Raw genomic sequence first — 72,089 nt, 5'->3', positions numbered from 1 at the left:
TAGAACACCGCGAGTTTTTAGAAAAAAAAACTCACTTCCATGGTTTGGTGAATTCAACCTCTCAGATGTACCCTTTGTTGCCAAGAGCGTTCAATCGGGTAGATAGAGCATGAATTCCCAGAGGATTATGTCCATATGTAGAACACATATGGGTTTCAGAAAAATGAGAAAAAATTCAATCAGGAAGTAGGATCGAGCAAACAATACGAAAAACCGGTCGAAATTAGAACGCATATTTCTGGCTCGGTATTGGGGGAAATTGGCGCCAGCAAACAGAGACTGGTGCCAACTTTTAACTGTAGCGCCTGGCGTCAATACTGGCGTCTGGCGCTACGGCTAAAAGTTTGGCGCCAAGCTCTGGCCCCTGACGCTACTTCCCACATGCCTCAGCAGCTTTTTGTGCTCAATAAAATCATCCAGTTTCGCGCGGTGTTATTTCAGTCCTAGTTGTGAAAGACATTTCTCAAATTTCCTACGTGTAAAAATCCTATGTTTTTGACTCATTACGGATGGTCTTTCCAATGAGAACCTTTTTATGCATATGACACAATGTTAATAAAAATTACGCACATGAAATACTTAGAACTTTTCGAGTCTCATCCACTTATTCTAAATCATTGCCGAAACAAATTCAGGAATTAAAATAGAAATCCTCCCCAGTGGAGTCGCCAAAAATTGTAGGGAATAATTTCAAGCCTTTAAAATCCCACTAGCTTGAACCCCACTGTGATCATACACTAAAGTACGGTGGCGTCCAAAAGGGAAGAAGATAGAGCAAAAGAGTCGCCAACAAGTTTTTAAGGAACTTGTAAACCATCACGAGGTGAAGGTTACACCCCTTAACGATCCAAGAGATCGTCAACTCCATAAGGTCATGAACCAAATAAGGGTTCGGGGATGATGGTACAAATCCAACCTAAAAGAGATTGAACCTGCCCTAATAATAGGCCTCTACTTTATTCTGCTCGTATTCATGTGCGCTTTCTGACTAACATGCAATCAATAGGATTAACCCGAAACCTGTTTAATCTATGTTGGTTGAATATTAATGCACAAACAAATCTATTATTGGCGATCACTTGAATTATAATCACAATTAACCCTAAACAAGATTATTAATATCTTATTAAGCGCGATTGCAAATACCAATTCCCTTTAACATGCAATAAAGGTGATCAAGCAATAACAATATAAAATATGATACATATCAAGCAATATAATAAATAATCAACATCATTAACAATAATAATATCAATCATAATCATAATCATAAATATTAGAGAGAATATAGGAAGCATCAAACTTTTAATCATACTTAATATTAAAGATACCCTAGACATGATACTAGGAATCATAAATAACAATCTAAGCTTTAATTTCTGAGGGTTTGGTCCCAAATCTCTCTTTCAATTATTTAATTTAATTGTTTGTTTATTATTTTCCTTGAAGTTACTAACGTGTGTATTTTGTTATTAGAAAGAGGTACGAGGCATCAAAGTAAGTACTTTAATTGATTTATTGATGTTATGATGTAGAAATCATGTTTATATTGTTATTATGATATTCCTAGTATCATGTCTAGGGTAACTTTGTTATTAAGTATGATTAAAAGTACGATGCTTCCTATATTCTTCCTAATATTTATGATTGTTAGTATCATGTTAGGGTTAAAGATTTGATTTTTATTGCTTTGTGACATGCTAGGGTTTGTTATTAATCTTGTTAGTATCATGTCTAGGATCTTGCTATGTTTATTATGCTTTAATATTAACATGAACATGATTATGATTATAATTGTTATAATTTATGATGATTATGAATATTATTATTATTATGATGATGATTATAATTATTGTCATGATATTGACTATTTATTATGTTGCTTGATTTATTATTTATTGCTTGATCACCTTTATTGCATGTTTAAAGGGAATTGATACTTGTAATCAAGCTTAATAAGATATCAATAATCTTGTTAGGGTTAATGTGATTATAATTCAAGTGATCGCCAATAATAGATTTATTTGTGCATTAAATTCAACCAACATAGATTAAACAGGTTTAGAGTTAATCCTATTGATTGTATGTTAGTCAGAAAGCGCACATGAATACGATCAGAATAAAGTAGAGGCCTATTATTAGGGCATGTTCAATCTCTTTTAGGTTGGATTTGTACCTTCATCCCCGAACCCCTTATTTGGTTCTAGACCTTATGGAGTTGACGATCTCTTGGATCGTTAAGGGGTGTAACCTTCATCCTATGAACGGTTTACAAGTTCCTTAAAAAACTTGTTGGCGACTCTTTTGCTCTATCTTCTTCCCTTTTGGACGCCACCGTACTTTAGTGTATGATCACAGTGGGGTTCAAGCTAGTGGGATTAAAGCTTGAAATTTATTCCCTACAGTTTTTGGCGACTCCACTAGGGAGGATTTCTATTTTAATTCCTGAATTTGTTTCGGCAATGATTTAGAATAAGTGGATGAGACTCGAAAAGTTCTAAGTATTTCATGTGCGTAATTTTGATTAACATTATTGTCATATGCATAAAAAAGATCTCATTAGAAAGACCATCAGTAATGAGTTAAAAACATAGGATTTTACACGTAGGAAATTTGAGAAATATCTTTCACAACTAGGACTAAAATAACACCGCGCGAAACTAGATAATTTTATCGAGCACAGAAAGTTGCTGAGGCATGTGGGAAGTAGCGTCAGGGGCCAGAGCTTGGCGCCAGTATTTTAGTTGTAGCGCCAGACGCCTGTATTGGCGCCAGGCGCTACAGTTAAAAGCTGGCGCCAGTCTCTGTTTGCTGGCGCCAATTTCCCCCAATACCGAGCCAGAAATATGCGTTCTAATTTCGACCGGTTTTTCGTATTGTTTGCTCGATCCTACTTCCTGATTGAATTTTTTCTCACTTTTCTGAAACCCATATGTGTTCTACATATGGACATAACCCTCTGGGAATTCATGCTCCATCTATCCGATTGAACGCTCCGTGCAACAAAGGGTACATCCGAGATGTTGAATTCACCAAACCATGGAAGCGAGTTTTTTCTAAAGCTCGCGGTGTCCCATCCACTCGCGCCAACCCTTCACGGTTAGGCTTCCGCGCGGTGCATCCGGACAATTAACCATGGACCCTCTATTGACTAAACCATATCCCGAACTTTAGAGAACTAGAGCCATGGTTAGGTTGCAAACTCATTGCATCATATTGTGCCTACTTGACTAATTGTGCATTATTTGTTGTGTATACTCTTTGTGATTTTTCCTAACCGTTTGTTTGACTTGTGTTAAGACTAAATAAACTGATTAATGAATAAAGGACTTTGTCTAATTAATTAATTAATTAATTTGAGCTAATAAATAAACATAATAAAGGACTTTGTATTATTATTTTGATGATGATTATTATTATTCATGTTTATTCTAATGATTGGTTATTTATTATGTTGCTTGATATTTATTGTTATTGCTTGATCACTCCTTTTATGCATGTTTAAAGGGAATTTGTACTTGTAATCACGCTTAATAAGATATTAATAATGTTGTTAGGGTTAATGTGATTATATTTCAAGTGATCGCCAATAATAGATTTATTTGTGCATTTAAATTCACCAAACATAGATAAACAGGTTTAGGGTTAATCCTATTGATTGCATGTTAATTAAAAAGCGCACATGAATACGATCAGAATAAAGTAGAGGCCTATTATTAAGGCAGGTTCAATCTCTTTTAGGTTGGATTTGTACCTTCATCCCCGAACCCTTATTTGGTTCTAGACCTTATGGAGTTGACGATCTCTTGGATAGTTAAGGGGTGTAACCTTCATCCTATGAACGGTTTACAAGTTCCTTAAAAAACTTGTTGGCGACTCTTTTGCTCTATCTTCTTCCCTTTTGGACGCCACCGTACTTTAGTGTATGATCACAGTGGGGTTCAAGCTAGTGGGATTAAAGCTTGAAATTTATTCCCTACAGCGTGATAATCCCGGAAAGAAGTTTGAAGCTTGTACGTTTTATAATCCTGAAACTAATCAAAGGGGTTGCAAATACTTTCGTTGGGTGGATGAAGGAATAGTTGACTGGCAACGGGATATTACTAATCAACTCATTTCAGAAAAGCATATTCTTAAGGGTGAGGTTGCTGTATTGAGAAACAGAGTATGCTGCCTTGTAGGTGAGAAGAAGAGGATAATGTATGAAGCAGAGTACATGAAACTGAAGTTGAAGAAGAAGAACATTAGGTTTTCGAAGGAACAGGAGGGAGAATTTGGGGAAAAAAGGGGGAAATTTTGTCCTTAAGGGTCACTTGAGCCGCACGTGACTAGGTCAACGCCGGGAAAATAAAGTCAAACTTGACTTTCTGATGGGTGGTAGTCAATTACAACAATTTGTGTTTTATAAGGTAGTTAATTACAACATTTCGTTTTTGTGTTAGTTTCTCGCAAAAAACGGATTATAAAAGATAGTTTTTTACAAAAAATCCTTTAAAAAATAAAAAGTAGAAGTGAAAGTTATTAAAAGGTTTTTTTTGGGTTTTTCTATGCTATGCCCCCAAGGTTATTGAGTTTCTATGGTGTTCCCATGCTTTTTTAAAATTACAAGATATACCCTCCAACGTACTTAAGGTGTTTATTCAATCGTACCCTATAACGTTAATCCAATGTTAGTAGTTGTGTTAACGGTTCATTACCACACTTTGGAGAGAAATTTTACGCCCAGATTGGGTTAGAGTTATATAAGTTTGTTAACATTTAACATTTTTTTCCAAATTTTCTCATCTGCTTTTCCTTCTTTCTTCTAAAAGCAACCATTGATATGTCAAGCTCTCGGTGTATTTCTTATTCTTTTTTCTCATCCACTTCTTATTACTTCCTATTTATTTACAATTCTAACGTCGAGTTTATGTCAGAGGGTACGGTTGATTAAACAACTTAAGTTGGAGGGCACAATTTGTAATTTTGAAAAAGCATGGGCACACCTTAGAAACTCAACAACCTTGAGGGCATAGCTTAGACAAACCCTTTATTATTATTATTTTTTTTTTTTTACACAATTGGTTTAGGTTCCCAATAATCTCGTTGTTTAATGGAAGTGATCACAATAATCAGTTTGGAACGAATTGAATATTCTTTGTATGTCTTTTGAGCTGCAATTAATACATGTCACTATCAAAATCGAATATAGGTCAATACAGCTAGACTCAATTTCGCACCATCAACCTTGAATATCCAGTCATGCTTCAAGATCACTATGATATCTAATTTTATATGATTGTCAAGCGTATTCATAACATGCTCACATATGTAGGCCCACTTTGAACGACGACTACAGTCAATAATTTAATTTTGTTTCCGAAGGCATCCATTAAACAAGCATGCATTGTCAAGGATTGTCTCGGTCATTCTGTGTGGCTTCAGCGCAGAGGGTTAGTTTACATAAGTTATCTTTTCTTTATTGTAATTTTAATTTTATTATTTAAAGGTTTGGATATTCTTTCTATTTTCAAATACTTCGTTAATCCGTTTGTGCTTTACTTTTTATTTTGGTCTTTTTTTTAAAATTCCATTTCTATATTTTGGAAGATCAATAACTATATACTAAAAGACACACTAGTAATGACACGTGTCATTTTTTGGTGTGTCATTCAGTTTCTTTTTTTTTAAAAAAAAAATAAAATAAAATTTCAATAACTATATACTAAAAAAACACACCAGTAATGACACGTGTCATTTTCTGGTGTGTCTTTCGATTTTTTTTTTTTTAAAATTTCAATTAAGGAAACAAATCTTATTTACAAAATTTCCCTAACCTTACCCAATATAATTACTTAAAATAAAAAAAGGTTTGACATATCTTTAACACAAATATTTATATAGCTTTAAAAAATTCTAAACACAATTTTGCTCATTTTCTACATCAGTTCATATCTAACATATCTTTCGTAATCCTTTATTTTCCTCAAAATTTGTCAACTATATATATTTTTAGAATTTTTTTTGTTTATAAAATTTATTTGTAATGATAGTTTAATAATAGTTATTGCAGATTACCGTGCATGGCACGGGAACTAACCTAGTTTTAACAATATTTTATACTTTTATCCCCACTAATGGTCCCTTGACTCAATTTCATTTTTAGAAAATATTACCATTCTCTCTCCTCTTTACAATAACCCGTAAAAACTTTTATAACTTGTGTTTTTTTTCTTTTCAACATATTTCGATCGCTTCAATAATATTACAAAAATTACATTTATTTCTTTATTCTAAACCTCTACAGCAAATCATAGCAGAGCATTTATTTTTTTAAAAAATGCAATATTATTATACGTTTCTTAAAAAAAAAAAAAAGGGGGCCCAAATATATCTCAATCGCACAGGGCCTCCATAATAGTTGGGATGGCCCTGCTTAGGATACACAATTAGTATTATGTGCACCATGGCCCAATCCTTGCCCAACAGGGGAAGCTTAGACAAAAGAAGCCCACGATTTTTTTTTTAAAAGAATATTTGTTCCTCCCCTCTCCAACTGTCATATCAATTTAAGTTTAAAAATAAAAAATTGTCATTTCTATTTTTATTTCATTTTAAAAATTTTCTCTCTCCTCTCATAAATTAAAAACATTTCTCAATTAATTCTTTTGTATTTTCTCTCTCCTCTCACCATTTTTTTTTTCTCTAAAAATTGCAATCTACCATAACAAAAGACAAAAAATACACAAAAACACCTTTAAAAAGGTAAACATCACTTAAACTTTTTTGATTTTCCTACATTTATGTTAAATTTGCTAATATAATTCAACAAATTGTAAAATTAAAACTATATTCTAGTATATAATTGTCTTTTTGACTTTTTAATTTTTTTTTTTTAATTTTGTTTTGTTGGTAGAAAATCAAAATTATCTGTTTCTATTGAAGAGGATGAAGATATGTAAGTAATTTATTGTTTAAATTCGCAATTTGATTTTAAATTGTTAATTTTTAGAATTGAATACTAACTTGAACCCTAATTTTTTTAACTGTACAGTACAATTAGTCAAATGTTCAACGTTAGAATACCAAAAAGAAGAAATTAGATGATGTATCTAAGAAAAAACCAATTGTTACAAAATTCTGAACCGACCCCAATTACAAACCACTGAATACCCTACAAAAACCTTTAAACCCCGTACAAAACTTTTGAACCCTAACCACAAACCACTGAACACCTTTCAAAAACTTCTGAACCCTTACAAAAACCTCTAACCAGTGAACCCCAACCATAAACTACTGAACACCTTAGAAAAATCTCTGAACCCCCTATAAAAACTTTTCAACCCCAACCACAAACCACTGAACACCCTTCAAAAACCTCTGAACCCCCTATAAAAACTTCTGAACCCCAACCATAAACTACCGAGCACCTTACAAAAACCACTGAACTCCCTACAAAAACTTCTGAACTACAACCACAAACCAATAAACACCCTACAAAAACCACTGAACCCCAACCACAAACCACTGAACACCCATCAAAAGCCTCTACGCCCCCCCCCCCCCCCCCTTCCCCCTCAAAAAAAAAAAAAAAATTCTGAACTCCAACCACAAACCACTGAACCCCCTTGTATACACCCATTTGTGTCTCCCCAAAACCAAACCCAGTGATGAGTACCTTTCACGTCGAATCATAATCGAATGAAACGAAAGTGTGGAAAGGTCTAGTGTTGCGGAAAGTTTTAATTTCTTTTCTCTTCTTTCTGTTTTTAAAAACTTTATTTTAAGAAAACAGCCAATCCAGTTTGGTTGGTCCATGATATGGGTCCAATAGTGGTGTAGTTGGATAGGGTTTGTAAAGACCTTTCCAACGATATATTATAAGCCCAATTCCGATGAATATTGAGGAAGTTATGGCCAATTTACCAAACTGGGCCCGGTTTGAGCTTTATGTACGGCCCAATGATCTTGGGGAGGGTCTAATATGATTTATCATTCCTAATGCAATTAGGAATGGTTTTAGTCTTCTAGAATCTTCTAGAAGGTTCTTTTCATTCCTAATTCAATTAGCATTGATAAGTTGACTTTGTTGACTTTTCAGAGTTTTAATCAAAATCAAATAGCATTTTCGAAGAAATTATATTATTTTATCCTCCAGTACGGTTATCAAATTTTCGAAAACGCGTTGAAATCCAGTTTGGCGTCCAACCCCAGGCCTTGGCGCTTGGAACCAGGCTTGGCGCCAGGCGCTAGCGCCTGGCGCCAGCTAGCCAGGGTTGGCGCCAGCTCTGTTTCCTGAGCGTCAAACTCTGTTTTGTTAATTTATCTTTTTTGGCTGATTTTCTCTATAAATATCGTATTAAAAACTCCGTTTTCATTCATCATCTACATCTATCATTCACCAATTCTCCTCATTCACAAGTTTAATTAGCATTCTTTAAAACATTCAATTCTTTCTTACTTTGTTTCCATACAAAATTCCGCATTCACAAGATCTAGAAACACCTAGCCATATTCGAAGTTGCCTTCGCCCTAGACGTGAAAGGTTTTAATTTCTGAGGGTTTGGTCCCAAATCTCTCTTTCAATAATTTAATTGTTTGATTTATTATTTTCCTTGAAGTTACTAACGTGTGTATTTTGTTATTAGAAAGAGGTACGAGGCATCAAAGTAAATACTTTAATTGATTTATTGATGTTATGATGTAGAAATCATGTTTATATTGTTATTATGATATTCCTAGTATCATGTCTAGGGTAACTTTGTTATTAAGTATGATTAAAAGTACGATGCTTCCTATATTCTTCCTAATATTTATGATTGTTAGTATCATGTTAGGGTTAAAGATTTGATTTTTATTGCTTTGTGACATGCTAGGGTTTGTTATTAATCTTGTTAGTATCATGCCTAGGATCTTGCTATGTTTATTATGCTTTAATATTCACATGAACATGATTATGATTATAATTGTTATAATTTATGATGATTATGAATATTATTATTATTATGATGATGATTATAATTATTGTCATGATATTGACTATTTATTATGTTGCTTGATTTATTATTTATTGCTTGATCACCTTTATTGCATGTTTAAAGGGAATTGATACTTGTAATCAAGCTTAATTAGATATCAATAATCTTGTTAGGGTTAATGTGATTATAATTCAAGTGATCGCCAATAATAGATTTATTTGTGCATTAAATTCAACCAACATAGATTAAACAGGTTTAGAGTTAATCCTATTGATTGTATGTTAGTCAGAAAGCGCACATGAATACGATCAGAATAAAGTAGAGGCCTATTATTAGGGCATGTTCAATCTCTTTTAGGTTGGATTTGTACCTTCATCCCCGAACCCTTATTTGGTTCTAGACCTTATGGAGTTGACGATCTCTTGGATCGTTAAGGGGTGTAACCTTCATCCTATGAACGGTTTACAAGTTCCTTAAAAAACTTGTTGGCGACTCTTTTGCTCTATCTTCTTCCCTTTTGGACGCCACCGTACTTTAGTGTATGATCACAGTGGGGTTCAAGCTAGTGGGATTTTAAAGGCTTGAAATTATTCTCTACAGCCCTACAAAAACCTTTGAACCCCCTAAAAAACTTCTGAAACCCAAGCACAAACCACTAAACACCCTTAAAAAACTTCTGAACCTTTACAAAAACTTCTGAACCCCAACCACAAACCACTGAACACCATACAAAAACCTCTGAACTCCCTAAAAAAACTTCTGAACCCCAAACACAAACCACTAAATACCCTAGAATAACCTCTGAACCCCCTACGAAAACTTCTAACCACCGACCACAAACCACTAAACACCCTAGAATAACCTCTGAACCCCCTACAAAAATTTTTGAACCCAACCACAAACCAATGAACACCCTTTAAAAACTTCTACAATTTCCAAATGTTCAGATTTATAAATTATAAAGTGGAGAATGCCAAAATTTTTAATAAATTTAAAAATACATAATCTAAAACAAAAATAAGTTTATAAGTAATGTATCGCATGTTCAAAATTATAATAAAGATGTTCGTAATTTCAAAAATACATGTTATGTATTTACAAAAAAACGTATCATATGTTCATATTTTTAACTTAAAATGTTCAAAATGCTAAAATATAATCAAATACAAAACTGTTCGTAACAAAAATACACAATTATCACTAAAAAAAAGTCAAAAGAATATGAAAACTACATATTTCGAAACTCAAACCTAGCCATGGTGATTTAGATAATGAAATCTCATCGGAAAATAATCACACCATCGTCTTAACCACCTTCTATTCGATGACGCCGCCATTTTTAGCTTCACTACTTCATTGTAAAAACTCCATTAACAAAGCTTCAAATTGAAGGTTGAAGAAAACAAAATTTGAATTTAATCTATTGTAATGAAGGAATTCACTCTATGATGATCAACAATATGAAGGAATTCAATTAAAAGGATGATAAACGAATTCAAGAGAAAGAAAAATAAAATAGAGAGAAAAATAGAGGAGAGAGAAAATAGAGGAAAGAGAAAATAAAAGAGAGAAAAATAAAAAATTAGGAAAGTAGAGGAGAAAAGAGAAGAGAGAGTATATTTTAATTGGTGGTTCACATAGAACTATATACACCATGGTGCATCTTATAATTTGCCTTAGGATACACTTTAGCTACCAAGGGAGAAAGGAAGCATTGGCAATTTCTTGGCTCGACAAGAAAATTCAGCCTTCCTTACTAAAGTTTGGTGGAGGGTGTTCTCGAAACCAAATGCTCTATGGTTTAAGGTGCTCCGCTTCGTGCAACAAAGGGTACATCCGAGATTGTTGAATTCACCAAACCATGGAAGCGAGTTTTTTCTAAAGCTCGTGGTGTCCCATCCACTCGCGCCAACCCTTCACGGTTAGGCTTCCGCGCGGTGCATCCGGACAATTAACTATGGACCCTCTATTAACTAAACCATATCCCGAACTTTAGAGAACTAGAGCCATGGTTAGGTTGCAAACTCATTGCATCATATTGTGCCTACTTGACTAATTGTGCATTATTTGTTGTGCATATATATTCTATGTTTCTCTTAACCGTTTGTTGACTTGTGTTGAAATTAAATAAATTAATGACTTAAAAAACTTTGCCTAATTAATTAATTATTTAATTTGAGTCAATAAAGTCTAATATTTTAATCAGAATTGACCTAGTACGACTTTAGGCATACCCCAGTTGACTAATAACACCAAAAACAGTCCCAGACCGAAGTTCCAATATTGCGCCAACGTCTTAGCTGTAGCGCCACACGGTGGAGTGTAGCGCCTGACGACAGCTATGTTGTCTGGCGCCAAGCTCCTCAGTGTGACGCCAGTCCTGTCGCTTGGCCTACAGTTTGGATTATTGGTCGAGTCATCACCTAGGGTCTAATTAATCAGTCCTCTATTTAATTCGGTTAATTTTCGCTGTCAATAACACCTTGTCAAGTCGTTAATCGAGTCTTAGTCACATAGTCTAGCCACATGGTCATGACACGAGTCTTAACACACCATCTACACTCACTAGTCTTAGCACACACTTTGAGTACATTACCATGACCATGTCTTAGGTTCATGCATAAGTCGGTTTTCCGTCATTTGAGTTGGGGGTACATTCTATTCCTAATTCTTCATATCCCTCCACCTAAATCTTCTTCACATTCTTCCATCTTTCTTCACTTCCTCCATTCATTGCATGTTGAATAAAGTTTGAGTCAAATAATTAATAATGAATAACCCCAAACTCCTTTTCCACAGTACTTGGTCGAGGAGAGAAGGGCGATTAATCAAGAACAACCTCTTTATTCAAGTCTCGCTTTTTGATAAACCGATTCGTCAAAAGAGGAAGGCTAAGAAGATAATGGCAACTCAAGAAGAAGTCAATGATCTTAAGAACCAACTGGCTACTGTGACTGAGACACTGAAACTTCTCGCACTTAGGGTCGATGACCCCGTGAAGCAACAACAGATGAACCTCATGCAAGAGAGTCTAAGCAAGCTATCTAGTGACTATAAATTTCAGGGCATGAGTTCACAAGGGGTCTCGCTGGACAAGGAACTCATTCCTCATAAGTTCAACGCCAACGACATCCCAAAATTCAGAGCAACTGATAACCCATACTTTCATTTAAGAGCATTCGAAACTATCATGAGCATTAAGGGTATCGATAAGAAAGTCTTCCCCTCTCTGTTCCCACTATCTCTCGAAACCGTTTGTCAACAATGGTTCTTTTCCCTCGAGAAAGAAAAAACCTCTTCTTGGGAGTCGATAACAAACGCTTTCATAGATAGATATAAATGCAACATCCAAGACGAAACAGACCACAGACAACTTGAAATGTTAAAACAAAAGGAAAACGAAGGGTTCACTTCTTTCTTCAATAAATGGAGGGAAACTTCCGCTAATATGGTTAAGGCTCCTACCGAAAAAGAATTTGTGAGGATGTTTATCAAGAATCTCCAAGGGAAGTATTCAAAACACTTAAAAGTACCAACACAATTTAGATACTTTCAAAGCTGTCTATAATATAGGCATTGACATTGAAGATGACCTTCTGAAAGACAATGTGCGAGAGGAAAGAAGAACGACCATCCTTCTTTTTCCTCTCCCATTACTGAAGTACATGCCACGAACGCCTCTAAACCACGAATCCAGAGATCAAAAAGAGTGTTCCCTCCACTTGGTATGAGTTATGAAACGGCTTTCGAGAAGCTACATCACAAAGGACTAGTCATGCCCATAGGGCCCATCAAAGATCCAGTTCCAGAAGCTAGGCCACCTAAGTGGGACCCTAATAAGCACTGCAAATATCATCAAGGAAAGGGTCACGGCACTGAAGAGTGTTGGAAACTCAAAGAAGCTATTCAAGATCTGATCAATAACAATGAAACTTCCGAGATTTTAGCCATCGAAGATGACCAAGCATCCTTTGATCCATCACTTCTTATCACACCTGTGGGAGAGCCTATGATCGAGACAACTTATATGACCTCTCTCGATGAAGTGGCCATAATTGAGGAGGATGAAAGTCTTTTCTTAGATAATACCAAGGAAGACTCGTCAAGTCTAAAAGAGAAAATTCGAAAACTGCAAGATGTCATTGCCATGCTCTTGAATGTGGTAGAAGGATTAGCAAATCGGGTGATGGCCATTGAACAAAATTCTCGCCAAGGGTTTAATGAAGAACTCAATGCTCCTAAGCCACAAGCAAAACAGACCATTGAAGAATACACACCAATAAGAATGACTTACAATGAAGCTTTCGACTGTCTTCACAATCAAGATCTTATCCACCCCATTGGTCCCAGTCAAGACCCTCCACCTGAAAAGTGGTTTCCCAATTGGGATCCAAATTCTTATTGTCGATACCATAGAGGTCGTGGTCACACCACTGAAGTATGTCTTGCCCTCAAAGATCGTGTTCAAGATCTCATTGATTCAAATCTCCTTCATGTTCCTCCGCGCGACAAGAAGGCGAAGATTAGTAACAATAGTATCAATGGCTGTAAAGGGAAGAAGAACGACTATCTTTCTTCTTCCGAAAACACCTACTCTAGTAATAGTGTTGGTACTTTTGACCTTAGTGAGATCCTAGCCATGGGTAATCGAAAGCAACCGAAAAGGGAATTTACCCCTATTGGAATTAGCTACGATGATGCTTTCGATCGACTCCATACCAAGGGAATCATTACTCCCATTGGACCTATTAAAGATCCCCCACTAAAGAAAAGATTGCCTAGTTGGAATCCAAACGAACACTGCAAATACCACCAAGGTAAGGGTCATGCTACTGAGAGCTGTTGGAAGCTAAAGGAGGATATCCAACATTTGATTGATAACAAAAAGCTTCCCATACCTCCAGTTAACAAGAAGAGCGAGTGATGATAAAGGAAACAACACAAGACAAGAGGCGAGTTTCAACGACAAGATTTTGTGACCTCTTTTTTCTATTTCTTTTTTATCTACCCTTTCCTCAATAAGTCTAGCATAGGCACCTTTTCTTTTCCTTTAGATTATTTTTGTAGTCTTTTTTCCTTTTTCTTTAATAAAATGAGCATTTATTTCCTTACATATGATCATTTCATTATATTGCATAAAAAAAAATAAAAAAACAATGTCAAATTAAACACAAGGTATACCAATGATTTAAGGCAACCCTTGTAGCCACATCATATCTCCTTTCACCTTTCAAATATACAATCCTTTCTTCATAAACCACTTTGAGCCTCGTCTAACGATAGACCCTTCTTCTTTCAACCTACATCTATCTAATCTTGGGATGAGACAGTGTGCAACTTATGCAATTCTAAACAAAAGCTTGAGTATTTCAAAAGATAGCAAAAATAAGCAAAAAATAAATAAATAAATAAAAGTGTACAAAAGGGCAAGTGTTCCAATGTCTTTGATATGAAAATATCTTTGATATGAGCACGTCTCAGATTGCGTCTCTTATCGAGTGCTCGGTACCATGCCTGAGAAACATGAATGCAGAGTGAGTGATAGACCGCATGATCGGGATTTCCCACACTTGCAAAAATAAAATAAATGCTAAAGCAAAAGATAAAAGAGAGCTAAAAAAGAGTATAAACTCAAGCATAAAAATATAAAGATTCGAAAGCGAGGTTGCACACCTTGGGGGCTTATCTAGGGTCTTGAGCCTTAATCCCTTTTTTTCTATAACCTTTAGCCTAACCACATTACAACCCTTAAAAAGACCTTTTTGAGGTATACACACTTGTGCAAGGTTCGGCTAGAGCTACGTTCGGCCTGATTCCTAACGGATACGTAGGCAACCTCACATCGAGGTGCGGCCGTAATAAATATGCATTCATATTCACATTCACACACTTACACCATGATCGTATCAAGGGATCTCCAATGCTCATCCCTATAGAGCTAGACTTGGGGGCTTGATCCCTACATCATTAGCTTACCTAGCCTAAGAGTCACCACCATTCGACTCTTTTAACAAATAATATTTTTTCCACACACTTAGCTCTTGTGGCTTAGCTTTAGAATCACTATCACACACTACACAGATACATGACAAAATATACTTCCCCTAGGAACCCTTTGTCATGAAATCTTAACGTTGAAGCATGCCTTGTCATATCAAAATTCACTCATCAATCATAATTATCATTGCATCACGAAGTACGAAGTGCTTAGCCTCCGTGCCTAAGTTACCCAAATACTTTCATCATTGAGTCAACCATTGAGATAGCTTAGGATGGATTAATCCTTGCACCTTGAGAGACAGTATCAAATGACATTTGACTATGCTCATTCAACATGCATCTTCAAACTTTTGATTTTCCTTTTCACGTCTTTCTTTTTCGGGAGAAAGTCGGTACCCTCCACAAAATTGACGGAAAATTTTTGCTTTTTTTGCATTTTTGAGTCGCACGATCACATTACAATGCACACAAAAGTCATGTACACATTGAGTCATGTCGTGTCACATCACCTTGATTTGAGTCTAACACATGTGTCAAACAGTTTGAGTCGAGTCAACCTCGAGTCAATCATATCGAGTCAAGTTTATACCTTGAGTCGTGTCAAGTCGATGAGTCAAGCAACATTAAACCTTAGGTCAACCCTAATATAATTAAAGAGATTGGCAAAGTTCTATAGTCAAAATAAATACAGGTTTAGCAGAACAGGGAAGACCCTATCACAGCGTTTGGCGACAGAATCAATTCTTAGCGCCAGAAATATCTCAGCAACGACAAAGCTCGAAGCCTCTCAGAAAGGTGATTTCGACTTCATACAGCAATTTTGGGTTCCTTGGTGCGCCAATTAGCCCCTATAAGCAATTTGACATGATTAAGTAGTCAGTTTGATTACAATCACAATAAGTGGTCGACCTGATGAAAGATCGTCTCACTTAGCTTGAAGCGCCTAAGAATTGGCTCATCACGGAAACACCGGCATACTGGTTTTAGCATAAATAAAGTTCAGGCGAGCTTTAGAGATCGACAAACGTTGGTCTTCGGAAATTTTTCTTCAGAACATTATCGCAACAAGCATTCAAGCACCGAAGCTCTATTGTTCAGAGACGCGTGAACATTTCCATCAAAAGCTCTTTTGCTCCAGAGACGCGTAGGCATATCATCAAAGCTCTTTTGTTCAGAGACGCGTGAACATTTCATTCAAGCTCTTTTGCTCAGAGACGCGTGGGCATATCAATCGAGCTCTTTGTTCAGAGACGCGTGGACAATCCTTTTCAAGCTCTTTTGTTCAGAGACGCGTGGACAATCCTTTTCAAGCTCTTTTGTTCAGAGACGCGTGGACAATCCTTTTCAAGCTCTTTTGTTCAGAGACGAGTGGACATTTCCTATTTTCAAGCTCTTTGCTCAGAGACGCGTGGGCATCCTATTATTAAACTCTTCGTTCAGAGACGCGTGGATACATCATTCAGAAGATCATATCAAAAAGAAGCTCTTTGTTCAGAGGCGCGTGAACATATCAAAAGGAAGCTCTTTGTTCAGAGACGAGTGAACATCGAAACAGCAAGGTGGCGTTCCCTGGATTATGGAGAGTTGTCACAAACAACTGAGGATTGTTTCAAGAGAAGCAATCTTCGATAGTATTCCCTTGGACGCAGAATATTATCAATGCGGATGGAGATTGTTTCAAGAGAAGCAATCTTCGATAGTATTCCCTAGGATGTGGAATATTATCATTGCGGAGGAGGATAGTTTCAGGCGAAGCAATCTTCTAACTTGGAAGCAGTTACGGGCGTAGCGGTTCTCAAGCGGGATGGCATTCTCTAGCTTGCAGGAGGTCATCAAAACAGTAAAGCAGCAACAATCGGTTACTTTCAGAGACGTGTGCTCGACGGTGCAAGATACGCGTTTCTTAACTCTTTTATCTGTTTAACTAATGTTAGTTTTGCAGGTATCGGCGTTACAAGATTGGTTTAGGATCGCAAAACGTTCTGAATCATTCTCCGTCCTTATCGATACTTTGACTTTTGTTTTTGAAACTTGCGTTTCTCCAAACTCAGTCAAAGTGGGGGCTTCTATAGACACCCATTTGTGTCTCCCCAAAATCAAACCCAGTGATGAGTACCTTTCACGTCGAATCATAATCGAATTAAACGAAAGTGTGGAAAGGTCTAGTGTTGCGGAAAGTTTTAATTTCTTTTCTCTTCTTTCTGTTTTAATTAAATCAAATAGCATTTTCGAAGAAATTATATTATTTTATCCTCTAGTACGGTTATCAAATTTTCGAAAACGCGTTGAAATCCAGTTTGGCGTCCAACCCCAGGCCTTGGCGCCTGGAACCGGGCTTGGCGCCAGGCGCTAGCCATTGGCGCCTGACACCAGCTAGCCAGGGTTGGCGCCAGCTCTGTTTCCTGAGCGTCAAACTCTGTTTTGTTAATTTATCTTTTTTGGCTGATTTTCTCTATAAATATCGTATTAAAAACTCCGTTTTCATTCATCATCTACATCTATCATTCACCAATTCTCCTCATTCACAAGTTTAATTAGCATTCTTTAAAACATTCAATTCTTTCTTACTTTGTTTCCATACAAAATTCCGCATTCACAAGATCTAGAAACACCTAGCCATATTCGAAGTTGCCTTCGCCCTAGACGTGAAAGGTTTTAATTTCTGAGGGTTTGGTCCCAAATCTCTCTTTCAATAATTTAATTGTTTGATTTATTATTTTCCTTGAAGTTACTAACGTGTGTATTTTGTTATTAGAAAGAGGTACGAGGCATCAAAGTAAGTACTTTAATTGATTTATTGATGTTATGATGTAGAAATCATGTTTATATTGTTATTATGATATTCCTAGTATCATGTCTAGGGTAACTTTGTTATTAAGTATGATTAAAAGTACGATGCTTCCTATATTCTTCCTAATATTTATGATTGTTAGTATCATGTTAGGGTTAAAGATTTGATTTTTATTGCTTTGTGACATGCTAGGGTTTGTTATTTATCTTGTTAGTATCATGCTTAGGATCTTGCTATGTTTATTATGCTTTAATATTAACATGAACATGATTATGATTATAATTGTTATAATTTATGATGATTATGAATATTATTATTTTTATTATGATGATTATAATTATTGTCATGATATTGACTATTTATTATGTTGCTTGATTTATTATTTATTGCTTGATCACCTTTATTGCATGTTTAAAGGGAATTGATACTTGTAATCAAGCTTAATAAGATATCAATAATCTTGTTAGGGTTAATGTGATTATAATTCAAGTGATCGCCAATAATAGATTTATTTGTGCATTAAATTCAACCAACATAGATTAAACAGGTTTAGAGTTAATCCTATTGATTGTATGTTAGTCAGAAAGCGCACATGAATACGATCAGAGTAACGTAGAGGCCTATTATTAGGGCATGTTCAATCTCTTTTAGGTTGGATTTGTACCTTCATCCCCGAACCCTTATTTGGTTCTAGACCTTATGGAGTTGACGATCTCTTGGATCGTTAAGGGGTGTAACCTTCATCCTATGAACGGTTTACAAGTTCCTTAAAAAACTTGTTGGCGACTCTTTTGCTCTATCTTCTTCCCTTTTGGACGCCACCGTACTTTAGTGTATGATCACAGTGGGGTTCAAGCTAGTGGGATTTTAAAGGCTTGAAATTATTCCCTACAGCCCTACAAAAACCTCTGAACCCCCTAAAAATCTTCTGAAACCCAAGCACAAACCACTAAACACCCTTAAAAAACTTCTGAACCTTTACAAAAACTTCTGAACCCCAACCACAAACCACTGAACACCATACAAAAACCTCTGAACTCCCTAAAAAAACTTCTGAACCCCAACCACAAACCACTAAATACCCTAGAATAACCTCTGAACCCCCTACGAAAACTTCTAACCACCGACCACAAACCACTAAACACCCTAGAATAACCTCTGAACCCCCTACAAAAATTTTTGAACCCAACCACAAACCAATGAACACCCTTTAAAAACTTCTACAATTTCCAAATGTTCAGATTTATAAATTATAAAGTGGAGAATGCCAAAATTTTTAATAAATTTAAAAATACATAATCTAAAACAAAAATAAGTTTATAAGTAATGTATCGCATGTTCAAAATTATAATAAAGATGTTCGTAATTTCAATAATACATGTTATGTATTTACAAAAAAACGTATCATATGTTCATATTTTTAACTTAAAATGTTCAAAATGCTAAAATATAATCAAATACAAAACTGTTCGTAACAAAAATACACAATTATCACTAAAAAAAAGTCAAAAGAATATGAAAACTACATATTTCGAAACTCAAACCTAGCCATGGTGATTTAGATAATGAAATCTCATCGGAAAATAATCACACCATCGTCTTAACCACCTTCTATTCGATGACGCCGCCATTTTTAGCTTCACTACTTCATTGTAAAAACTCCATTAACAAAGCTTCAAATTGAAGGTTGAAGAAAACAAAATTTGAATTTAATCTATTGTAATGAAGGAATTCACTCTATGATGATCAACAATATGAAGGAATTCAATTAAAAGGATGATAAACGAATTCAAGAGAAAGAAAAATAAAATAGAGAGAAAAATAGAGGAGAGAGAAAATAGAGGAAAGAGAAAATAAAAGAGAGAAAAATAAAAAATTAGGAAAGTAGAGGAGAAAAGAGAAGAGAGAGTATATTTTAATTGGTGGTTCACATAGAACTATATACACCATGGTGCATCTTATAATTTGCCTTAGGATACACTTTAGCTACCAAGGGAGAAAGGAAGCATTGGCAATTTCTTGGCTCGACAAGAAAATTCAGCCTTCCTTACTAAAGTTTGGTGGAGGGTGTTCTCGAAACCAAATGCTCTATGGTTTAAGGTGCTCCGCTACAAATATTGCAAAGGTATGTGTGAGACTGATATGTTCATTCTCACTTCAAATATGTCAAAAGTTTGGAGCAGAGAGGTATAGATGAATATGTTAAATTGCTGAAAAAGGCCAGGGGTTAAAAGTAGTACTCCGTAGAATGGTCATAACATCCTCTTTGTTAGAATCATATAACTAATATATAAAGCTAAACTTTTAGTCAGGTCACGAAATAGTGACACTTGGCATTCTAACTTTTCGCCAAGTGTCACGCCATCTTGAATAGATTTAAATAGATTCATAAGATAAAAAAAGTTAGTTAAAAATTCTTTTTTCAATCAAATTAGGATATAATTTTAGAATAAGATGGTTAGTTTAGAGTTTTATTTTCGATAAAATACCAAATAATAAACTTATAATTAGGCCACAAGACAACATCGTATAGCATTTTAACTTTTCGCCAAGTGTCGTACAACGTTGGATAAATATAGATAGACTTTGTAGGAAAAAAAAAAGTTTATTTAGAATTCTATTTTCAATCAATTAAATTGATTATAATATAATTTTATCTTAAAATTTCATAAACAACCCGGGCATCGCATGGGGTACAAAACTAGTATAAAATATATTATTTCTAGACTTTAACCGTCATCATAGCTCATTTATTGCCTAAGCACAGCTTTAAACTGATTTCTTTTCTCAGTGGACAATCCAAAGGCAGGGGACCTTCGGTATTTGAATTTCTCTAAAGAAATAATCTCAATTAAGTATGCGCTAAACATTCACAAAATTGTATGTTAGGAATATGCCTTGAATTGGTGACCAAGTAGGTACATGATTATGTAATCCATTGTACACGCTCTTGTAGTCATTGTTATTATACTCTTCAAAATACACGATCATGTGATTCATGGTACATGGTTGTGTAGTTCCGCTACTACAAGACATGTCATACGGTCGTGTGGGTCAAGGTACACGGGCGTGTGGTTATTAATTAGGCTTTGGCCCAAATCAGTTTTAGAGAGTTCTATATATACCCTTATGGTTACTCCTAGTCTAATTAGTTGATCAGTTGAGTGATTATTCAGAAATCTGAGAGTCTTTTTTGCAATTCTCATCTGTGAGATTTGAGAGAGATAACATCATAAATCAGAGAGACAATCAATCTATTTATGTGATTGGTTTCAAATCAGTTCTGAATCAAACTATTACTCTCGTCTACCCGTGCACGTAGCCAACACACTGTTGGTGAACCAAGTAAATCTGTGTGTGTTTTTCTTGTGAATTTTACATTTAATATTTGTTCTTTCTTGCATTCGTTATAACATTGTAATTTGACATTGTGTGATTAAGATGCTCGCTGAACACAAATAAAACCATGTTACATACATTTGCTTAGAGACTGTCCAGGAACGAGCTAGGAATTTGCAAAGATGATATTATGATTAGTTTGAAATTATGTCAAATTAAAACAGGTTGGTTTAAAATCGGGTCAGGTTAATATCAATTAGGGTAAAAACTGGTCAGATTGAATCGAGCAATAGCCAATTTTAGGTCGTGTTGATCTGAGTTCAGGACTAGTCAAATTATTCTGTTTGAATTCAATTCAAGTCAAATCAATTTTGGGTATAGTTTTTGGTCGGGTCCAATCGGTATCTGGTTAAGTTGAGATCGGATCGAATTCGAGTTGGGTTCAGATCTGTTACTAATCAGGTTTGGGTCCTCAATTACTGGAGTCAAATCAGATTGGTTAAAGTTTGAGACAGATGTATTTTTTTGATCGGGTCTGACATATCGACGTCAGTGTAGCACAATGATCAATCTAAATCATGTACTTATATACATGTCATTTCAGAGTAATTATAGCCCATTACCAGGTATAAACCATACCAAGTACTTTTTTTTTGTTTATATTGTTATTATTCATAAATATACTGTTATTGTTGATTTTATACCGATATTTTTTTTTTATTCTATAATGCTATTATTCCAACGAGATTTTCAATGAAGAAAGAGCGGAAAAGAAAAGAGCATATTTTTGTATTATATTGTTATTATTAATTTTATACTGTTATTATTGATTTTTATACTGTTTTCGTCCTTGATATAGATCATACCGGGTACCATCACCCGTCATTTCATGGCAATAATCAGATAACCTCATTCTGTTTCGTCTAATTTTTCATACAACTTGCACGAGAATATCACTTATATAATTGATGACACCTTTTTAATTTTATTTTTGGTAACATTTCTCAAACAGATTATGCTTGCACGAGAATATCACTAATATAATTGATGACACCTTTATAATATTATTTTTGGTAACCTTTCTTTAACAAGATAATTGTAGTAGCACATATGATTCTGTTTTATTCGGTCATAATCCAAACTAGAAGGCTGATTTTATTTTATTTATTTATTTATTTATTTTCCTCTCTTTGTTGTTTTTTGGGCATGAGAAGAAGGCTTATTTGACGTACTACATAAGTATAGTCATATACGGAGTACATTTTTTGATATACGGAGTACATAAAAATATATACGGAGTATTATATATAATTTGAGAAAATTCAAATTTATAAAAACGATAAATAAAAAATGCAATTTAGGTATGAGCTTCAATAATAAGTCAATAACTTTTATTAGTAATGGGCTCACACTTATTGATTTAATTACAAAGATATCATATTGATTGAGTGAATTTGTTGTTATAGTCATAATAATAACACTACATTTGCATAAATTATTTATCTCCATGATAAATTAGTGCTTGCTCTATATAAGTGTACATTGGCCTATCTTATTTCATTTGTTCAAGAAGAGAGACTGAATAAGAGTAAATAAAATAGAGAGAATGAGGACATATATTGTCCAACCTCCGGTACTAGAATCTACACAAGCCAAAAATGAGGAGCTTGATGCTGGTGCACTATTTGTTCTCCAATCTAAAGGTATGTTCAATTCGATTTCTCTTATCAATCTATCAACAATATTTATTGGCGAATCATGATTTTTTTTTCTTTTATAATAACTACAATTATATATTTTGGTGCAATAATAACTACAATAATTAGTTGTAGCACAGTCACTTATGAGTTATTATTTCTTATACACACCTCATTGCACATATCTAAGATGAGATAAAAAAAAAAAAATGTACTTTTGATTTTCAAATCATAGTAGAACACCTATTTACTCCATCTATCTCTATTCTTTTCGCTATATTTATGTTTACACGATCTTTAAGATGCATACATTTTTAATTTTATACACGTAAATTTACAAAAAAAACTGATATTACTCCGTAACAAAAAATATACAATGAAATGAATTCAACAAAATCTCACATGACTATATATGATATCTTACTATGTTTAAATTAGACGGAATTAATGGTCAAATATTTAAAAGTTGACACAAATATTGACACTGGGAAAAAAAATAGAGACATCTTTTACTCTCTCTATTTTCCTGAATTCTTTGCCGTCAACATAAGTTACGTAACTACACAAATTAACTTAAAAATTAAAATGGAGACCAGTCATGTAGGAATTTTTGCTTTAAAGAGGAGAGAGATAGAGAGAAAAATATTTATTTCATACAGTTGGGCCTAAAAAATTATATTTAAATTTAATAAAGGTTAGGAATGAGTAAAGGTAATGGTAATTTAAAAAAAAAAATTAGACAGAAAAAAAAAATGAACGAAACTAAATAAAAAGTTTTCAGAAAACGAAAAAAAAAATAGTATTTCACCCAATTTACCTTTTGAACTCATTTGAATTTAGAAATAAGTTTTAAGTGGTTAAGTTACAATCCTCTCCTAATTATTGTTGTAAGGGATCGAGAAAGTGTATATATAGGACAACTTGGTTTTTATTCTTCCAATTACTAAATGTCTGTCTTGGGCATGTTTCGCTGTTTGTGTAAAATTTGCAAAATACTACTCGTATGTAAATATAATAATGAAGGAAATAATAATAACAAGATTGTTATCAAATCGATCGGATTCTATAGATATCTTAATCTATTATTTTTGGTATGTAATTTCTTTATAGGTTCGTTAAAAGGAAAATTAGGTGTTAACAGACCAACTCAAGCAAAAGCTTAAGTTGATGATTAAGGCTATGTTTAGATAACAAAAAATGGAAGGAAAGGAAGGGAAGGGAAAGGGAGGGAGACAAAGTTCCTTGTTTGGATAATATGTTGGGGGAGGGAAGGGGAGGGGGAGGGAGGGATCCATTTTCCCTCCTCCTTTAATAAAGACCATCCCTTCAAAATTGGAGAGATTTGGAGGGAAAATGGAGCTCATATTTCCTCCACTTTCCCTTCCTTTCCCTTCCTCCTATTTCCCTCCCTTCCATTTCCCTTCTAATTTGTTATCCAAACATAGCATAAAAGTCATGATCGGTTTATATACTCTATCATGTCCTTTACATGTTAAAGTGTGGATGTAGCATGAGCTCTAACATACCCAGCGTTTTAATATTCCACTTTAAAAAGAGGGGTGGATGAGATTTGAACACATGACCTTTGTATCACGCTAGTTCTTGATAATATACTATGTAAAATGATAGAATTTTCCCTTAGATGCACGTATTACTATTAACAATATATATAGGGTACGAGATTAACCTAGTTCACATAGTTACATAAAATAGGCTATACATGAACAATATTATTTACATAATTACTTCCTCCGTTACTATTTAGCTGACGCGTTTGATTTAGGCACATATATTAAGAAGAGGAGAGAGAGTAAGAGAGAATGAAAAAGCAAGTAGGCTAGCTTGTAAATGCAAGGTAAAAAAGTTACTCCAAAAGGAAACGTGTCAACTAAAAAAAACTTCCTAAAAAAGAATACGTGTCAACTAAAAAGAAACGGAGATAATATTGTCTAACAGTAGGGACAAGTTAGTGAAATACTACCATCATAATTTTAATTTTTTTTGTTAAATAACCATTTAATAGCATACCATCTTAATTTTATTATATTGTATTCAATAAATCACATGCACAATGCAAATTATAAATGGGGGTGAGGGATATTAGTATAACTTGAGTGCATAGCTAAATTGTTGAAGTACAATCTTCACAAACAACACATAAGTTATTCACATCAATAAAATATTTTATAAGGCTAAGAGCGAGACTACTCTTCTCATTGTCATATGGTTTTAGATGAAATCTTATTCGGTCATGTGGAGTGGACTCTTTGCGGTGCAAATGTAGCCCAAACCCGTATTTTAATAATAAAACATTAGTTGAGAAAAATTAATTATACAAGACTGCTAGCAGTAAGTAAATAAGGAATATGGACTTTTTTTTTTTTTTTTTTTTGAAACAGAATATGGACTTAATTATTAAACACAAAGAAAGCTATTCTAAAAATAAGGTAGCAAAACTACGCAAGGAAATCAATTTTTCTATTAACAGCATATGAAATCACTCTTAAAAACACAGTTAGTACAAAATAAATATATAACACGCTAAATGTATCTAAATAAAGTTCATTTCAACAAAATAAAGACGACTATAAATACTATTGTATTACGAGTACTATCATCATAATTTATTATAATTTGTAATGTCATTATGTCATAGGGGTGGCTACACTACCTCGGCTTATTATTTAAGTTTCTTTGTTCTCTGTATGGTTTTCTTACCCTCATTTGCATCAAAAAAATTATAATCCGTGTATATGATTTACGTGTTGTATGAGTTATTGACGCTAGCTTTTGTGATTAAATTTTAATGACAGGGTCATGGGTGCATTGTGGATACCATTTAACAACATCAATCGTAGCACCACAATTACTGAGTTTACCATATGCGTTTAGATTTCTTGGATGGGCTGGAGGCATTATATGCCTGATTTTAGGAGCATTGGTCACGTTTTACTCGTATAATTTGCTATCTTTGGTACTTGAACACAATGCTCAATTGGGTCGTCGTCATCTCCGTTTCCGGGATATGGCGCATGATATACTAGGTATGTTTTATTGTTATATGGAGTATTCTCATCTAATTCATTTATTTTGCGTGGGAAATGAAGAGTAAAGCAATTAGTTGCTCATTCTGCGTGAGCATAAAAAGAGAGAATAATGTGAGAATATATTAAGATGAGGATTCAAAAGATAGAATGAAAGAGCTTTACCCTGATTATGGGCATGCTTAGGCCTAAGATAAGGAAAAAGAACACATGGAAACTGATTTTTTTTTTTTCTTTTTTTTTCTTAGTTCTATTTGACACATGGAAAACAAAAATAAAAGAGGCAACTATTGGAAGCACAAGGACATTACTTGGCAAGTTGGCATTGGTTTTGCTCTTAGAGTATTAGGGTGTGTTCTAATTTACTGAAAACAACTAAACTGAGGTGAATTGATTAGGGCTTAACTGAATAAAGCTGAAATGAATTGTTTATGAGAGAAGAAAAATAGAAATTGGATTGAACTGAACTGATTGAAGCTAAACTGAACTGAAATGAACTGAATTAAACTGAAATTAAGCTAAACAAAAACAGGCCCTAGTGGTCCTAAAAAGCATTACAAATTCCAAATGAAAGAAAAGATATTTGATTTGAACTAATGGCTTAGGGTCTGTTCTGATTGGCTGAACTGAACTTGTTAGAGCTGAACTGAACTTATTAGAGCTGAACTGAATTGAACTGAACTGAACTGAATATTTTATAAGAGAAGGAAATTAAGAGCTGAACTGAACTTATTAGAGCTGAACTGGAATGAATTGAACTGAACTGAACTTATTAGAGCTGAACTGAACTGAACTGAACTGAACTGAAAATAATCGTATAACAGACCCTTATTGAACATTAACCTTTACTTTATTTTGTCTTTGATTCATCTACTTAAGCCAAACCATGATTAAAGACATTACAAATTACCTTTTTTTTTTTTTTTTTAATAATAGACATTAAATTACAAATTATGGCCTGTTTTCATTGACTGAACTCAGCTGAACTAAAGTGAACTGAACTGAACTGAACTTAAATGAATATTTTATAAGAGAAGGAAATTAGGAGTTGAACTGAACTGAACTGAATTGAACTGAACTGAACTGAATTTCAATCTATGAGAACAGACCCTTACTTGTATAAATAATAAATGCAAGATTTCAACATGTCACATATCGCATATTGTCATATTGACCTTCAATATATGTTACGAGGTTAATTAATTATACAGTATTATAGATCAATGATGTAATAAGTAATAACTTTTGGTCAACCGGTCAAAGTGTTGGTCACTTATTCATTAGTTGATTGGTTGTACTCGAACTCTCATCGGTACTTGTAGGATTTAGGGCCTGTTCTAATTTACTAAACTGAGCTGAACTGAACATAATTAAAATGAAGTGATTGGAACTGAACTGAACTAAACTGAATTGAGCTGAAGTGATTGGAGCTTAACTGAACTAAACTGAACTGAAATGAATTGTTTATGAGAGAAGGAAATTAGGAACTGAACTGAACTGATTGGAATTGAACTGAACTGAATTGAAATTAAGTTGAGGAGAGCATACCCTTAGTTTTAAATGACTTGACCACGTTTAATCTACTTCTTCTTTGAGAAATATTCTACCTCTGATAATTAGAGTCATGAATGACATTAATAATGTTTTCTTGGTATTAATTTGTGCTTAATTAGATTGTATTACCATGATACCAAAATACTTCTTCGTTAATACCAATAATCAACAAAAGAAACTGTTTTGTTTGTACCATTAGATCTCTTTGCTGGTTTTAAACAATACCTTAAACAATACCATCTAAATACAATTTTGTACTAACAAGCGTTATTAGAGTCATTAATAACTCTAATTTATATACTAACAAGTGTTATTAGATTAAGAAATTCTCCTTCTTTCCCATAAAAAAAAAATAAAAAAAATAAAATCTTACTTCTTAATGATGATGTTGTATCATGTTTGTAAGATGCATGAAAGACATTAAAAATAAATTTCCATTTTCTTAACTTCCATCGACTAACTGGCAAAAATAAATAAATAAATAAATAAAACAAAACAAAAGACTTTCCAATGACTAAAATGATGTTCTAACGATTTGCTTTCATATTTTGGGTTGTAGGAAGTAGTAGTGATTATAGCAACCTTTTTTTTTTTTTTTTTTTTTTTTTTACGGGAAAATGTTGCGATTATAGCAACTTGGGTAAAGCTTTGGCATTGATTTTTTTTTTTCTTTGAAGCATGGCATTGATTTATATAAGTTCCAATTTTACAAATTTTGACCAAACATAATTCTGATCAAAACATAAGAAAATCATGTGTGGATTTGTTACATTCATCTGAATAATCAATACGTATTTGTAATTTATCAACTTCTTATAATATATTCATTTCAATAAACAATGAAAGATAGGTTTAAGATCATATGTATACGATATATATGTTAAAGGACCAACTCAACTAAAAACTTAAGCTTTTGGCTGAATTGGTCCTCTAACATGGTATCGGAGCCAGCATCACATAAAGGTCATGAGTTTGAATCTCATTCACCCCCTACTTTCAAGTGGAATATTCAGCGTTGGGTAGAGGAGAGCCCATGCTGCATCCACACTTCTAGCTCAAACGGGCTCTCGTGTGAGGGGGCGTGATAGAGTATAAAACATATTTTTGGGTCTCAACCATCAGCTTAAGCAAGCTTTTGGATGAGTGGGTCCTCTAACAATTTACATCTTAAAAAGTGATCTTATGAAAGCTCACACATCACGCGCCATTCTCCATCATTCAATGTCATCTCTCAATATATAATTGTGTTTCAAGTAATAAGACATAAACATGGAACCTCAATTTCAATTCTAACAATATAAGCCTTACCGCCGGTATAAATTACTTCCTCTATTTTTTTTAAGTTGACACCTTTCCTATTATCACGCTTACCCATGTATGTTTTTAACGATCAATATCTCTAATTATCAACATTGTAAAGTTATAAAAAGTGGATATTAATAAAAATATACATTGAAACGATTCAAATAACATTCCACATGAATATGTTTTATCGTATCTATAAACCACAAAAGCGAGTCAAATCGTGTTGTGTGAATAGTGTAAAAGACAAATAGTGTCAACTAAAAAAAAGGAGGAAATATATTTCATGCTCACTTTAGAAAACAATATGCAATAAATAAATTTAATTAAAAAATCAAGTCATGAATTTATGCATAATCGTCGATGAATTGTGACTCTATCCAATTTCAAATGATATTTGTGTTTTTAAATCTATGCAAAAGCATTTGTGGACATTGAGATGAGGCTACAATTTTGAGAGAATGGGAGTTACAAAATTTGTTACCATTGGCAGGTCCAAGGTGGGGAAAGTATGTAGTGGCCCCAGTTCAATTTGTAGTTTGTTATGGTGCAGTAGTTGGCGCTTGTCTTTTGGGTGGCCAGTGTATGAAGGTTAGACTCTGTTCTCACCTTATTTTAACTTATTTCAAACAATGTTTTCCATTCAAATTGTATGATGCAATTATATAGTCACACGTGCTAATAACTTCGTGACAATGCAACTTAATTCCTCAGGCTATCTACTTGTTGTTCAATCCAAATGGTACAATGAAGCTCTATGAATTCATAACCATATTCGGAGCACTAATGCTAATCCTAGCTCAAATGCCCTCGTTTCACTCTCTCCGCCACATTAATTTCATTTCTCTGCTACTATGCCTTAGTTATTGTACCGCTGTTACTGCTGGCTCCATCTATATAGGTAAATCATTCGTTTCCTTTTCTTATCTTGATGAAACTAAACACGAGATTGATTTTGTACCCCCTCGTCTCATATATCTTACTTATAGTTTTACTTTTTGCAACGTTATTTATGCGCTTATTTGAATTATATATTTTCCCTGATAAAATGTACTCCCTCCGTCCCCGAAAGAACGACCCATTTGCCCTAATTTTAGTCTAAAAAATAATGATCCATTAGCATTAAAATACCAACTAATTTGTAACAATATTTTTGCAAAATTAGCTTTCCCATATAAAATTTTATTTTTCTATATACTTTTATTACTATCTCTCTCTACTTTTTTGTAAACCCCTTATAAATTTATCTTTCTATAGAGGTTTTTCAGTGCGGCAAGCCACATGGTGCGGCACGGGTTACTTGTATTTTAGGGTTACTTGTATTCTGGGGTTACCTGTAGGGTGTTACTTGTATTATGAGGTTACTTTTATGGGTTACTTGTATCGTGGGGTTACTTGTATGTGTTACTTGTATTCTGAGTAACTCCTACAAGTAATTCCAGACCAAAATCCCATACCAAACCAGTAACACCTGATCAAAACCAGTAACACCCATACAAGTAACCCTATAATACAAGTAACACCTACAAGTAACCCCTGACAAAACCAGTAACATCCTACAAGTAACAACCCCGACTAAAACCAGTAACACCCATACAAGTAACCTCAGAATACAAGTAACACCTACAAGTAACCCCGACAAAACCAGTAACACCCTACAAGTAACCCCGACTAAAACCAGTTGCACCCATACAAGTAACCCCATAATACAAGTAACACCTATAAGTAACCCTTGACAAAACCAGTAACACCTTACAAGTAACTCTGACCAAAACCAGTAACACCCATACAAGTAACCCTTGCCGCACTATGTGGCCAGCCACATACAAAAATTTGTAATCTTTCTAATGTATTTTTACTTCTTTTTATTTAACTTTATTAATACCCGCGAAATCAACTCAAAAGAATCGTTCTTTCGGGGACGGAGAGAGTACCGTATTATGAGACTATTATTGCTGATTTTTGTTGTCTATTTTAAAATTGTCCAATTTTTGTTGATAAATACTACCTCTATTACAGGATATGTGCAACGATTAGACATTTTCCCTCTCTACTTTGTGTCAAATCGTTGCACATAATCTGTAACGGAGGTAGTACATTTAAAGGAGGATGCCCCGGTTTCTCATGGTGAGAAACAAATTTTGTTTCTCACATGCCATTTTCGTAATTAAAGTAACAACTTTATTCAACTGTGGAGCCCACAATAATGAAAAAGTTGTTGATTTATTCACGAAAATGCCCCCATGAGAAACAAATTTCGTTTCTCACCGGGAGAAACAGGGAGATATTGAGTCAAATTAACGTGTTAGCAAACATGTGACATGTCCACCTAAAAATGTAAGGTACTACGGGAATGAGAGTGAATATGGCTTTCCACATGTACTGTCCAAGCTACGCTTAATTATATGCGCAAAATCTATATTGCACCTTGATTATATATCTACAAGAAGGTACATTGAACCTAACAATTTCAAAAATAGCATGCATGCTCGTACCACTTAATCTCACACACCATAGCCCTATCATACAAATTCTATTCAATGAAATTATCATGTTAACTACAGATTCATAGGTGCTCCAGTATACTATATACACATCTATTCGATAAGAGCTACAAATTTCATGTAATGAATTAAAAATCAAAGCAATAGTAAGGTCAGACGTAACACTAATCAAACTAAACGGTGATGAGGGAAAACATTCTCAACCCTAGCTAGGCAAAACACTACTCACACCATTGATAGCCTGCTAGTACACCGTTGCACATGACACAAACAACACAGTCATTCTCAAACACAAACAAACAAACAAAAATCTTAATTTCACCTGATATCTAAAATGTAACACAATTAAATTATGTTCTACATATATTATCATTATTATATAAGTCAGGGGTGAGAATGTGAGATAGTGTTGTGGCCACGTTAATTACCTAATATGTCCTTGATCTTTACTTATTCTTGTACAATGAATAATGTATGTATATTACCGTATAAATTTAGAACTACATAGCACACATCATGTGAATATAAATTAGATACTAAAATACTAATATTTGTGATCAAACAGTCTGATAGAGTATAAAACATATTCCTGGGCCTCAACCATCATAAAACATATTTCTGGGCCTCAACCATAAGCTTAAGCTTTTGGTTGAGTTGGTCCACTAACATGGTATCAGAGCCAGCGTGACACAAAGGTTACGGGTTCGAATCTCATCCACCCCTCCTTTAAAAGTGGAATTAATTCGCGCCGGGTATGAGAGGGTCTGTGCTGCATCCACATTTCAAGCCCAAAGGGCCTTTTATGTGAGGGGGAGTGATAGAGTATAAAACATATTCCTGGGCCTCAACCATCAGCTTAAACTTTTGGTTGAGTTGGTCCTCTAACACAGTCCTAAACTAGGAAGAGATGTAATTTTTAGTATTTGTTCATGCATGGCATTTATTAAATTTGTAAAGTTTTTTTTTTTTTTTTTTTTTTTTTTTTTTTTTTTTTTTTTTTTTTTGTGACATGATATTCTAAAGTTGCTAATGAGTAATGACCATATATAATGTATGTGTTGCATTGTGACATGTAGGGCATACATCGAAAGGACCAAAGAAAGATTATTCTCTAGTAGGCAACTCATGGGATCGCTTAATTGGTGCTTTCAATGGAATAGCGGTTATTGCAACAACTTTCGGTAATGGAATTATTCCAGAAATTCAGGTTATTTGAATTGATATCTTCTCAACTTAAGTTTTTGGCTAACCCTTCATTTAATCAAATAAGTAAATCACTAATTGCATATGATACATTTTACTAATAAATTTGTTAGGCAACAATAGCACCACCAGTGAAAGGGAAGATGTTCAAGGGACTAACCATGTGTTACAGTATAGTTTCAACGACATTCCTTAGCGTCGCAGTGACAGGTTACTGGGCATTTGGGAACCAAGGCCAGATATTAAGCAACTTTGTTGTACATGGAAACCCTTTGATGCCTAAATGGTTCGTTTTTATGACTAGTGCCTTTGTCATTCTCCAAATTGCCGCTGTTGGTGTGGTACGTAACAACTTCACTCTTCCCCACCTAAATAGAGTGTTACACTAAAGTTATGCCCTAAAGCAAATACTTCTTAGTAACAAGCAAGTTTATCTACCACTAAAGAATCTCCTGTCTCACCATTATTTATTAATTATGAGACCCTCACATACAAGATTTGACCTTTTAATAATAGGATTATCTCCATATTTTCTATATTTGCAAGTTTTAATTACGTGATAATTTTTTTTGGTGCAGATATATTTGCAACCCACAAATGAAGTACTAGAGGGAGTATTGGCAGATCCGAAAAGTGGTCAATTCTCTCTACGAAATGTGATCCCAAGGGTGATATCGCGGTCTCTCTCAGTCACCATAATAACAATAACATCAGCAATGCTACCATTTTTCGGAGACATAAACGGATTCATTGGAGCTTTTGGTTTCTTTCCTCTAGACTTTGTTCTGCCTGCCATTGTATTCAACCTTACATTCAAGCCTTCAAAGCGTACTTTCATATTTTGGTTGAATCTCAGCATTGCCGTTGTTTTCTCCATATTAGCGGTCGTTGGATCAGTGGCCGCCGTATGGCAAATCATTATCGATGCTAAATCTTATAAATTGTTTGCTGATGTATGATAATTTCACCGAATTGGTGAAGCTTAAGCTTATATTTCAAGCTTTTAAATTGGATTTGAAAGAGGATGTTGTTTCTTAGACGATAGAGCATACAAGTTGTTAGATTGTTTACATAAATATTTTTCAAAGAGTTTTTTTTTTTTTCATTATTATTGAGGTTTAGGCAGGGGTGGTACTAAGCATGTATAGGGTGGTCGATTGCACAAGGGGCATAAGTGAACCTACTATAAAAAGACCTCGGTTTTTGAATTTAATAACATATTTTACCTCAAAAAAATTATTTTAGGGCCTAATTTAACAAAATTACATCGGGCCACTTTAAGTGTTAGCATTTATATCCCCGTCTCTAGGTTTAGGTTAATTATTAAATGTGTGTATGTAAACCTATGTTGTACTGTTCATTGTAACAATTGAAAATCAAAGTGAAAGTTTTGCGTAGAACGGACTCACGTGAGTCCGGTTTATAATGCACACATTCATCCCCCCATATCATTCATGTGAAAATCGATAATATTAATTGTCTTATTCCTGATAAAAATTATCTTATTCCTGACTAAAATAGTCTTATTAAATTATCTTATTCATGACTAAAATAATCTTATTCCTGATAAAAATTATCTTATTCACGACTAAAATAGTCTTATTCCAATTATCTCAAATCATATGCCCACATTAAGTTCTTGAGCAGTCATTCTTCCACATATACCCTTGGAGGATTGATTGATTATGATTCTCTCTGTACATCAAGCAACTATCATGAAGATACAGTTTCCAGCAAAGAATTCTCGCAATCCCCTTAAGATCGAAAACATTGCCAGAAGAAGTGAAGAAGATGATAAAAGAGATGGACAAAGACGGTGACGATAACGAAATTCTTTGAGTTTCATGCCAGATTTAGAGGCAATAAAAAAGAGGAGAGAGAAAGAAGTGGAGTGGAAGATCTGGTCATCTTTCAGATCATCTTCATCGCTAGAGAGGTGCGGGAGAGGAGGTGAGGAGAGTGGTGGAGGATCTGGCCGCCATTGATGGGCGGGAGGAGAGAGAAAGGAGAAGGAGAATGAAGATGGTGGACTTACGTGAATCCGTCTCACTCAAAACTGTACAAAAATATAAAGGCTAAAAAATTATGATTCATTATTGGAGAACATTGTGGTTCCTCTTTGTACCCCCTAGAGAACATGACATATCTTCGAGACATGTGACCAAACGAGTTGAAATTGATAGTCTAGAAAACAACTAGGTTTATACAATCTAGTTTATTAAGAGATTCTAGCTTATGTGGTTGATAAACAAAATAAACATTCATAAAGTGATAATTGCGTAATGATTCATTAACTTTTATTAGCCTATATATAGGCTTTAGATATTATTTTGTTATTATACATCCAATGTTTATTGGAAAAATATACAGAGTTTGTGATTTCAAAATTTTGAATCACATATGAGTATTGAATTAGAGAAGTTACTCTATATGAAACTATATACATTCACTTTCATTTTTATGATAATTACAGTTATACTTCAATTGTCTTTAAACTAACATGTACATTCGTAAACCTCGAGCTCATATGCATTTTACAATAACAAAGTACAAGCCCTTATCCTTGGTCTCGGTGACTATTTATCTAAACACTCGGCGGACCTACAAAATCTTAATTATTGTTCTTAGATAGTACGGAGTAACTGTTTTGGATAACTCATAAGCTCATAATGACCTTGTTCGATCCTTTGAATATATCAAACTCTAAGTGTACTCGAAAACATGATGAATACTTCGTACTAGACAGCTACTTATAATATTGGACCCAACCTAATTATTTTGTACCAAGTACGTGAGAACTTTTAAAGGTCAAGTTGATTGTCAAATTGGCGTCCTAGGCAACTACTCCGAAAACGCCAACAACCCCTCCAAAAGAAAGGAGTATTCAACAAAGTTATGCTAAAAGTGGATCAAGTGGAATGATAATGTGACACTATTAAATTAAATGTTACGGACCTACAATTAGCGGCTTGCGAGTTGCAAAATGTTTTTTTATGTTCGTAAAATCAATGTGGAAATTGAAAATTATAATTGCGGAATTTTTTGAAAAATATACACCTATTATTATGAAACGTGCAAGTATATATACAACCATTAACTAAACATCATGCAAAATTGCATATGAACTTTTTAGCTTACTATAATTGTCAACCTTAATTATATAAGAACCAATAATAATCATTTTTGAATTAATTATAATATTGTGTACAAGATCACCATTGACATCTTGTATCTAAAAGGAAAAAAATTAAATAAAAAAAAAACATTGTGGCACAATTTTTTATATAAATACAAGCAATGTATTTTCTATAACTATAGCTCAAAAAAAACATATATTATAACCGCGGTTTAATATTTAGATTAACTAAATGACTTTAAGTTTTTTATCAACACACAAAGATATCAAACATTATAATATACCAATTCAATATAGACTGATTTGTTCTCTTTAACTTGCTTCACATACTTATTAGTTATGCATAGTAAATTCATATCACATCAAAAATTATAATTATCATTTACTATTTCTTAAATATTATTACTTGCGTAGTTAAAAACTTATGAAAATTACACATTTGAAAAGTACATTATGAGAAATTTAACATGATCCAATTTGATGATGTTTTTCTTTATAGATAAGTATTAAAAATGCGGTTAAAGTTTAGTCAAATTAATAAATCATACTCCCTCCATTTTTAAATATTTGCTCTATTTCTCTAACCACGGAGTTTTAGAAGAAATTGGAGAAAGTAATAAAATATGGAGGTAGTGGGGTAGGTGGAAGAATAACAAATTATAAAAAGCAAAATTAGTAGAGAGAATGGAAGGAGAGTGAATATGAAATTAATAAAGCTTTCCAAATAAGAAATAGAGCAAGTATTTAAAAACGGACGAAAAAAAAAGTGAAGTAAGTATTTAAAAATGAAGGGAGTATAAGGCATGACCAAATAATAAAAATTTAAATCAAATCAGATCTCCTTACTTCAGGTAAAGAGAACAAGTTCGAAGTCACAATGAACAAATTTCCATATTAAATACATAAAATATCACTCATGTGTGATAATGGAGTGAGTTTAAATTGAACTTTAACCAAGCAATTCGAAGGTATTGACTCATTTACAACCCTATTTTTGAAACTTTTAAATATTAAGGTTACATTGCTTAAAGTATTGGGTCATTAGGTCATTAGCTGTCTACAAAAGGCCTTCTTAAACAAGAGGATGCCCCATTTTCTCATGGTGAGAAACAAATTTTGTTTCTTACATGGCATTTTCGTAAATAAATCAACAATTTTATTCAACTTTATTCAACCGTGGACCTCATAATAATAAAAAAGTAGTTGATTCATTCACGAAAATGTCTCATGCCATGAGAAACAGGGATTTTCCCCTTAAACAATTAAATGAATTTTCCAATCCCTAGTATTATTTTTTTTAAAATATTATGCTCGTTTTTTGGTCAAGAATACACAATCTGACTTTCTTCATTGTCTTATCCAGATAACTTTCAAAGTAGGGCCTTTAATTTATCATCGATGTTTATTTCATTTAATATTACTCGTATTTATTTATATCTTAATATCTAATTGTAATTTCCCCTCGTGTTTTCTGCGTGTGTGCGAGGAAGATACTAGATAGGTTAGTTGTTGACTTAATGACTACTTGTCATTGCGTCCAAATAACTACAAACTCATATAAAAGCAAAGCCTAAAAAAGATGGTTTCCCATTACAAGTAAAGTGTGAAAGATCAAAACAAAGATAAAATCATCTGAAAAAAATTGAGAGAAAAAAAAAAGTAAAAAAAAAATGGGTAGTGAGAGTGTTCCAACAGCAAGAACATGTAAAGAAGTAGAATCTTTAGTGGTTCCTCTTCTTCCCAACAAAGAAATCGATGATGTTGATGCTACTCTCTATGATATGCAATCTCATGGTAATTACAACTCTATCATCTTTTTTGTTGTCGAGTCATAGTTATTCTCGAGTAATCAGATATGAGTCAGTTTTGACAGGTCGATATGTAATCCATATTCTGATTAACATTTTTTTCATGTTGTTACAGGAACATGGTTACACTGTGGATACCATTTAACAACATCAATAGTAGCTCCACCTCTTCTAAACTTGCCTTATGCTGTTTGTTTACTTGGATGGAACAAAGGAATGATGTATCTTATTATTGGAGCTCTTGTAACTTTTTACACTTACAATTTATTGTCTATGGTTCTGGAGCATTATGCATCTAAAGGTCTCCGATTTCTTCGATTTCAAGATATTGCTGAGCATATCCTTGGTAAGACCAACTCCTCTACACCTGAAATTTCCTGATATCTGGTGGATTCGATATTAATAATTTATCTGTTTAATATTGATGGCTGGTTGATATAGACTAGGGCGGATCTAGAAAAATATGATATAGACTAGTGGCGGATTTAGAAAAATATGATATAGACTAGTGGCGGATCTAGCAAAATATATTTTGCGTTGAAAAGTAACTGAAGTAGGCCATCCAATTTCTTCTTTTTTTTTTTTTTTTTATAACAGCATTCCTATCTTGACTTGTTCTTAGCACAAACTTTTTATAATTTTTACTCTTATATAATTAATAGCTTATGGCCCCGTGCAATGCACGGATTTACCAAAATTTATAAATATTTTTATTTCAACAACTTTTTTATAATTTTTTTTTTATAATAAGTATGAAAAAATTCGATATTCTGCTAATAATATTAAAAATTATGCATATATTTTTAAATAATATTATTTTGCTTAAATTTTCTATAAGTTGTTACAAAAATGTTTTATTGAATTTGGGACGGAAAGATTGCGTTTGAGTAGGAAAGAAAATATTATAGTGTATTAAAATTGCCTAAGATAATTTGACAAATAAAAAGAAAAAAAAAAAGTGGAGGGAAATTATTAAACCAGATTTTGCCACGTGTCATTTTTTATTCGCCTTTAGTATATAGTTATTGATTATTGATAGATATAAAATGTGTTTTGGGATGCGTAATTTCATCTTTGAACATATACTATGAATTTGACAAAAAGTTTAAGTATGTGAAGGAAGTAGAGCAACCTAGTGTAATCCTCTGTTTATTTCCTCTGTATCAACATTTTCTGAGACATTTCATATGATGAGGTTTTGTTATGGAATCTAATGTACCAAGTACTATAACAGGAAAGGCATGGGGCCGATATTTCGTGGGGCCGCTTCAGCTAGCTGTTTGCTATGGCTCTGTGGTTGGCTTGATCATACTTGGTGGACAATGCATGAAGGTCATTGCTATTCCATATACCATATTACTACGGCCTTGTTCTCTTCACTTTATTTTTAGCGTGTTTGTAAAACAATGATATACTAGTATACTACTACTTCAGAGTTCAGAGAACTAATGCTATTGGTTTTGCCTTTCTGCAGACAATTTACTCTCTGATATGGCCAAACGGCGAAATGGAAGTCTATCAGTTTGTGATGATGTATGGAGGTGCAGTACTATTGGTGGCTCAAGTACCTTCGTTCCACTCGTTACGACACATTAACCTAGTCTCCCTAGTTTTATGCCTTGCCTACAGTGCATTTGCTGCAGCTGGTGCCATTTACATAGGTACATTAATAATCATCCTATAGTTCAACTTGATACTAGGATTTGCTCTGAAATCTGAGGATTTGATCCTAGCACTAGTAGTTAATAAGTTATAATTTGTTTTCAGGGATTTCGTCGCCTGAACCAAAAGACTACTCAATAGTTGGAAGTACCGAAAACAAGATATTTGGTTCTTTCACAGCAATCACCATGATTGCTGCATCATTTGGGAATGGAATCATCCCCGAAATTCAGGTTTGTTTCTCTTCTATATTTAAAACAAAGACACGACGACTGCAATGTCTGTAAGTACATTTATCTAACCAAAGATTTTACATCTTACAGGCAACGATAGCAGCACCAGTGAAGGGGAAGATGTTCAAGGGGCTAAGTCTTTGTTATACAGTAGTGATCTTAACTTTCTTCAGTGTTGCAGCCTCAGGGTATTGGGCCTTTGGCAATGGCACTAACAGCTTTTTAATCGACAACTTCGTTGACAAAAATGGCAATGTTTTGCTGCCTAAATGGTTTATTATCACCACAATCAGCTTCATTATCCTACAAGTATCCGCTGTTTCAGGGGTAACTACATTACATCTCTCTTACAAAGTCATGATCTTATTAGCCTTAGTTCGTTATCATCTTAAACTAATTACTTTCTTGCTTCAAACAGGTGTACTTGCAACCAGCTAACATACTTCTGGAGAAAATGTTTGTTGATCCAACATGTAAACCATTTTCCCTCCGCAATGTGACATCAAGAGTAATCTCAAGATCCATCTCCGTGATGATAGCCACTACCATAGCCGGCTTGCTTCCATTTTTTGGCGATGTCAATGCACTCATCGGAGCATTTGGCTTTGTGCCCCTCGATTTCATCCTGCCTGTCGTCTTCTTCAACATGACCTTTAAACCATCCAAAAGAAGTTGCATTTTTTGGATAAATCTCATCCTTGCATTTGTTTTCTCGTTGATTATGGTAATCGGAGTCTTTGCAGCAACCAGACAGATAGTTCTGGATTCTAATGCTGTGCAATCCTTGGATCGTCTTTCTGATTCTTTGAGGCTGTCTTCAGTGGCAAATAGTACTTGGAAATCATTATCAAGTTACTTTACATAAACGTTTTTCTTCAATATGTTCATTGAAGCTAAGCATGGATCATAGTCCTAGAGTATATATAAACACGGAATATAATAGTATACTGTAAAGTGTATATTATCCCTCAAAAGTAGTAAATTCTTTCATTTATAGCCTATACAATGGCATTAAAACAGGAAAATTGATTAGGTATGTTGTACAGTGTATCCTATGTACTCTATTATATAAGATTGAAAAATCATTTTTGGAATAAGATTGAAAATTAATATAAAAATGTCCCCCTACTTTCTACTGGAAAATGTTCTATTTCTTAATGCTATCGCCTAACAGCTGATAAGTCATCCCTAACAAAGGTGAATTCCATCAAACATTCTTATAAATCACTTTCATTAATAATTCCAGCTTGTTCTTAATTTCCTAACTTCCCCTTACAACTACAATGAATATAAAAGGAGAAGTTCAAAAGTGCAAAAGTTACAATCTCCGACAATGAAACTATCAGCAACACACGACAAGGTGTAAATACCCTCTGATTCAATAGCTTTGCTAATAGTAGAAAATTCAATCCTAATTTGAATCGGAAAATTTGTAATACTACGTATATTGGTTAAAAATAGAAAACTGGGCTTGTAAAAGGTTAGAGTCTTCGCTTTGATATGGCACTCTCGTAAAATCACTGAAATGAACTGGTAACTGAGGGTGTCCTCAGAGAAAGAGCAACTCGTAGGAAGTAGTTACCCTGGTTCATCTAAATGTCCGTACCACTGTTGCCATTTAGCAGCTGATTCTTCCGGTGTCCTAAATGACCAAATGTGCTGCTTTTCTTTGGGAAATTCTCTGGTGAGAAACGAAATTTGTTTCTCATGGTGGCATTTTCGTAAATAAATCAACAACTTTTTCAGTATTGTGGGCTTCACAGTTAAAAAAGTTGAATAAAGTTGTTGTTTTATTTACGAAAATGCCACATCATCATGAGAAACTGGGGCATCCTCCTTTTCTTTCTCACGTGTTTCCAAATTTTCCTGCACTCAACAGATCGATACATTGCTCAGTTCTTACTTCTTAATCATAAACTAAGTAGAAATCATACCATGCAATCAACCAAACAAACGGCAAAAAGGGGAGAGGAGCACCTCGTGTTGAATAATTTAGAGAATGGTAGACATAATTTTTGTTGTTTAAATTAAATTACTTAGGTTAAGGTGTTGTAATTTGTTTTTAAACAAATATTAGAAGCATGAACTTGGTTTAAAGGGAAGAACAAAAGAATAATGGTGAAGGTACTACAGCTCTCAGTTTAGAGAAGCTGAAATTGCAGCCCCTCTCACTGCCCGGTCAGCAGCCCGGTTAGGGTGGTGCTCGCCCTACCGGGTGCGAGGGTGGACCTGTGATTAATCTCCGCTGCCCGATCGGGCAGCCGTCGCCCTACCAGGCGCGAGGGAAATGATGAATTTCGCGAATTCAATATTCAGGTTGTCCCGATCGGGCATGCCGTGGCCCGATCAGGCGCGAGTCAATTCAGTTTGTGGCTGACGGTTTTCTTCCATTATGCTTTTGTTATTTGTCAGTTGTTTTTGTGACTTTTGGCTGATAAAAGTGCTTCTATATATATGTCAAAGACATATGAAGAAAAAAGATTTTTAAGGAGAAAAGTGGGGCGGTTCATTATTTTCTTCTTAGGAACTTGAAGAAAATAAGTAGTTCCATTATTTTTTCTTGATTTCATTTTGCAAATTTAATTACAGCTTGTCTTGTGTGCGGCCGATCACACCGTGTGACCACTTAAAGTAACCCCTATAACATTGATTAAGTAACCCCAGTAATACAAATCAAGTAACCCCTGTAACACTGATCGAGTAACTCTATAAGAGTGATGAAGTAACCCCTTTAACACTGATTAAGTAGCCTCATTACACTAGCAAAGTAACCCTTATAGTGGCTGGCCACACGATGTGGCCAACCACATATAAGACTTTGTGGTTTAACTATCATCATCATAATTATTATAAATTTGATTACATTAGATCACAAAGATACTACACACTGTTGTGATTGTCTTCGTTGTATCTCCTAGTAATTTCGTGATACCCGGTGTGTAAATTCAGGGTCGAAATATTACTTTGGGAAACTGATTTTGTTCAGGCCTCGAAGTGTTAATTTGTCCAATTTCGTGTCATTTTTGTGACCCGGTAAACCAATTTCCCCAATAATCCAAAGTAATAATATTCTACAAAGATGACATGGTGTAAGAATTGTCTTACAATTTTCATAATTTGGACAAATTAAGGAGTGGTTTTACGAAGATGGTAAAAGTTCATAGTTGCTTTTTTGGTGTCATCTCTTGGAGTGGTGTTTATTCTCAAAGTTAATGGAGGAAAAAGACGAGTCTTTAGAGGCCACAAGGAAGAGGATCAAGCGGAAGATCGGTTTGTTCGGTACCATTAAATTGATGTAATTCGCGGTAATTCATTGTTGTTTTATCCATGGTGAATTGGTTAGTATTTCTAATTTTCTATTTTTTTTTATTGTTTTCCATGCTTGAAATGATGAATAGTTTAATTCATTGTTTGATTTTATTTTATGATTATTTAGCATGGATGATTTATTATTTTATTTTATGATGACTTTTTATAGAAAGTATTAACATGTACTTATTATGTTAATTGTTATATTGATTATGTATTTTGGTATTATATATGGCAATTGTTATTCATGGATTAATGACTATTGATGATAATTGATGTGGCAAAGTTGTGCTTTGATAAAGTATTTTATTAGTCTATGCATGATAAAATTCAATTGTAGCGCAGCTCTCATTGAATCATGCGGTAATGACTAATGGCCACGATAATTAGAATAATTTTTGAGGTAATTCAAATGTCTTGATTTAATTCAAGTGATGCTCATTTCGATAGTTTGGATAGTATGGCATATACTATTGATGTTTTAATTTATTCAAGTTTTGAATTTATTGTTTTATTTTACAAGACTGGTTTATTTTATGTTCTATACTGTTGTCTTGTGTAATTATTTTATGTAAATTCATTTGTATAAGTGTATGTATAAGAAACAAATTTGATGGCAATGAGGAGTTTGTCAAATTTGTATATATGTTGTATTAATTCTTATGCATGAAACTGATTTTGGTTTATGATGAATGAGCTAGATGAATTTATCTTTCGTGATGTCCATGTTTTGGAGGAAGAATTTTATTCTTAATCATCATGATGAAAGGATAAATGTTTTGACAAAATATTGGTTTATTTTGTTGGTTTGAATATGTCATGTTATGTTGGGATTAAGCCAACTAAGTTATTACATATTTGTTTATTTATTTTATTTCATTGGTGTTATCATGACATTAATGTTTGTTTTAACTTTTAATTTTCTCATTTAATTCCAATGTGAAAAGAATAATTTATTGCTTGATTAAGTCCATATGTGTTTTTCATAGCACACTTTCCTTAGGCAATATGAAGTGTTTAGCAATTGTCATTGATGTTTTTTCAAGATGTTGCTATGTTTATTTGAGTGTATTCTAAGGATGAAGCCTAGACATATTTAAAATCTACTAAGTGTATAGTAGAATTGCAAACTAACGGAAAGTTTAAAAGTTTAAGAAACAATGTAGGAGGTGAATGTTATTAGCCAAGTTATTTCCAGTCTATAGGTTTAGTACATGAAACTACCGCGGTACATACACCACAACAAAATGGTGTAGCGGAAAGGTAGAATAGGACAGTAGAAGAAATGATTAATTCTATGTTGTCATATTCAGTTTTAAGTGATGGGTTTTGGGGTGAAGCCGTTTTAACGGCATGTTACGTGTTAAATCGTGCTCCCATGAAAGGGAAGGATGTTACCCCATATGAGTTATGGTACAAAAGGAAACCAAACTTGAGTCATATCAAAGTTTGGGGTTGTAGGGCAATTGTAAAAATGTCAGAACCTAAATGTAAAAGTTAGTTGAAAGAGGAGTTGAATGCAATTTTATAGGATATGCGGTACATAGAAAATCCTATAGTTCTATGTAATAGAGCAAATGACTTTGGTCGGTTCACACCACCATTGAGTCAGGGGATGCATGGTTTGATGAAATTAAAATAGATTTTCTTCAATTCCTAGATTTAAGGATGTAACTCTGAATACCAAAGCTGAAAGTTTTTATCAAGGTTTCATTGATCAAGAGGTGGATGACCAAACTCATTTAGAGAAGGCATCTACATCATCATCACAACTAAGGATAAGCAAGAGGGCAAGGAAAGGGAAAAACCTTTGGCTCGGATTTTCATGTGTACTTGGTTGAAGGATCAAGGGATGAAGTTTCATTACAACATCCATACATTTTAATGTGGAAAATGATTCTTTAACATATAAAGAGGCTATGAAGTCTCGGGATGTTCCATTTTGGAATGTAGGAAGTAATAAATGATAAGATGAAATCTATCATGGGAAACAACACTTGAGTATTAGTTAATTTACCCCCTAGTTTAAACCAATAGGGTGCAAATGGATCTTCAAAGGAAATTGAAGATTGATAGAAATGTTAAAAGGTTCAAGGCCCAGTTAGTGGCATAAGGAATATGCACCTGTAACTAGAATCTCAACAATTAGATGGTTAATTGCATTTGCAGCAATTAAAATTCTAGTGATCCATCAAATGGATGTCAAGACTGTGTTCTTGAATGGAGATTTGTAAGAAGAGGTTTATGTGCGACAATCGGTAGAATTTGTTGTGGAAGGTCAATAGGCAAAAGTTTGCAAGTTATTTAAATCACTGTATAGGCACCTAAGCAATGACATCAAAGTTTGATGGGGTAGTGTTGTCAAATGGTTTTATGTTTAACAATTTTAGACAAATGTGTGTATAGAAAATTTGATGACAACGGTTAAAGTGTCAAAATTTGTCTATATGTAGATGACATGTAGATCTTTGGATAGAACAGATTTGTCACAAGTTGAAATGACAAAGTTTTTCCTTAGTTCATTGTTTTCCATGAAAGACATGGAAAAGAGGATGTCATCTTGGGCATAAGAATATAAGAAGGAAAAAAGGAAAGTTGATCTTGTCACAATCTCATTATATTGAGAAAGTGCTCAAGAAATACAATGTTAATAAAAGTTCGACCTTTCTTTATTCAACACCTATGGATCCTAGCATAAAGTTATTACCTGGTAATGTTAATGCAGTTTTCACAACTGGAATTTGCTAGAGTTGTAGGATATTTTGTTGTATGCCATGACAAGTACTAGGCCAGATATCGCTTATGCGATTGGTCAAATGAGTAGGTTCACTAGTAATTCAAAAATGCTACATTGGCAAACAGTTCATTGTTTGTTGAAGTACTTGAATAAAACCATGGATTATGATATAGTGAGTATCCTTCGGTTGTTGAAGGATATTCGGATGCAAGTTGGATCTCAAATAGAGATTATTCATTCACAAGTGGATGGGTGTTCCCATATGGGGGAGGTGCCATTTCATGAGCATCTATGAAGAAAATTAACTTGCATTGTGGTAAATATAAGACATTGGAGTTCGTTGCATTACATTCCGCTGGTAAAGAAGCAGAATGGTTAAGGGTTTTAATGCATGATGAGATTCGTTTGTTGAAAAAGCCAATATCACTAAAAGTGATGAATTGTGATAGCAATGTAATTTTTGGCTGAGGCATATAGCCAAGTCTATAATGGCGAGTTAAGAAAAATTGGTGTAAGGTATTATTACATCCAAGGACTTAACAAGGATAGTGTAAAAGCTATTGTTTATTTTCGTACGAAGCTAAATCTTGCAAATTGCTTAATAGGCATGGGTTAGAGATGTTAATAAAAGATGGCAATCATTTTAGATTGGAGCTCTATTGTAATCACAATTAGGAGAATCTCAACTTAACGCCCAATATGACGTTGGGTCTTAAGTTTAATAAGATTAATTCTCTTAGTTAATGATTGGGAACTTGTTTAATCATCCAAGGTTAAGTTCCGGTTTTACTGTGATGAAAAGAGGTTGTTTAACTTAATAGAATTCCTGATATACTACTCGATCACAGGAGCATGTTGGGAAGTCTACCTATATAAGTACGAAGTTTAGCCGCTTCAAGAAGCTATTGGGGAATAGCTTTGAAGTACTTACGAAAAGATAGGGACACATGGCTTTACGTGTCAAGTATTAACGTAATCAAGTAATGTATCTTGTGTGTGTAATATCTTCATGAATCCAATATGTATTGCTTTTGGTTCAATCGTTTTACGACACCGAATGGATACGGGTTCTTGGAATGTGTATTGCACTAAAGGGAAGTTCAAGTCTTTGTACACTTTCAATTATGCACGAGATTGTCTTTATGATGATGATATTTTTGCAATAAGTCTAGATTTATTCTCTAAATGGGGGAGGATTGTTGAATAATTTAGAGAATGGTAGACATTATTCTTGTTGTTTAAATTAAATTACTTAGGTTAAGGTGTTGTAATTTGTTTTTAAACAAATATTAGAAGCATGAACTTGGTTTAAAGGGAAGAACAAAAGAATAATGGTGAAGGTACTACAACTCTGAGTTTAAAGAAGCTGAAATTGCAGCCCCTCTCACTGCCCGGTTAACAGCCCGGTTAAGGGGCTCGCCCTACCGGGCACGAGGGTGGACCTGTGATTAATCTCTGCTGCCCGATCGGGCAGCCGTCGCCCTACCGGGCGCGAGGGAGATGATGAATTTCCCGAATTCAATATTCAGGTTGTCCCGATCGGGCATGCCACGGCCGATTGGGCGCGAGTCAATTCAGTTTGTGGCTGACGGTTTTCTTCCATTATGCTTTTGTTATTTGTCAGTTGTTTTCGTGACTTTTGGCTGATAAAAGTGCTTCTATATATATATATGTCAAAGACATATGAAGAAAAAGGATTTTTAAGGAGAAAAGTGGGGCGGTTCATTATTTTCTTCTTAGGAACTTGAAGAAAATAATTAGTTCCATTATTTTTTCTTGATTTCATTTTGCAAATTTAAGTATCATCATCATTATTATTATAAGTTTGATTACATTAGATCACAAACATACTACACACTGTTGTGATTGTCTTCGTTGTATCTCCTAGTAATTTCGTGATACCCGGTGTGTAAATTCAGGGTCAAAATATTACTTTGGGAAACTGATTTCGTTCAGGCTTCGAAGTGTTAATTTGTCCAATTTCGTGTCATTTTTGTGACCCGGTAAACCAATTTCCCCAACACCTTGTACAAGCAGGAGATCAATAACTTAATGAATCTCTTTTTACACAGTAAACAACAACATTTCGTCCAAGGAAAAAAGAATAGCAGTAGCTAGGGCCTTGTTCATCTTGGCGTACAAATAACGAATACCACGGTCATCTCACTACTAGAAATAAGTTCAAATAACAGCCAATAAGTTCATCAAAAAAAACAAATTCGGGTGTTAAGACCATAAGTCAATAATCTAGATCTTTGCTCCTACAGCTCTCAAACCAAATAAGAAGGGAAGCATGCAAAACCATAGTCCACAAGGCAATTGTATGATCTCAAAAGGAAATTTTGTCAATAACTACCAATTAAAGCACGTGTTTTGAAAACAACTACCTATTAATTTTTTTTTTAAAAGAACTACCACAAAGATATAAAAAGTTTAGCTAGCACTACCACTTTAACAATTTTGGCTAAAATCTCCGGTATTTGGGTCTCACTTTTTATCACTTTTTACCTTTATGAAGGGTAATTTAGTCAATTTAGATGATGATTTTATGAGGTAAAGGTAAAAAGTAGAACCTACATGCCGAATATTCTAGTTGGAATTATTAAAGTGGTAGTGCTACTTAAACTTTTTACAACTTTGTGGTAGTTCTTTTAAAAAAAAAATTAATAGGCAGTTGTTTTTAAAACACGCACTTTAATTGGTAGTTTTTGACAAAATTTCCATCTCAAAACATGAAATTTGAGACCCATTTAGATCCCGATATTCTAACCTCTAAAATAATCCATTTATCATCTCAAAACATGAAATTGTATGCAGTGATGGGCCGATGTTCCAACGGATGTTCTGCACCTATTTTCCCTCAAACCTTATACTCAACAAGTCAAGAGAAGGGCACAGACTCAACACTCAATACCTCTACGGAGTAATAATTTCCATGAAGAGCACCTGATATTAGCTTTCACTTTTTTAGTGTTGAATAGCACCTTTCACTCTTCCAACATCAAATTATTGTTGTTTATATTTTAACTCTCCTACTCTTCCTTGTTTATATTTTAACTCTCCTACTTATGCTCATTATACCAATCTCATCAATTGACAAATTAAAACTCAATAATTGAGGGACTAGACTTTATTTAGATCAGGTTGCCTAAATTTTGACGCATATAGATTAAGGGCTTGTTTTCATTGACAGAAATGAGCTGAGCTGAACTGAACTGAACTTAACTTATTAGAGCTGAACTAAAACTTATTAGATCAGCTGAACTAAACTGAACTGAAATGAATATTTTATAAGAGAAGGAAATTAGGAACTGAGCTGAACTGAACTAAACTTATTAGAGTTGAGCTGAACTGAAAATAATCGTATGAGAACAGGCCCTTATCCGGATGAAGAACAAAATACAAATATGATGTGCAATAAAGTAGTAAAAAGTTTTCCTAAAAATGAAATTATTCAAAGACTAGGAAGTTAAAATCAGTCCTGTTTAGGAGCTTGATCCATATTAGTAATGGTTCTTATTCTAATATGCTCTTTAAAACCTTTTGCAAATCTTCTGCGTAATACATCACTAGCTGGCAACTCTCCGATATGATACCTTAACCCCATAAGGTCAATCATAATTAATCGTTCTTGTAATTGTTTCAAACCCACTCGTTCTTCTACTTGTTTCTTTTCATTTGAATTCGACGGTTCCATCTTCAAAGGACAAACGGATACCTTTTTTTTTTTTTTTTTGTGCGCATGAAAGGCTATGTAATACCCCTCATGATTGCTTTAAATGAGTTTAATATACTACTCATACCAACAAGTTGCACCTTCCTTTTAGGGAGCTCATTTGCTAAGATAGTCCATAGTTAAGCGTGCTTGGCTGGGAGTAGTCTTGGGATGGGTGACCTCCTGGGAAGTTTTCTCGGGGTGCGCATGAGTGAGGACAAAATGCGCCGGAAGGACTTGTGTTGGTTTGTGAGGACAGTTATTGGCCTTGATGCGCATTTCGTGGCAATAGGCCCCTCCCTAATTTGTTTGGGGTCGGGTTGTTACAGGCTAAGCCTCGGGAAATAAAAATAAAACAAAGAAACTAAGGGGGTACAAACCGTGGCAAGGCCACACCTACTACATCATTATGCATAATACGCCCTAAAGCTAAGGGGGGGGGACTTGAATCAACTGAAATTTGTTGTTCTGGGTTACTCCTTGGTTGGCTAGCCAATCCGCTTCTTGGTATGCTTCTCTATAGATGTGCTTCACGGTAACTTCCCAATCTTGCTTCTTGATTAGATTCTTACAATGGAGGACATCATGTGTGCTTTCCCCACCATATTCATCTTCGTTATTTAGGATTTGCACCACAGATTTGTTATCTAATTGAACTTGCAATTTTTTGATCCCCATCTTCCGAGCCAGTTCAAGACCATACTCTGCAGCTAAGACCTCAGCTTTGAAAGCACTACATAGTTCCCCAACTTCAGCGAATAAGCATAAGCAAGCTTCCCTGTTGAGTCTCTTATAATACCCCCCCCCCACCATCAGGCCCAGGAGCTCCTTTTGCTGCTCCATCCGAGTTTAATGCCATCCAACCAAAGGGAGGAGCAATCCATTTAATAAAGGCCTCCCTACGAGGTGTCACTTGGGAGTTGTCAGGAGTACTGTCACCCAATACTCTCCAAACTTCTTCAAATCTTTCCAGTTAAATTGCTTCACATCAATCGGAATTTCATGTGATTTACCAAAAGCTACAACACATCTCCATCTCCATATCCACCATATTACAATAGCAAAATAAGTGGGCAAAATTTCAGGAGATAAATTGTTATGGTATTGTACCTTGATGTTGCGGATAAGCTAGTGCGGAAGTCATGTGCATCGGCTGGCCCTCCCACCTGGCGCCAGATCTCCCTTGCTGCCTTGCAATCACGCAGCAAGTGAAGGGTGCTTTCTTCGACGTTTTCACATAGCTTACAGCACGGATCATCAGTCAAAACACGCTTGAACCTATTTGCATTTGTCATTACCCTATCATGTAGCACTATCCATAAGAATACCCTTATGCGTTGTTGCACTCTGAGACGCCAAACAAGTTCCCACGAGCCATCATCATGTTCATCTTCATCATTACGTATAATTTGCAGCGCTGATTTAATTGTGAACTTCCCTTTAGCCCCTTTTTTCCAGAATGTCCCCCCTTTCCGGATTTTTAATAAAGCTATGGGATTCAATTTCACGCAGCGTATCTTGGGGTAGAACATCAGCGAAAGCAGCCCACTTCCAACCCAAGAATTCATCCCACATCTCAGCAACTGTAGCTCCTTCAATGTCTAAAGGAATATTTCCAACAACTAGCTCCCTTAGAGGCTTCGAACAGACCCACCTATGATCCCAAAAGAGCGTCTTTGTGCCATCACTCACTGCCACTTGAGCACCCTTTGAGATTATATTAGCGTTCTCTGTAATTCCCTTCCAAATATTTGACATGTTTGCTTTAGGCTCAAACATGTCTACATCACACCTCCCCTTACAATACTTGCTCCTAAGCACACAAGCCCACAAAGCATGAGGTTCGGTGAGCAACCTCCAACCAAGCTTAGCTAAAAAGGCCGAATTAGTTTGTCTCGATGATCGGATCCCCAAGCCACCAAGTTCTCTCGGCTGCTGCAATTTTTCAAAGGAAATAAGATGGATTTTTCTCATTTCTTCATCTCCCCCCCAAATAAATCTTCTTGTCCTTTTGTCAATATCATCACATATGGTCCTTGGTATTCTAGCCGTTTGCATAGCATAGGAAGCCATTGTGGAAATAGTCGATTTTGCTAAGATGATCCTGCCTGCAAGAGAGATATATTTCGACTTCCACCCCGATAATCTCCTATCAATTTTCTCACATAAATAGCGAAAGGTATCCTTGGTCACTCTACCCGATAGAGTTGGCATCCCCAAGTACGTGCCAAGGTCGTCAGTTTGCTCAATCCCCAAGTAATTTGTAATACTTTGCCGTTGAGTATCATCAGTGTTCCCTGAAAAATATACCCTTGACTTTGGATAACTCACTCTTTGCCCTGAAGCAGCGCAAAACCTATCTAGACATTGCTTTATCCATCCTGCTTGTTCAACCGTAGCCTCGACAAATAATATAATGTCATCCGCGAAGGCTAGGTTTGAAAGTTGAGGCCCATTCCTGCTTGCTCTTATCGGTTTCCATCTATTTAAAATAATAGATTCTTAAATTATTTGATTTAGCCTCTCCATAAAAAGTACAAAAATATAAGGTGAAAGCGAATCCCCTTGTCTAACACCACGTTTAGGAAAAAAAGCTTGGGTAGGTTCTCCATTCCACAATACCTTCATAGAAGAAGTAGTAATACACTCCATGATAACATCTACTAGGAGGATATGAAATCTAATTTCCATAAGGGTATCCCAGATAAAATCCCATCGTAATCGATCATATGCTTTTTCAAAATCGATTTTGATGGCCATAAAACCCGTAGCACCTTGTTTTGACTTCATAGTGTGAATTTCCTCTTGAACAATATCTATGTTATCGGTAATTTGACGCCCCGGTACAAAGCTTGTTTGTTTACTCGAAGTGAGGTGAGGCATCATAGGTTTAATTCGGTTTACAATAGCTTTTGTAATTATTTTATAAGCCACATTACACAAACTAATAGGGAAAAATTGAGAAGCTACCTCCGGATTGTCCACTTTTGGAATCAAGACAAGGAAGGTGTCATTCAAATCTTGCGGCATCCCCTTCCCATTTAGCACATCAAGAACCAATTTGTAGACATTTTTTGCCACTAAATCCCAATTTTTCTAAAAAAATAAAACTTGAAAACCATCCAGACCCGAAGCCTTTAGAGCACCCATCTCCTTCACTACTCTGTCAATTTCACATTGGAGAAACGACCTAGTCAAGCTATTCCAGTCTCGGGTTATAAATTCAGGGAAAATATCCCAAGGGAGGTCATCATGTGACTTAGCTTCATCATTGTCGAACAATAATTGGAAGTAGCTAACTATATTATTTTGCACATCCTACTTGTCAGTTAGCCAATTTCCATCAGTTTTATCTTTGATTGCCGAGATTTTGTTCCTCCAACGACGGGCAATTATGCTTAAATGAAAGAAGGTGGTGTTACGGTCACCATCCCTAATCCATTCCACCCTAGATTTTTGGTAACAAAGAAGTTCCTCTTGAGCAAGAACTTCATCCAACTCCACCCTTAATTTTGACTCGAGTTTAATTAAGTCCCTCGCTTTTTGTAAAGCAAGAGCTCGCTGCACACCCGCAATTCGAGCCATAAGATTACGCTTCTTCTTAAAAATATTATGGAATGTTGTTTGATTCCAATTTTTTAATTCCTCAACCAGTTGAGATAAATGCGACACAAGGGGGGCTTCCTTGTTCCATTTTCTTTCGATAAAGTCTCGAAAGTTTTCATGATTCATCCACGCCGCTTGAAATCGGAATGGCCTATTAATTTCAGCAAGGGGAGCAAAGCCATTTGGGGCAATAATAATCGGACAATGATCTGAGGTGCTTAACTGAAGCATTGGGAAACCGGAGACTCCTGTCACCATTACAAAGTTCTCGGTCAAGCCGTGCACTTCTCCATGTTTCAACCGAGTTGCCCCTAGCCCAAGTATGAGATGCGCCACTGAACTCGATCTCGAGCAAGCCTACATCCTCGACCCACTCATTAAAGCGAGCCGCTCTTTGAGTTGTTTCAGCACAGCTAGAACTTCTTTCCCATCTAAACCTTGTATAACTAAAATCCCCTGCTAACATCCAAGGGACATTATTTGAAGCAGCAAAGTCCTTCAATTCCCTTTAAAGCTCTTGTCTTTTTAAGGGATCTGCCATAAACTGCTGTAAAATACCATGGGATGCCATCAACTCTCTTGATTTCCATAGTAATAAATTGATTATGTTTACGGATAGGTTCAACCGTGACAAGGTCCCTTCTTCAATAAACCCAAATACCACCACTAAAGCCCTGAGAATCGACTCTAGTATGACCATTATAGCCAATAATGTTTGCTATTTTTTTGGCTTGAGCCCCTCCCATATGAGTCTCAACCAATGCAACCACATTCGGTTTATTCACACGAATAATTTCTTTAAGAGATGAAAAAATCCCCACTTCCCGCACCTTGTACGTTCCAAATCATACAAGATATAGGCAGTGAGTTTGAGGCCAGATTTGCGAGATAATTGAATAATTTGTGTTACTCAAGTAAGCTTCCTCAATCAACCAAATAATTCGGTTAATTTCAACTGGAATTTGGAGATAAACCACCAATTCTGGCGGCTCCGGCATTGGCTCTATCCACGTTTCCATTCGTACCTCCATCACATGTGTCAGGGGGTCGGCTATGATCAGATAAGGCATGTCCATTGTTTGTCCCACAAAGAGGGTTTTCTCTGGGGGGATTGATAAAGAAATCACTTCCCTGCTGTATACTTCCATGAGTATTCAAATGTCCACTTTCCTCTTCCTCCTCTGTTTCGACAACTACTGTATCTTCTTGAGATTGCTTTTGTCTTGTGGCTTTTGTATTATTAGCTGCTGCAAAAGTCAATTTTTCTTTACCAGGGTAAGAATTGTTATTTTGTGGTGCGTCTATAGCTGTTGGGGTTACGTTCTCAATAGGCTTTAGAGGAGTGGGTTTTTGGTGCTGATTTTTTTGTGGAATATTTTTATTTGAGGAACTGCCTTTTTTAATTTTTGGAAAATTATTATTTCTTCCCTCATTAGCTCCCAACTGGAAGTTAGTATTCTTTTGGGGAATTTTGAGAATTCTCTCCAAGATTGACTGCTGTTCCAAAAATATTATCTTTACTTAAATTGTTTGAAGATAAAACTTCCATATCTTTTGTATGCAAATCTTCTAAAGCCAAATCTTTTTGTTGCTCACCTTGCGCTTCATTCTCTTCATTTAACGCTGAAAATCTTGACCTAGAAGATTTTGGGAAATTTTGTTTTGAATTTTGAATTGGCACCCCTCCCCTGTTCTGATTTTTTGGTGTCGTAGCACCACCATCTTTGGCGTTTTCCGGAGGTAATTTTTCAGTGCGTGGAGTCCTCTTCCTTACTGTTTTTTTAACCAGCATCCATGACCCAAAGTCATTAGTCACCTCTGGTCTAGGATTGCGCTCCTTTCCCCTATCAAATCATGTTCATGATGATCATGATGGTTTGCTACAACCTCATTGACTTGATCCACCACCATATTGACATTTGAATGAGCAGAAGCAGACTAATCTTTTACAAGTCCTAGCATGCCACGTTGTAACATATAAGTTTTATTCCCTCATATTGAATCCTCCAGATTTTTCCTTTGAGCCAAAACTTCGAAAGCAAAGGCTTAGACAAATCGATCTCAACACTAAGCCTTGTAAATTGCCCTCGTTCAGCATATGCTGTGGATTTGTCCACCCTTATCACCTTTCCAATTTTTGCACCTATCTTCTTAAGAAACTCCTTATCAAAGTACTCTACAGCCAAATTGGGGATACAAACCCAGGCTATTAGAACTTTAATCGGCGCTTCTTCCGGGATGAAATTTGGAGTCCATTTTCGAATGGTTAAATACTTATCATCAATCAACCAAGGACCTTGAGTAAGAACAAAATTTTAATCATCCTGATTATTGAATCGAACAATAAAGTACTTGCATCCTATGTTAGTTAGAGACATTTCCCCTTTCAATTGCCATTTTTTCTTAGCCTTTTCATTAATCCCATGTAAGCTAGACTCCCATCAAACATTCGAATGATAAGGGTGTTTCTCCATGGGCAGCGCATTGCTCTCTTCTCCTCTTTTGTAAGAAAAATAACAAGGCACATGTCATTGTCTACAAAATCCTCCGGTGGAAGATCATCATCAGAAACATCATCCTCCTCCTCATAGAATTGGATGCTATTCTGCACCATTGTTTCCATTTGAGTATCCCTTATCATGTCCTTAAAGGACCTAGGAGGATTGGTTCCCCCAGCACCAGGCAGGGAAAATTTCCATTGAAATGAGATCCTCCATTAACACCACCTTGTGGTAGCTTCGAATTTGGATCAATTTCCATCTCAGACTCCTCTCAATTATCATTTCTATCGAGAATTTCATGAGTAATTTTACGTTTTGGCTTTTTATTGGATTTAGCAACCTGGTCTATGACATCTGGTGGTTGTGGCGGTGGGTGAAAGTTAAGACTCTCAGTTTCCCTCACAAGTATTGGCTTTGCAGAGAGCATTTTTACAAACGGATACCTTATAATTCATATCACAAAACAAAACATATGGTCTGTTTGGTATCAAGGATTTTCATTTGAAATTCTGATTTGGGCCAAATGAGTTGTTTGGGTAATACAAAAATTTGAAATTCTAATTTGGGCCAAATCCAAGCCATGAAATAATTATATCCAAATCAATGAATTACAAATTCTATCTCATAAGATGTCATTTCAAATTCTCACATGTAAAAAAAATTGCCCCAATTTCTCTCTCCTAGGTCTTTTTAGGTTTCCCTAATTTTTTTTCTCTCTCCTCCATTGAAGCAACTTCTTAGCTCTCTCTCCTCCATCGATGTACTCTGTATTACTGAAGATTCTATCCTCCATTAAAGTAGCTTGTTTGCGTTCTCCTCGATCGAAAAGTTACTAAGTTTTTTTAAAAAAACAATTTTCTGACCACCACTAGTAGAAAAAACGCTATTTGTAACGCCTTATTTGTAACCAACAAATGTTTTTAAGTTACAAATACTATATTTGTAACCAGCATTAGTTATGTCTGTTACAAATAGGATAGTATTTGTAACGGACAACATAGTGTTGGTTACAAATACATCATATTTGTAACAGACAACATAATGTTGGTTACAAATACATCCTATTTGTAACGGACAAAGTATAGTTAGTTACAAATAGGAAGGATATTTTAAAATGTTTTCATAACCGTCCAAGGCCCATTATATTACTCCCCTAACCCTAACTACAACTACAGTCGCCCCTCCCCCTTCTTTCTTTCTCATTTGTATTCTCTCTCCTACCCCCTTTCACTCTTCTTTGTTCCGTCCCCTCGAATCTCTTTGTGGACTTTGTCCGATCCTCTCTTCTTCTCATCTCTCGTTCACTCTCCTCAGACCATAATTCTCTCTTCTCTCATTCTCTCCCCCCTCTCGTCAATGGCGGCGTTTGAAGGAAATCATCGTCGTAGCCGCATCCACAACAACTACTGCTCACAAATTCTCTTTGTTTCTTCTCCCTCCTCATTCGCTGATGGTCACGGTGATGATGGTGGTCGCGAGCGATAACGACGGTGCATACTACCTCTGGACCAAATCGAATTAAAGTATATTTAAGATTCGATTTTTATTAAGGTTATAGTATAGATCTAGTTATTTTTGTTTTTAATTTTAATTCAACTCTTCGATTATAATTAATTTGATTATATAATTGTAATTTTAATACATTTTTGGAGATAATTGTAATTTTTTTTTGTTTTTGGACGTTTTCATATTTGTAATTTTAATTTATAGTTTTTTTGATGTTATTTTTTTGATGTTATTTTTGTTATAACTTAGCTTAGATTTGATTTTTTTTTTTAATTTTATATTTTGACTGAAGCTTAGATCTGATTTTACTTGTGTTATTTTTAAGATTGTTGTTTGTGTTAATTTTATTAATTTCTGGACAATTTTCTATGGGCAGTGAGGTGGTTATTCGTGCAGTGGCTGTATAGGTTGTGGTGTAGATGTGGGTCACGGGGTTGGGGATTGACGGGTATTGGGGGTGGGTTTTTTTGGTCATGGGGTAGGGGTCTAACGGGTCTTGGTGGTAGTGAGCATGGTTTGCGATGTGGGAGAGTGGGTTGTGAGGGTGGGTTTAGGTGATGGGCAAACCGCAAGGTATTGTGCATCTTGCGTTCAGATCCGAACCTAGCATTTTTTGCTAGGTTTTTTTTAATATAGAAAATGAGCATTTGTAACTAACAATTAATATGTCAGTTACGAATATGCACCTATTTGTAACTGACATATCAATTGTTGGTTACAAATATGTACCTATTTGTAACGAACATATCAAATGTTCGTTACAAATACATAAATATTTGTAACTAACAATTGAAATGTTAGTTACGAATAGGTACCTATTTGTAACGGACAATGTCCGTTACAAATGACATGACTATTTGTAACCCCAATACTTGTAACGGCCAATGTTGGTTACAAAAAGCCCGTTTTTGTTAGTTACGAATAGCGTTTTTTCTACTAGTGCACCGACCACCATTGATATGTTAATTTGAATGATAATTTGGGTTAATTTATGTCATAATCTAAATAATGACTGTAGATTTTGGTTGATTGATGCCGATTTCTCATCTAATTGGGTCAACAATTTGGGGATTTGGATGAACATGAGGAGGAATGAGATTTGGATGAACAAGTTGGGGGATTTGAATGTCAAGGAGATTAGAGAAGGAAGAGAGAATTTTGATAAAATTCTAAGTTTTTTCCAAGCAGAGAATTTGGAATTGAATGTCATTAATTCAAATTCCACATTTGAAATTCTAGATTTCAAATGAAATGCTTGAATCCAAACACAACCTAACTACATTTAGCAAACTTTACATTAAGACCCAACAATTTCGTAAAAGATATACTCCCTCCGTTTCATAATGTTAGTCCCATATGGAATCAATCACATAAAATAAGAAAACAAATATATTTGGAATCTAACATTAAAGTACAACAAATGTCATAATTAGTTTACCTTATTTAACTTTTTTTATTTTTCATTGGGAAAACACAAGTCATAATTGCATAATTTAAGGTAAAAATTTCCCTACTTAGAGTCATGTCATCAATCCACGCCAAAAAAATCAAGTCATAAATGAAATATATTCAATATGGATAAAACTTTTTTAAACGCCCAAAATACTATATGGGACTATCATTATGACACGGAGAGAGTACAATTATCCCAGGAAATTATAGACTAAATCAGGAAATTACATGAACAAATAAATATAATTGGAGAAATAATCAAATATCCTAAAACCCTAAATCAAGAACATAATTCGATTAAATTTGACTCAATCATCAAATATAATTAATCTCGCTTTAGATTTGATTGCAGTGCGGAATAATTAATTATAACAAATAGTTCCATAATCAATCCGAACCCGAATCAAATTGACGGTTAACACTCGAATATGAAATTGAACAAACAAACAAACCTACAAAAACCGACACTTAATTGAACAAACAACCAAAAAAATCGATACTTGATTGAACAAACAAACCAAAAAATCGATACTCAATTGAACAAACAAACCCACAAAACTTGACACAAAAATGAACAAATAACCGACAAAACTTGACACAAAATTGAACAAATAACCCACAAAATCGACTCAAAATCGAACATACAAACCCACAAAAATCGACACACCAATAATCAAACAAACCCACAACAAACAAAAAGTAATTGAACGTATTACCCAAAAAAATCGACAGCAATTCGATCAAAACCCCCCCAAAAACGGAGTCGATTAATTACACAAAAAAAAAATACTTGAACAAATAGAGCACTCACATAACAAGCACCTGTACACGAATTATGCTAGATCAAGGGATGAAATTTAGAAAACTAATTCAAAGACAAGAGAGATGGTGGATTTGTTAACAAATTCAAGCAGGAGAGATGAGTGAGAATATTCCCGGATTTAGGGTTTTCACAAAGAAGAAGGGAGAAAAACTGGTTGTAAGTTCGTGAATCTTTTTGATAAAACATCTTACCTAAAATTCTCAGAAGTCGCTAATGCTCACAAGTCACAAGACGCTTCAACAGAGAATTCAGATTGATAACACAAAGAAAAGTAACGTTCTTCAATAAAATGCTCAATATATATGCGTTACTCATACATTTATACTCGTGAAGTCGTGATGTTTTTTTTTTTCTTTCTTTCTTTCTTTCTTTCCTTCTTTCTTTCTTTCTTTCCTTTTTTGATCGATACAATTTTTTCATTTTTTTTAAAGAAAAATACAAAAGTTAAATAAGTCTTCTCTTAATACCATACCCTAACTTATATTTGCTGCTAATAGGGGTGTCAATCGGGTTTTCGGTTCAGTTTTGGATACAAAAGTTCAATGCATGTAATTAGGGATGTCAATGGGGCGGGGCGGGGCGGATGTTGGTCTTCCCATCCCCATCCCCACCTAATATTTTCATGTCGATCCCCATCCCCATCCCCAACCCCGCGGCAGGTCCAATTTTCATCCCCATCCCCGCCCCACCGGGTACAACTCCAAAACCATCCCCGTCCCACCCCCCACTTGGATATCCATCCCCACCTAATCGCCACCAAACACCCGCCTAATCCCCACCCAAGATCCACCTAATATCCGTATCTCAAATACACAATCTTACATAATTAATACGAATTATAAAATAAAACATTCTATACACATTTTTGTGTTATAATATAAGTGTCATACAAAGTATTATAATTAATATTGTATTTTATGTAATTATTTTATTGAATAAAAGTATGTAATTTTGCTTTAAAAGATATATAGTTGTGGGTATGAGGTGGGGATGGGGCAGGTACAAAGTGGGGCGGGGCGGGTACAACTTAAAATTCACCCCCGCCCCATCACCCATGGCGGGTATGGTTTTTATTATCCCCATCCCCACCCTACCACCCGCCAAATCGAGACCCATCCCCGCCCCACTGACATCCCTACATGTAATGAAGGCTATTTAAAGCCAATTAGTGGTTGTAATTAGGGGTGAGCAAAAATTTAGGGTACTCTGAATTGGAACCGGAACCTGTTCGGAACCGCAGGTTCCAGAATCGGAACCTATTCTACAGGTTCCGGTTTCGGGTAATAAAATTGGAAACCTGTTGCAACAGGTTCCGGGTAGTAAAATTTTGGACCCGGAACCTGTAGGGTACCCTGTTAGTATAGGTTATCTATAGGGTACATGAAACCACACTCTATCATTTAAGCCGAATTATAAAAGCCCTATATTAAAATTATATAAGACTTCACCTACCTCTCTCCCCCTTATTCATTTTAAATCTTACTATTAAAGGTTTAATTAATGGTATTAATATACTACCTTCGTTACATATTATTTGCAACGATTAGACATTTTCCCTCTCTACTATATGTCAAATCATTGCAAACAATATGTAACGGAGGTAGTAAGTATTTGTAATTTTATACGGAGTATTAAATATTCTAGACAAACAAGTAACTATTAATCTTACTTTGAAAGATGGGGTACCTTGTTTCGGAACCGGAACCTGCAGGTTCTGGTTCCGGTTCCCAATTTTTAGGAACATGTTGAACAGGTTCCGGGTCCTATTTTTAGGAACCTGTTGCAACAGGTTCCGGTTCCGGGTCTTGAGATTTTTATAGGGTACCCTGATACGCTCACCCCTAGTTGTAATCATTTTTATGCTGAAGTTAATACAACTCCTTCCTTCTCCCTATCTCTCTACAATTCTCTCTCTATCTCTCTACAATTCTCTCTGCATTGATTATTTCTCTCGAAGTTTCCTTTCTCTATTAGATTACTTCTGAGGTAATCAACCTGCTACTCATCCATTAAGTTGGGTTAGAGCAGGGTGTTACTGGATCTCTCTGTAATTTTTGGGTTACTCGAGTCTAGCTGCATCATATGGTATCAGAGCCTCCCAGGTTCTTGGACCCAATATGCCTCCAAAGAAGAACATCGAGGTGGTGAATCATGATGATGATGAATCTGTCACAGCTGCTGAACTACAGAAATTAGAGGTAACTCTGAAAAATATCATAGATGAGTAGAATAAGCATCTAAATGAAAATAATCAGAACCATAGCTTGAATATCAATCAAAATACAAAATCTATATCTGAATTGCATGATCTCATGGTAGGATTATCTGTACAAGTTACTAAGCTGATATCTAATGTCACTTCACCTGAAAAATCCCCTGTTAAATCATTTGAAAAAGTAATGGAAAATTCTAGATAGTTGGACAATGGTAGTAATGACACTAACTCAAACTATCAGTATTCGACTAGACTCACTAAAATTGAATTCCCTAAATTCAATGGTGATGATCTAAAGTCGTGGTTGTATAAATGCAACCAGTTTTTTGACTTGGATAGTATTGATGATGCTAAGAAAATTAAGTTAGCAGCAATACACTTGGAAGTAGGGATGTCAGTGGGGCGGGTCAAGTAGGAGACCCGCCCCATCCCCGCCCCAATGGGGCGGGGATGGGTCTTGGTTTGGCGGGTGGTGGGGCGGGGATGGGGATGAAAACGATACCCGCCATGGGTGATGGGGCGGGGGTGGATTTTAAGTTGTACCCACCCCATCCCCGCCCGCCCCACCCGCCCCACTTCGTACCCGCCCCATCCCCACCTCATACCCACATCTATATACTTTTATATTATTTTATAAAATAATTACGTGAAATAAATATTAATTATAATATTTTGTACTACACTTATATTATAAACAAAAATGTGTGTAATATTAAGAATTTTTTTTTTAATATTATAATCCGTATTAATTATGTAGGATTGTGTATTTAAGACACGGAAATTTGGTGGGTCTTAGGTGGGGATTAGGCGGGTATTTGGTGGGGATTAGGCGGGGATGGATATCCAAGTGGGGGGTGGGGCGGGGATGGTTTTGGAGTTGTACCCGCCGAGGTGGGGATGGGGATGAATATTAGACCCGCCGCGGGGATGGGGATGGGGATGGGGATAAAAATGTTAGGTGGGGATGGGGATGGGAAGGCCAACATCCGCCCCGCCCCGCCCCATTGACATCCCTACTTGGAAGGGAATGCACTCCTTAGGCATCAGAATTATGTCAAGGATAAACCACACCCTAGCAGGGAGAAATATGTCAAAGACATTAATAACAGATTTAGAGAGTTATATGATGATCCAATGTCAGATTTAAAGGCGCTCAAGTAGATTGGTTCCATACAAGAATACCATGATGCCTTTGATGCTCTAGCTATTGTAGCTAGCAGGCTGGATTTGTCTACTAGCTATCTTTTGAGTTGTTATTTAGGAGGATTGGAGGAAGAAACCCAACTGTTGGTGAGAATGTTTGCACCTACAACCATTCAGCAGGCACATTGCCTATCTAAGTTGCAGAAGGCAGCCCAAAAAGCCAAAAAAACCAAAACCCTACCAAAACCACAACCCCCCTTACTACCTACCCCTAAACACATAACCCATGGCCTTAACACTAGCCTACTCTGAAATAAACCCCAAACGCATACAAAACCACCTAACACCTACAATCCTACTAGAAAAACTCTTACACCAACTAAGATGAGTGAAAAGAGAGTTAAGTGAAGGAGTTCAATCTTCGATAAGTGCAATTACTAGATATATCAAGGATCACTATTATGGAGATAATAAGTTCGTTCTTTTGGGTCGTCATTATCTGTTGCTAAACTATGATCATTGATCTTTGGGCTAGTCAAATAGTCCAAATCCCATTAGAATGGATCCTATGAGGTCACACAACAAAGGTATTAGGTTAAGCAAGTTAAAGGCCCATTTATGGGCCTCATGAACAAGTAACTAATAATGAATTGGATTGGGCTAGCATAGTTAGATTAGAGTTAGGATTTGGGCTTTGACATGGACTCTTATTTAAAGATGAGATCTATAAATAATGTCCATGCCTAGGGTTGTATGACACAACATAATTAACAGTTAATTGTGAATCAAGCAACTAGTAATCCCAAAAACCTCTCTCTCTCTGTCACACGCCTATTCCCCCCCCCCCCCTTGAACGTGGTGGTTTGTGATTTGTTCGTTGCTTGTTCTTTTCCATAGAAGGTCAATTGAAGTGTTCAATTGCGACTAACTAGCATTAGTGGAGGTTTTATCTGTGCCTGTGGACCAAGTAGAGGAATCACTCTTGAGGTTCTTTATCTCCGTTGTTCTTGTTCGATCGCACGTGGAATCACGCTTCAAAGGTATTAATTCTAATTCTTTATGTGTTATGCATGATCTTGGGATTAGGTGCTATATGAATATGATTCATGTTTTCCGCATTCGTACCTATAATCCTACTAGAAAAACTCTTACACAAGCTGAGATGAGTGAGAAGAGAGCTAAGGGCTTATGCTTTTTGTAGACACCCATTCGTGTCTCCCCAAAACCAAACCCGGTGATGAGTACCTTTCGCGTCGAATCATAATCGAATGAAGTGAAAGTGTGGAAAGTTTAGTGTTGCGGAAAGTTTTAATTTCTTTTCTCTTCTCTCTGTTTTTGAAAACTTATTTTAAGAAAACAGCCAATCCAGTTTGGTTGGTCCATTATATGGGTCCAATATTAGTGTAGTTGGATGGGGCTTGACAAGAGCTTTCCAACGATATATTATAAGCCCAATTCCAATGAATATTGAGGAAGTTATGGCCAATTTACTGAACTGGGCCCAGTTTGAGCCTTATATGCGGCCCAATGTTCTTGGGGAGGGCCTAATATAGATTTATCATTCCTAATGAAATTAGGAATGGTTTTAGTCTTCTAGATTCTTCTAGAAGGTTCTTTTCATTCCTAATTCAATTAGCATTGATAAATTGACTTTTGTTGACTTTTTAGAATTTTAATTAAAATCAAAGAACATTTTTGAGGAAAATACGATTTTATCCTCCTGTACGGTAATTTTTATCTGATTTTAAGAAAACGCGTGATTTTCTAAATCAGCGCCAAACGCCAGCTGTAGCGCCTGGCACCAGCTTTGGCGCCTGGCGCCAACAGCCAGCGTTGGCGCTGGTTCAGTTTTTTGTGCGCCAGACTCTGTTTTGATATTTTATCTTTTTGGCTGATTTTCTTTATAAATAACGTGTTAAAAACTCCGTTTTAATTCACCAACTCTCGTCAAGATTTTCTTAATTACTCTCTCTCTCTCTTTCTAAACTAGCCTTTTAAATACAAAATTCCGCATTCATTAGATCTAGAAACACCTAGCCATATTCGAAGTTGCCTTCGCCCTAAACGTGAAAGGTTTAATTTCCGAGGGTTTGGTCCCAAATCTCTATTTCAATAATTATTTAATTTAATTGTTTGTTTATTATTTTCCTTGAAGTTACTAACGTGTGTATTTTGTTATTAGAAAGAGGTACGAGGCATCAAAGTAAGTACTTTAATGGTTTTTATTGATATTATGATATAGAGTTCATGCTTAGGTTGTTATTTTGATTCCTAGTATCATGTCTAGGGTAATTTTAATATTAAGTATGATTGTTATGATGCCTTTTATGTTCTTCCTAATATTTATGATTGTTAGTATCATGTTAGGGCTAAAGATTTGATTTTTATTGTTTAGTGACATGCTAGGGTTTGTTTAATCTTGTTAGTATCATGCCTAGGATCTTGCTATTATTATGCTTTAACATGATTATTATGATTATGATTATTATAATTGTTATTATGATGATTATTGTTTTGATGACTATTATTATGCTTTATAATTATTATTTTGATTATTATTATGTTGCTTGATATTTATTGTTATTGCTTGATCACGCCTTTATGCATGTTTACAGGGAATTGGTACTTGTAATCACGCTTAATAAGATAATTAATAATCTTGTTAGGGTTAATTTGATTATAATTCAAGTGATCGCCAATAATAGATTTATCTGTGTATTAAAATTCAACCAACATAGATAAACAGGTTTAGGGTTAATCCTATTGATTGCATGTTAGTCAAAAAGCGCACATGAATACGATCAGAATAAAGTAGAGGCCTATTATTAGGGTAGGTTCAATCTCTTTTAGGTTGGATTTGTACCTTCATCCCCGAACCCTTATTTGGTTCAAGACCTTATGGAGTTGACGATCTCTTGGATCGTTAAGGGGTGTAACCTTCACCCTGTGAATGGTTTACAAGTTCCTAAAACTTGTTGGCGACTCTTTTTCTCTATCTTCTTCCCTTTTGGACGCCACCGTACTTTAGTGTATGATCTTAGTGGGGTTCAAGCTAGGGGATTAACGCTTGAAATTATTCCCTACACTTTTGGTGTGATGAAAAGTTTGAGCTGGGAAATGTATGCAAGGGTAGGAAACCCAAGCTATATCACATTGAAATGGATGGTATAGAAGAGGAGGAGGGTGATATAGAGACTGAGGAACATGAGGAGAATGAGGTTGCTTGTGCTCAAATTTCCTTGCAAGTCGTGGATGGTTATAGTAGCTTCAATACCATGAGGATGATGGAACAACATGGTAAGAAACCTCTGCACATTCTACTCGACTCTGGAAGCACACACGATTTCATAGATACTCCAACAACCTTGAAACTAAACTGTAAGGTAGAGAAGGTGTCACCTATGTGGGTTAAGGTGGTAGATGGTGGCCAATTGAGGTATGATGCTATGATTAAAAGGTTTGAATGGATAATGCAGGGCTATACTTTGCAGGCTGATATGTTACTACTTCCTTTAAGTGGGAGTGATATTGTCTTGGGTATTCATTGGTTTTCAACTTTGGGTCCATTTCTGTGGGACTTCAGAAACTTGACCATGGAACTTGTTTAGGGTAATTTTACCCTGTCACGTGGCCCAATCAGAGGGTGACATGTGTCAGCCCCAGATTGGTCCAAAATGGACCAATCCCTGCTCGACACGTGTCATCCCAGAAATCAAGGGAAAAGGCGGCCTTCAGGCCCAAATCCCAAGAACGCCACAAAACGGCGCAGCCCACCAATGATTAGGGCTCAGTGACCTAATCAGGGGCACAATTCCCGCAGACCCTATAAGTAGGGAGATGTCCCTCATTTTGAGAGGACGTTTTACCATTTAATATACCTGCATTCTCTTACATTAGAGAAACACCTGAGCTTGGAATCCGAGCAGATACCCACCTAAATTTCCGTACTCTTTATTCCTTTTCAAGTTACTAACTTGACCGTCGGAGACGGAGCTCCAACCACCCGGAGTCTCCGTTATTTTGCAGGTGCAGCTCAAGCCGGATCAGTCTTCGTGACGTAACTCTCCCGAGGGACAAAAAACACCCAAAACATTTGGCGCCGTCTGTGGGGAGAGTACCTCGAAGATGGTTCAAGAGTCTGTACCACCCCCTAACCGTCTGGGCGAAGACCCAGAAGTCTTTACAGACCATGAGGAGGATGAGGATCCTCAGGTTGAAACCTCCACAGCCGAAGACGGCTCTCTCAGAGTCAAGCGCATCCGGCCCAGAGAGACTCTGGAGCGGGGCGCCTCCCAGGCGGGTCCGAGCAGACCCACTGGTGTAGACACCTAAAAATGTCTCCCCAAAACCAAACCCGTTGATGAACACCTTTCACCGCCATTATTGGTCGAGTTGAGTATTTAATCTTTGGAGTGCTTAAATCCATGTTCTATCCAATATATTTCATGAACCAATCCAATTTCTAGCTCATTTCCCTAAACCATAACCTATTTTCCACTTTTCGTGTCCACATCGCAAAACTGAGAGAAACTGATTTTATGGCTATAAAACTTTGATCCAATTATTATTTTTTTGGATAGGCCTTTAAATAAGCTTTCCAACCATATATCATAAGCCCAATTCCGAGCTATAACGAAAAAGATATGAGCAAAACATTAAACTCGGCCCAAAACCGACACCCTTCTACTAAAACGGCCATATCTTAAAATTTACAAATTATTTTGACCTGATTTCAATTGGGTTGGAAATTAGACTTGATAAGATTTCCAATGATATATTATATGATTTATTCCGAGTTACGGATCAAAAGTTATGATGATTTTAAAAACGCATAAAAAACTGGAATTACTGCGCAGCAGCTAAAATGCCGCGACGCGGCAAGATCTGACGTGGCACGGGAGAAATTCCCGTGACACGGTAATTTGGAGGGTATTTTCATGTTTTTTAGTGCCCCGTGACTTGGCATAATTACCGTGACCCGGCGCCATACGCCGTGACACGGTGGACTTTGCCGCGTCACGGCGTTTTCTGTCGTGTCACGGTGGGTTGCTGACGTGTCACGGTGCTTAAAACTTCCCCGCGTCACGAGGAACTGTGCCGCGACACGGGAATTACTGCCGTGTCACGTTAGGAATTCCTGTGTCACGGTGCCAGTGATGTGACACGGGACAACTCCGTGTCTTTTCCGCGTAATCCCTTCACGCGTTTTTCATCGCGTTTTCTGGAAATTTCCCGCGTCACTCTAAAACTGTACCGTGTCACGGGAAAGTGTACCGTCTGACGGTACAGTCTGACCGTGTCACGGTACGGTCTGACCGTGTCACGGGATACTTTTTTAGGGTTTTTTTATCATTTTAGGGTTCCGTGTGCTCTCTCAGCACATTTTCCCTATAAATACCCCCCTCCTTTCTGCAGTTCGGGGCAGCAACAATCATTCTCTCTCACCTTGCACCAAAAATCATCCTCTTCTCTCTCTTTAACCTAATTTCTAGCCTCCTTATTCTTCCATAATAATTCCCCTAAGCACTTTAAGGAGTCTATACTTAACCCGAGGTTCCGTCCTTAAACCAAGGCGTGAAAGGTACAAATAACTGAGGGTTTGGACCAAATCAATTCTACTTTTTATTTAATTTAATTTTCATTTACTTTATATTTTTTATTGAAGTTACTAACAGTTTATTCATGATGTAGCAATTTAAAGGAACGCGCGAAATGTGAGTAATTATTAATTAATTTAATTACTCTTATTTTATTTTCTTATTGCTAGTATCATGATTAGGTTATTTTATATTTGATTTGACTAACGCTATTATTTTTGAATTGCTTCCAATATTAATGTTTATTTTATTATATTTATGATCACCATATTGCATGTTTAAAGGGATTATGTAATTGAAAATCACGCCTAATAAGATAATTTGGACAACCGGTTTAGGATCCTTTTTAATCTTGTTATTAATTGAAGTGATCACCAAATTTTTAGAATTATGTGTGCATTAATCTTAAACCAATTTAGTTAAATAATAGTTTGGAGCGAATTGAATTATTGTTTGTATGCCTTTGAGATCACAAGAATGTTTTTCAATATAAGAATCGAGTAGAGGCCAATACGGGCGAATGTGACTCCATGACTCACTTCGTACCATCATCCCCGATCCTCCTTTCGTGGTTCCGAACCATATGGAGTTAGTAATCTCATGGATTATGAATGGGGTGTAACCTTCGCGGGTCAATCGTTGTTGCCTATCGTTGTCCCTTATCGTGGTTGCCTTTTTATGATCCGTGAACGGTTTACAAGTTCCTTAAAAACTTGTTGGCGGCTCCCTACTTTCCATGTCCCTAATCGTATATGTCAATTCCCACTTCCTATGAGTGCCAAGCATATTCACCACATGCTTTTAACGTAGGCGCACTTCGAACGACGCCTACAATTTGGCGACTCCACTGGGGAAGGATTCTTAATTATTTATCGATTTGAGTGATCGGTATTTAATTAAGATGAGTGGATGAGACTTGAAAGATTCTTGAAAAAATATTCCTGTGATTAATTTGGCATTTTTGCATCTGCATAGACGTTTTAACGTCGCATTCAGGTCTGTCCCGTAGGAAAAATTGGATAACTTGGTTGCGCGCAAAAGCAAACAGGGCACCAGTCAGATTTTCTGACTGCCGTGTCACGGCAGAGTCTGCCGTGTCACGGTACAGTGTACCGTCTGACGGCACACTCTACCGTGACACGGGAATTTCTGCCGTGTCACGGCAGTCCTAAAATCAGTCCGGTGGCTTATTTTCTTTTCTCACAGTCGACTTCCTTCAATTTTTCTGAAAAAAACGTATGTGTTCTACATGCGTCTTAGCCCCGGGGGATTTAAGCTCTATCAACCCAAAAACGCTCATGGCAATAAGGGTTCATCCGAGTTATTAAATCCACCCAAACCATGGAGTCGAGTTCGATTTCATCACGAACTTGCGGAGCCGCCCGTTGGCATACACCCTCAAAGGAGGCTACCTTGCTAACGCGTCCAAACTCTTAACCATGGTACCCTATTGACACCAAATAAACTTGACCATAGTCGAACATAGAACTTGGCCTTAGGTTGCGAACTATTCTTTGCATCATTGTGCCTACATGTTTTATGTTTGGTCGTTTTGATCATAACCTTAACGATCTTTCTTTGTCTATGGTGACTAACGATTGTCAATGGACCGTACTCACTTAGTAATTAGCAAAAAAAAAAAAAAAAAAAAAATCCTGTGCCACGTCAGCATCCACCGTGGCACGGGAATGTTTACCGTGGCACGGGAAAGTTCACCGTGTCACGGCAATTTCCACCGTGACACGGTGGATTTTCAAAAAAAAAAAAAAAAAAAAAAACTATCGCGCCACGGGAAACTCTACCGTGTCACGGCAAATTTCCACCGTGACACGGTGGATTTAAAAAAAAAAAGAAATCCCGTGGCACGGGAAAGTTCACCGTGTCACGGCAATTTCCACCGTGACACGGTGGATTTTCCAAAAAAAAAAAAAAAAAAAAAAAAAACGCGTCAGTCAAGTCTTCCGTGTTAATTTGGTCCTCGCGTCAGTCATTTTGGTTATTGTTCACATGTCTAGCCATACGATCATACCACGAGTCTTATAACATCACTTAGTCACTCATGAGTCAAGTATAGTCCACACACTTTCTTTATGTTCCGACTCGAGTCGTGCACCAGGTTGTTTATGATCGTATATTAGGTTCATGCACCTTTTTTTCGTCATAATAAAAAAATGAGTGGAGTTTTCTCACCTGTTTTCAAAGGTCTATTTTTTCCTCCCTTTCCTATCTTGAGCAATGAGTCAAACAATTAAGTGAATTATTTTATTTCACAGTACTTGGTCAAGGAACAGGGATAGATTAATACGGTTCGAGCCATTACCGCAACAATCTCTCAGATCTAATAGGCATTCAAAGAGAACTTTGCCATCTCCATTACTCATCACCTTTCAATGGCCACTAAAGAAGATATTGAGAACATTAACAAATCCATCGAGGCACTGTCTGCCATGATGCAAACCCTTACCACTAGGGTCACTACCATGGAACAAAACAAGGTCACTGTTTCCACCCTTGACAAACTGAAGGAACAAATGAGTAAGATTTATGAGGATTTCACTTATGTGGAACGACCTCCCACTCCTTTGGATGTGAAGGACAGACTCCTTGAAAAGTTCTCCACTGCTGATATTCCAAAGTTCAAGCCTACTGACAATCCAATATTCCATTTGAAGGCGTTCTCTGCAACCATGGCTCTTAAGGGATTGGACGTAACACTCTTCCCTACGGTGTTCCCTCTCTCCTTAGAACATGCTTGCCAACAATGGTTTTATTCCTTAGACGCCAAGCATACTGTGACTTGGCATGATGTCACCGACAGTTTCATGAATCGTTACAAGTGTAACATTCAAACTAAAACTTCTGAACGTGAACTCTCCATTCTCAAACAGAAAGAGAATGAAGGCTTCACCGCTTACCTGAACAGGTGGAGGGAAACAGCTTCACTCTTGGTAGATCCTCCCAAAGAAAGAGAGATGGTTCGCCTCTTTATTCAAAATCTGACTCATAAATATAGGGAACATCTCAAATTTCTTCCACTGAACACTTTCGAAGCTGTATACGACATCGGCATCAATATCGAGGATGAGCTAATAAAGACTGTTGGTAGTAACAATAATAACACTTGGAAAAACAAGAAGAACGACCATCCTTCTTCTTCGTTTTCTAAGCACGAAAATACTACCAACAATATAAGCCAAGTTGATCTCAATGAAGTGTTAGCCCTTGATACTCCATTGCCCAAGAAGAAAAGAACTTACACTCATTTAGGAATGACTTATGATGCGGCCTTTGATCGCCTTTACGGTCAAGGCTTGATCACGCCTATTGGACCATTTCCAGAGCCAAAACCTGAAGAAAGGAGCGCCAAATGGAATCCCAATGCCTATTGCAAGTACCATCAAGGAAGGGGCCACACTACAGAGCAATGTTGGAATTTGAAGGACGTCATTCAAGACTTGATGGATGCAAACAAACTTCCTGTCCCTCAAGGCGGCAAGAAGTAATAAATACAAGGCACGCAGATCCTTTGTGCAAGATTTCATGATTTCTTTCTTTATCATTCTTCTCCATTCCCCCATTCATGTCTAGCATAGGTTTTCCACTTTGAATTTTTTTATATGTTTCATGTGTTTCGTTCACCTTTTCCATTAATAAAATGAGCAATTTTCCTTTACATCTCGATCATAGAATTTTTCGTTCATTCATTCATTCTCAATAAAAAAAAAATCAATTACCGAACTAAACCCAAGGTACACCAATGACTTGAGGCACCTTTGCAACCATGTCATTCCCTGTTAACCGTTCAATCACATTCCATTTCTTCATCAACCATTTTGAGCCTCGTCTAACGTTTGTCCTTCATTTCTTCAACCCACATTCATTTAACCCTGGGATTGGAAGATGTGTAATTGTATAACATTCAAAAGGCAAGTAAAAAAAAAAAAGCAGCAAAGCAACAATAAAACAATGTCTAAAGGCAAGTGTTCCAATGTCTTTGATATGAACACGTCTCAAATTGTGTCTCTCATCGAGTGCTTGGTACCGTGCCTGAGAAACATGAATGCTAAGTGAGTGATGGACCGCATGATCTGAGATTGTCTACATTGATTCAAAAGATTAGAAAAAAAAAAAAGAAAAAAGAAATTCAAAACAAAAAAAAAGAAAAAAATGTTGAAAATAAACTTGCAAAATTCAAAATTTTCAAATTCAAAATTACACATCTTAGGGATTCTCTCGGGTCTTGAGCCTTTTATCC

At 35.7% G+C, this 72,089-nt stretch overlaps 2 protein-coding genes across 2 annotated transcripts; both read left to right on the top strand.

Moving 5' to 3' along the window:
- The first annotated feature begins 25,590 nt into the window (after window positions 1-25,590).
- Window positions 25,591-33,442, top strand: LOC145559925 (GABA transporter 1-like). Its single transcript, XM_081621202.1, has 6 exons — window positions 25,591-25,828; window positions 29,178-29,275; window positions 29,399-29,585; window positions 32,265-32,395; window positions 32,505-32,732; window positions 32,970-33,442. The coding sequence occupies exons 1-6, from the start codon at window positions 25,591-25,593 to the stop codon at window positions 33,348-33,350; spliced, it is 1,263 nt and encodes a 420-aa protein (XP_081477328.1). The 3' UTR covers window positions 33,351-33,442.
- Window positions 33,443-37,018: 3,576 nt separating this feature from the next.
- Window positions 37,019-40,312, top strand: LOC145559924 (GABA transporter 1-like). Its single transcript, XM_081621201.1, has 7 exons — window positions 37,019-37,321; window positions 37,451-37,681; window positions 38,570-38,667; window positions 38,810-38,996; window positions 39,103-39,230; window positions 39,321-39,557; window positions 39,649-40,312. Exons 1-7 carry the CDS (start codon window positions 37,198-37,200, stop codon window positions 40,093-40,095), a joined length of 1,452 nt encoding a protein of 483 aa, XP_081477327.1. The 5' UTR covers window positions 37,019-37,197; the 3' UTR covers window positions 40,096-40,312.
- Window positions 40,313-72,089: the final 31,777 nt, after the last annotated feature.

The sequence above is a fragment of the Chenopodium album genome, chromosome 9 (assembly GCF_948465745.1).
Source record: "Chenopodium album chromosome 9, dcCheAlbu1.1, whole genome shotgun sequence".
NCBI lineage: Eukaryota > Viridiplantae > Streptophyta > Magnoliopsida > Caryophyllales > Amaranthaceae > Chenopodium > Chenopodium album.
Note: the sequence above shows the minus strand (reverse complement) of the source record. Positions and strands in the feature narration are given on the sequence as shown.

Coding starts and splice junctions, on each gene's coding strand:
- LOC145559924 (XM_081621201.1), top strand. CDS start 37,198: ATGGGTAGTGAGAGTGTTCCAACAGCAAGAACATGTAAAGAAGTAGAA. Junction 38,668..38,809: donor TTGGTGGACAATGCATGAAG/GTCATTGCTATT, acceptor GCCTTTCTGCAG/ACAATTTACTCTCTGATATG. Junction 38,997..39,102: donor AGCTGGTGCCATTTACATAG/GTACATTAATAA, acceptor ATTTGTTTTCAG/GGATTTCGTCGCCTGAACCA.
- LOC145559925 (XM_081621202.1), top strand. CDS start 25,591: ATGACAGGGTCATGGGTGCATTGTGGATACCATTTAACAACATCAATC. Junction 29,276..29,398: donor TGGGTGGCCAGTGTATGAAG/GTTAGACTCTGT, acceptor TTAATTCCTCAG/GCTATCTACTTGTTGTTCAA. Junction 32,396..32,504: donor GAATTATTCCAGAAATTCAG/GTTATTTGAATT, acceptor TAAATTTGTTAG/GCAACAATAGCACCACCAGT.